This window comes from Cupressus sempervirens, chromosome 11 (genome assembly GCF_028749045.1).
Source record: "Cupressus sempervirens isolate cs-2001-9-10 chromosome 11, ASM2874904v1, whole genome shotgun sequence".
Classification (NCBI taxonomy): domain Eukaryota; kingdom Viridiplantae; phylum Streptophyta; class Pinopsida; order Cupressales; family Cupressaceae; genus Cupressus; species Cupressus sempervirens.
Window position 1 is genome coordinate 58,627,140 of NC_143128.1, and position 72,089 is coordinate 58,699,228.

The 72,089-nt window shown below is 33.7% G+C and overlaps 1 pseudogene; it reads right to left on the bottom strand.

Annotated features, from left to right (window-relative positions):
* Positions 1–2,784: 2,784 nt before the first annotated feature.
* On the bottom strand, positions 2,785–39,858 carry LOC149528234 (uncharacterized; annotated as a pseudogene).
* Between the last annotated feature and the right edge of the window lie 32,231 nt (positions 39,859–72,089).

Sequence of the window (72,089 nt, forward strand, 5' to 3'; positions counted from 1 at the left end):
CAAAATTGTAAAACACAACTGCAACAAACTCTGAATCAGTGTTTTCTCTTACTCGATAAAACTTATTAAAACCAAAAATGAAAAACTAAAAACTTCACATACAGGAGTCAATCTTGACATATATAGGGAATCTACTCTTTATTACATAATAGAAAAGTAACTATCCTAAGTTAAGTCCGCAAGAGAGAATATAGGAGAACAACTGAAAGCGGAAAGGAAGGATTACGAAATTGAGGAGGGAGCAATGAAGTCACGGCATCCACTTGTTACAACGTAAATGCAGAGAAGGTAATGGCTCGTAAAAACTCCTCCTTATTCGCTGCCATGTTTCCTAGAGTGGTTATAACTTCCTTTTCATGGTTGTTCCTTGATGCTCATTTCTCCTTGAATGCTGTCGGCAACCAACTTCTGGATTCTTTCGCTCATCCTTTAATCCTTATCATCAGGTTAGTTATGATATAAAACATATTTGCAAATAAACATCCATCAAACTAAATTCAAGCATAAGAACGCACATTTGGATATTTATATGAAATATTGCATATTAGATATAATTTAGGCAAAGGATGACATAGTTTTTTACCCCATAAATCATCAAAGGTTTATCAAACATAAGCTTATAAGTGTTAAAACAAGGATGAATAGAGTATCATAAAGTATCTTAAACATAACAAAATAAAGGCAATTTTTAGACTCGTCACCATTAGACCAAATGTGTCCAATACAATTATTTCAAGCTTGATGATGAAGATATGGATGCAATGGATTACACTTTTATAACATTATCCAGGAATTGCAACTACTTGCAGTCTAGGAGATAGTTACTATAATAAAGGATGTGATGAGGGGATGGTTACCATCATAAAGAACATGACAGGAAAAGAAAATATTTCCCACCAAATGCAAAGTAGATAAAAGGTCATAAAATGGAAGGTGAAAGGGAACCATACAATAATGGTTTAAGTTTCTCCACAAGAATGAAATGAAACCATTTATCAACTATGCCTAGATATCTTAGATCTATAATAGCCAAGATAAGAAATTGAGGTAAATAATGTTTTTTATCAGTAAATTGAGGATTCTATTTGGGCCCTCATCAACAATATAAAATAAAACTTTATAATAACAAATTGGTCATCCTAGAAACCCATGCAAAGTTTTCAATGCTAACAATTTATCAATTACAAATACAAAATCTTATTCCAACACTACAGGGTAAAATTACCCTAGAACCAACCTACTTTAGACAAGAAAGTTAAAACTATAATGCCAATGAATCCTTCCACTTTAAGGAACCCATGCACAAATGCATCCAAACATAGTCAGCATAACTAAAAAACTATAGAAATATGAAGGACTATGCTCTACACGCACAACTATAGCACCGTTGTAACCATACTCCAACCTACTCTAGACACTCGGCTCCATTAAGGTCTAGTTCTCAGCAAATATGGGTAATCTTATTCCTAGAGGAAGTTGACAAGCTGAAAAGGCTCCCCACTTCCAAGAATCCTTTAGTCAAGATACTCTTTAAAATCTCAAGCTATCAATATTCTTAGCCAGATCATGGAAATAGAGTCAAGCTCCTCATTTTGGGAGCATATGATTGAAACTCTCGACACAAAGCTACCAAATGAAAACCTCAAACTAGGACTTCAATTGCACCCACTAAAGCTTCCTCATAATTAACAAGAGGGAACACATTTTCCACTTCTAGTAGTACCCTAATTACAATTCTAAATACGCTCATTCACATTTGCATCTAGAACCCTAGCCTCCAATTGGGTAGAAGCTCTAATCTGGCTCAATCCCACACTACCAAATCCATCTTGTCCAAGAACTAGCTTAACCAAATCTATGACTATGTTGATTGGGGATGAAAAAATTATTCATAGATGGTGATTTTAAACAGGACATCCATTATGTGAGGATCGACATTTTGAGAGGGCCAAATCATCAAAGCGCAAAAATGCAGCTCAAAAATTATAGAGCAAGAGACAAGCCTCCCCTCCAAAAAAGCCACTCACACACACCAAGCTAGAGCAGCCACCTATCACACACACTAAAGGAAGTTTAATATAAATGTAACATGAGTAGCAAAGCCATTCAAAAACTCTATAGTAATTATGAAATCCTCCAACCTACCCAAAATAATTTTTGAATCATTGTAAATTATTGGTGGATGAATATGAGGGAGGAGCAAAAATTAGGGGTACAATTTTTGACATGAGGTAAATGATTTGCTAAGAGATTGAAAGAGAAGCAATCTCATTCCTTCAAATCATCAGTGATCCTTGTGGAGTTGATCCTTGTGGAGAAGGGAAACAAGGTAATTTGCATATTTTCCAAATGATTTACTACTTTATTAGACTCCTAATTGTAGTGAAGAGAAGCAATTTATTCAAAATATTTACCCACAAGACAAGCCTTAGACATGATACCATGTAACTTCCAATCTTATAACCTAACTATGTTTCCATCTTAAGAACCTCTAACACCACCCGTAGCTCCCCTTCATTGTTGGACCTAGTCCTGAGGAAGAAAGAACTACCTTTGTAATACTACATTTAGCACAATAAAACAAAAGCTCCTTCCAAACAAACAAAGTTTTTGCTGCATCAAAATTTGACTTCAGTAACTATCCAAAGATAGCCTCTAGGATGTCCCTAATCATTTAATTCAACAAGACTGCAGTTCATTTTTGTAGAATGTCAAAGAAGCCACCAGGGTTCTACTTAAACAAGAAATTACAAAACCTTGAGGCAAGATTTTACATGAATGAGTCTAATGATCAGGAAAGGCATGCTTAAACATCAAATTTAATGTCATGATGAAGACCTCTGACTTGTAGATTGTAACAAATACTTCAAGAACAGTTCTAGCAAATGAGCCAATTATGTATGGACTATACTTGACATTTGCAGCAACACTAGCATAGTTAAAAATAATGTAAGGAAATGGTGAGATTCTCAAAAGAGAAATGGCTTAGAACTAATGGAACGAGTTTCCTTTTCTTGCTAGCCTGATCAATGTAGATTTCTAAGGCCACCTTTCAAGCCATTTTTGTGTTAGAAAAGAGATATTGACCATTATAAGATGTCTTACAAATTCAATCAGCTGAATTTTATCAACATGGAACCACAAGATGATGGGAAAAAATTTACATGTATTTGGCTGTGAAAGGTAGACCCAATGAACTAAGGCAAGGACATGTCAATATTGGTTCTTGCCTTTATTATCAAGAATACAATGTCGTATCCAAATGTCATTCCAACTAGCCACATTGAAGGTGCAAAAGGTAGTAGAAAAATAGGAAACAAACCCATTGACCCAATAAGCACAAATACCAGTGCTTTCACACTAAAAGTTGTTGCTTCCCAATCCAAGATTGGTATAATCACCTACCACAAGGTACAACATAAGACTTTTATGAAAGAAATTTTCTTTTTTAGAGTAAAGAAAGGCAAAATCCATGTAATTTGTCTTCCAACACTAATGCAAGAACAAAATTAATTCTAGTATGGCTAGTCACAAACAAATGATCATAAACTCTAGCAAAAGATATGGAGCATTCTAAACTATAGATATCTTGCTCCTCCATCTACTTCTCCAACACTTTCAAATATATAAAGACCACCTAGAAAATGATAGTGACTCACAATCATTTTTAGCCAAATAGGCAAAAACAACTACAAGCATACATGAATGTGCATTCACATTAACACACATAGAGAAACATCAGTGCTTCCCTCCCTTTGGCTTATTCTAATATTATTTTCCATATAAAACTAAATAATGTCAAGAAAAATTGTCAATTGCAGTGGATAAGTCAAAAAACTATCATAACACGTACTCAAAAAATAATGCCATCTCAATTAAGCTGGATGGTATACCATATTTATCAATGATGAAAAGAAATTGAAAAGTTAATTTTATAGATCTCCAAAGAAAAGCACAAGGAGTTATAACATTTCAAAACCTTGTCAATTAGAATTGGCATTCCCCAGATGATGAAAGCAGCTACAAGTGCCAATAGAGAAAAGCATAGTAAAACCACCTTAATCCACCAGCATATGCAATACTTGTCTACTTTTTTTAGAACTTGCAACGTCCCAAATTCCTGGGGCTCTGGTTCATCTAAACAACCTTATCTAACATAATTAGTTTTTTCCTAACATGTCACCTGCCTAACATTCTAAATGACTTCCCTCATTGATTCAATGAAAGCAATGGACAACTTCTTGTTCTTGTCTTTATTATGAATAGGCCAATCCAGTTACATGTATCTGTACACATAGATCACAAAAGGAAAGGTTAATGAGAATGATTTATATGACCATAATTGTATGTAAGATAGCTCAATTTAATTTATTTTAATAGATCAAAATATTATAAAAATAGCACATCATGATCCTACAAGAGAATATAGAATAATTACATTTAAAGTGAATGACTACTGCTGTACAGATTGCTTTTTCTAGTTACCACTATATGTCATTAGTCTAACACCCTCCAAGAAGTTCATGTGTGGAATTATGGGGTCTTGATCTAGATATTTTGACCCAAAAAACCAAAATATTCAAGTTAATACAATTCAAAGATCTTTTCCACCTTATCACAGCTTACAATTAACAACTTGCTAAAAGAAAAGTTAGGCCAAATGGAATGTTCATATCAAGAAGAACCACAGGAGTCTAAAAGACATTGTGAATTTTTTAATCAAGTAATGTTTCTTACTTGTAAGAAAACCTCAAAAACACAAAAGTCAATAATCTAAAAAGTTCTCCACAATTGCACATTAAATAAATAGCAAAAAATCTGCAAAATAATAAAAAGGAAACTTGACACCAACTTGTATCAAGAATAATTGGCGATAAGTTTAACAACTCTTTTTAGTTGTTGAAACTTGACATACATTATTGCCTACTTTATAGATCTTATCTCAATGTGTTTTGATAATCCAAAAAGCCATCTTTCATTTAAACTAAGCTGAAATTTAAAATAATAGTAAATATAATGTGGCTCTCTCAGAACGATACTATTGAGAGGCCTTAGAGAACACAAAAAGTGTTTTTGCACCATGAAACTAACTTCAAGGTTGGATACACAAAACATAATGTAGCTATTTGTCTAAAACAATATATTTCAAATGCCTTAGGAAACTTTAAAGGTGTCTTTGCAACATGAAAGTTGAAAATAATTTACTTAGGTTGGATATCTTAGATAAAATCTCTACAAATTCCTTCATATGATTTTAAATTGGAATTGGTGCCATCATGTGAAGTTAGGAATTTAACTTTAATCTATCTTCAATAAACATGAAAGATATAAATCTTGGTACATAGCAATTCCTCAACTAAGTTTTATAAATAGAAATTAAAATCTTGTGTGCTATGATTAATCTCAAGAACATCAATCCTAGAGTCCCTCTTGTGGATGCACATTCATCATCAAATAAGTGTATCAAAGACTTGCAAATTAGATAGTGATCTTAAGATATCTGTTACACCAATGAGAGTCTGCCACTCTCTAAGACTAAGAAAAATTATCTTTGCTAGTTACCTATGAAACTAACACAACACCAATTTCAAAACAAGAAAAAATGCAGTGCTTGATAAATGAGATGATTATTGAGCTTATAGTAATCTTGTATTCCTTTCAAAAGCTTGAACAAAACATCTCTCACTTCTACTATCAACCATTTCTACAAGATTCTTGCATGAGCAAATCTGAAAGAGTCAAAACAAGTGGATAAGAAACTACTTAACTAGTAAAACACACAACTTTGAAGTTGATGAATTCTAGCAAAATCAAAACTCCATTATCAACAATTTAGAGAAAAATAGTTACCAGTCTCTTCTTAGTGACAACAACTTGCACCTGAGCAGCAACCCTTTTGCACCTATCATTTTTGTTGTATTAAAAATGAGCACAATTTGAGAACAATAAAACATTTCCATGACAAACCCCAAGGTCAAGTTCGTAGTTTTTTTGCATCTAATGCACACTGAATACTTTAGTTCAGCTTACCTGATAGAGTAAAAACCATCAAAACCTACAAAAGAGAAATGACAAACCTGGGATCTCAACAAAAAGGAAAGAAGGTTCAAACACTGAATTTTCTAGGAGTTGCAAACACATTGCCCAATTCTCTTGCCAATTCATTTCCCAAATAAACAAATTTTGTGAAAAACTGAACCATCAACTATGTGAGTGATGCATATGCAACCGACATTTTTGGGGTCAAAGCCACCAATTAATATAAGGTTTCTAATCTCCACGAGGTCCATGAGGAATAGCATATATATATTTACAATTGTAATTTCAATGCCACAATGGAATACAATGAATCTAACAAGGTTTTGACTGCAATAGACCCTAGCAGTTTGAATAATTATATGTGACTATCTCTAACTTAGCAATTATGGAATTTGCATGTGCCCTACGAACCATCTTTGATAGAAACAGCAATGCATCTATTTGCTGCAAAAAAAAAAATGGTACCCTAATAGAACCAAAATATTTACAACACGTTAGAGTCACAAGGAAAAACAAATGCTGATATGAGAATTGGTAACAATCATCAATGCATTTAGCATTTAGCCTAGTGTTGGTTGTTTGCTATACTCTCTCAGATCAGGTCAATTTTAATTTGTGGAATAATAATATGCTAAAGATGCATTATTTCTATAGCAGCAAGGTGCTTTGAAGTTTGGGGATGAGGATAGATCTCATTACTTGCAATCAAAAGCAATGCACCATCCATAATAGTAGCACCTTTTAGCATGGTAGCCATAAGAATATCATGACCCTAAATAAAGTAATTCAAAAGATGTAAATCAATTCATTATTGAAAAATCATCATTTATTATCTAAGTTGAAAAACTATATTTGACTAAAAATAATGACATATCATAAAAGCTTCATACATGCATTTTCAAATCCAGGGACATCACAAAAAGGACTATCTTCCTTTCCACTACCATATGCCCCACAATGTGAATTGAATGATGTTAGTTATTTACCATGCTCCAAACCAAAGAGAAAAGCATCATTCCACTTTCATAAACCTTTCAATTGTCCATTATGAATAAGAAATAGTAATTATCCAAACCATCCTTGTTCACAATGTCCTCTATACATATGCATGAGAGCCTAAAGATTTAGTAAATTTTAGATAGAACCCAAGTAGGAAACAATAACTTATTGGAACAAAAAGATGTGTCAAGTTTAGCATACGGTTGACTTACCTCAAACAAGCTTCACCGTCAGAGCCAATTGAAGATGAAGATGATAATTTCTATTTCATACAAAATTAAGAAAACTTGTATACTCGTGATGTTGCATTACATAGAAATTAAAGTTGTATACTGCATGGAAAAAAGCTTCACTATAGTAGAGGGAGCAACATATTTACATAGAAATTTTAGAATGAAGAGTATGGATACAAAGATAACACACCAGACAAATGACACAAGAGATTTGGTCTCATGTAGCAAAATGGGAAAAAATGGGAGATTTTGAATAGATTTCAAACATCCATTTAAAGATGATAAATTTTGTTACATGTTTTATGTGCATCTACCTTATGAGACTTATATGCAAGCTGTCGAACAAAGGAGCAAGCACGATGAGGAAGAAAAAAATTAGTTGAAAGGAAATGTATTGCATGAGATGAGGGGAAAATTAGAGAAAGAACAAATTAGAGTAGAAAGTAATTAAAATGAAATTTTAAAAAAATCTAAAATAACTAAAAAATAGTTATTTAGAAATAAAATTTTAGGCATGTGGGTAACAAATTTTTGACCAAAATTTGTAAAATTGGAAAGTAAAGCTCCAACATAAGCTATATGTAGGCCTATCTAACTAACAACTAATTTTTTTTGTAGAGCGACGAGATTGAAGATCAATGCAGGGCACATTTTCTTCGTTTCAACTTGGCAGTGCCTTGTTCTCATATCAACGAACTCTCCCTAATCCCTGAAACACATACAATGAATCTTTGCTTAGAAATATTTTATCAAATTATTTAATTTCATCTAAATACTATTGCCCATTTAGTAATAAATAGTGACAGATAAAAGTGTTATTGTTTTAGGTCACCACTACATTATGAAGGAAATCATTCTAAACTTTAAAGCGCCAATGAAAATTGACCTTGTAACCCCTTTTTTATGTTTCATTTGATTGAGCTGATAAACAGGAGAAATAGGCCACTTCAATACTGTACAAGAAAAATTGAAAACCAACATTTTATTGACTAAAAAATGTATGAAAAACAAAAAAACATTGAAATTTCTTCATGTTTACATAATATTGTCCTTTTAAAGAAAATTCTTATCTTTGTACTAAGAGTTGACTCCCAAAATTTTGATAATATGTGGGTATAAAATGATCAGATAGAACTTACAAAATGTTTAGTCATGGAGTAAACTAATAATATGTGGATATAACATGATTGATCATTTTAGACTACTTGTAAAGGAAAATCAAATGCTGAGTTAATCATTCACCTAGCCAAAATCAACTACAATGTGTACATACTTTCTTAAACAATTAACAAGGTGATTTCTAAGTCAAATCTATATATGGATTTCATGGAAGTTTTTCTTTTCGTAATTTCTAAGTCAGCTCAAATCTTGTGTTAACTCTACTAAGATATTTAGATCATAAGAACCATTTCTTTCTATTTGAAAGTCCATCTCCTTCACACAATTAGTAGAACAATCTTCAATATTATTCTGAGTGTAAGATGATTCTTTTTCTCTAATCTGCAAAGCAATTGATGAATTATTGGATGTATGATTGTTTTGATCAATACCCATTTGAATTTGTTTCTTCTTCCCACAAGAATTCCAAATCATTTTTCCAATCTTACTGTCTATTCTACCAAGAAGTAGCTTGGCTTTCATGGACCACCTATTTAATTAATATATAAAATGTATTACATTTCACATAAACTTGAATACATGTATGAAATTGAGATTTCAAGAACACTCAAAAAAGTACCAATTTTTAACTGTTGAGGGTGCTTTAAAGATGTGGTTTTGCTGAGGAAGGGAGGAGGCACCTTGTTTCAGACATGGTTTCAAGTAGTTCCTGGATTTTTTTCCACATTTCTGAAGCTCTGAATAGGAAGCAAACCCTTAAGTTCACACAAAATTTTCAAAAAAAAAAAAATTATGCTTGTCAAGTGATCAAGGTTAATAAGACTAGAATAGAATAGTTGAAATTCTATGATATTATTATTCTAAGATTTCTAGATTCTGATTCTGTAATATTTATAGATATCAAGATTTGTTATCTTTTTTCCAGTTCCATTTTATTCTTATAATACAGTAGGAAACTTCATCTGAGGTATTGATCATTGAGATAATAAATGTTATATAATGTCTCTCACAAAACAAATTAACATAAAACTTTAGAATTTTATTAGAAATTTTTCAAGAAGAATTATGTTTAGGATCAATTATTTTCTTCAACTCAATCTCAATCAGATGATACATTATAAAATTTGATTCTTTACTCTAACTCAAACTTACTTGATAATAGATTATGAAGTATGAGTTGATATTTTGCAAATGTAAGAGTCTTAACATTATAAGAGCTAAAAATTAAGTAGAATGTTTGAGACCATTTTGTTTTCTAACTCAATATCATTCTGATGATAGATTATGGAATCTGAACATATTAACAAATGTTAAATCCAAGAATCTTAACATACAAAGGCCTAAAAACTAAGTGAAATATTTACCACATAAATGAAACAGCATAAAAGAAGAAATATGAAAACCATAACTATTAACAACCTTACACAGAGACCATACAAAATGGGTGAAATTTATGTCTAACAAAAGATATTTTTACTTACCAACCAAGTTAAGATGAGGGATTGCTCTCCAACATCCATAGTCGGAGCACCAAAGATCCTTCCTATGGCAGAAACATGAACTAAAACTCATTACAAGATCCCAAGCTCACAACTATTCTAATGCTTTCAGAGAAACTATGCTTTAACAATCGATTAAAACTTATTTAAAGTGAAACAAATGATCTTCTTACTTATATAGCCAAAATAAGATATGAAGTGTGCATGAAAGCATTGTTGGACTAAAGATAAAAACTTGTGTTAAACAAGTTGGATGTTTATGGTGGGGTCCTTCTCCTCATGTTCAACATGAGTCATAGTAGACATGCATGCAAAACTAACAATATCAGATTTCCATAATCCATTTGTAATGCAAGTTCATTTTGGATTTGAAAGAAAACTTCAAAGATAAGAAGTATACAACTTTAGAATGAAGAGTATAGTAGTATACAAAACTTCAAAGATAAACAATATAGAAAAATAAGAAAACTTGTATACTCACGATGTTATATTACATAGTATTCCTGATGAGAATACTAGAGAATTAATTCATGTCATTTCAATGATTCTTAAGAAAAGAAAATCAAAATAGTACCTAAGGGGCATATTCTAATAGAGATCACTCTGCATGATTTTTAGAATAATATCTTGAATTTTTAATTTTCTAAAATCAAAAATTAGTAATTACATGTATACATAATCTATATAAGTTTCATTGACATTACTATAGGCATTTGATTATGAAGAAAAACCTATAGATTAGAAGCCAAAAAGCCAAAATAGTTATGATTCGACAGTTTTGTGATTTGAGAGACAAAGAACCCAAATATTCAGAAAATGACAAGAAAAAATGGAAAAATCTCTACAGTTTTAAGACTAGAAGATCTTCATTGATGGGGAGAAAAAAATTCACCATTTAGGGTGTGGTAAATGCAAGGAAAAATCAGACTCGTACCATGCCAGGATTCAAATTAAATAAATTGAAATAAAATGTGAAGGGGTTTACCTCAAAAGTCTTTAGAGATTGTATGCGTTGGGGAAAAAGGTAGAGCTCACAAGTGTCAAAGGAATTTTTTTGACATGTATTACTTCAATAAGAATAGATGGCACTTGTTTGTAGATCTCATACACCACCATGAGTGCCGCTACGGATGTAGGAAAACCCATGTCGTTCAAACTCCTTCACAGAGTTATGGATTGTGCCTCCGATTTAAAACTTATTGTAGTGAGATTACACATTGGTACATAAAATTTAAAAAATCCTTGATTTAAAACTACTAATAAACACATGAACCCATGTATTGACTTTGTAGGTATGGATTGAAACTCACAATTTTGCCTATAACAAGTTGTTCAGATCATGCATGTAAAGTTGTTCGGATCAGATAAGTCTACACTTACCTGGACAATAGAAAACACATCTACAGCAACAATCTTCATTCCCTCAATGCCTATTGTGATCAAAACCAACAAAATGCAAATGAACCTGCGCAAGTGGAAATGTTTTTGTTTTTTACATCTAAGCCCCCTATTGGTCAAAATTTTGACCAACACAAGGCTTAGATGTAAAAAGAAGAAATTTTTGCCTTCTACATTTCGACCAACCTAAATTTTTTTTGTTGATGGTCCAAATTTTTTGTAGAAAAATGAGGTCAAATGTAGTAGTGTAATGAGTTTGTAAAAGACTGATAAAGCAGCAAACTGAGCAACAATTTGTGATTTTTGTATTAAGGACAATATATTGTGTATCTGCTTATGTGCAATTACCAGCACATACTACATCATGTATTTGTCCAATAGGCAAGTGTGCATAACCTAAATCAATAGTGTATGGAAGATATTAATGATTTACAGAGAACAACATAGAAACAAAGCATTGGGAAAACAATTTCTATTGTATGATCGATATAGAGAATTGTATTTGGAATCAAGGCTTGTGTAGTTAACTGGAGGTAGTACACTAACCACTGATGATATCAACTAGTGCACAAGTACAGAAGTCACACATGTGAAATTTTAGGTATAATTATTAGCTAACAGCATTAATTAAATATATTTTTTATTTAATTAATTTATGGTAAAATGTGAAGCTGACTCAAGGACTTAACATTGAGTGTGGTATAAAGGAAAGATGTTTTTTGAGTTTTAGATATCATGGATGAGATCATTGAGCAGAGGTGAATTGTGAATTATGAAGCAACAGAGTAGAGTGATTTACTAATGCGTGTAAGTGGCCTTAAGGGTTACTATTGATGGTTTCAGAGTTCTAGATCTAATTGCATGATCTGAAGGTAAAGAATTTAGATGTACTAGATAGAAGAAGAAGCAGAAGATTTTCACACATCTATTATTCTAGAAGGAATAGTACTGAGATCAATTGAACAGTGGGTTTTTTGATCTGATCTTGAAGTTGTTTAGACAGTGGGTTCAGCTACCTTCTACAACTCCTAATAGGGTTGGAATCTCCTAATAGGGATTCAAAGTCTCCTAATAGGGACTTATTATACTAAATGTTATAATAGAATCCTAATAGGGTTCATCCTCTAACAAGTAATATTCATATTAGTACATCATTTTGTGGGTATCATTCCCACCGGGGTTTTCCCTCTAATCAAAGGTTTCCCTAGTCAACATATTTGGTGTAATTGTGTATGCGCATCTCTTTATCGTTATTGTTATAATTTGATTAAATAGTTGATATTTTTTTGAAAGGTTAAAATTCTTATATAACTAATTCACGCCCCCCCCCCCCACCCCCAAGTTATATTGTTGGACTACTATTTTTAACAATTGGTATCAGAGCTTCAGGTCCTTCAAGGGAAGTCTAAAAACTTTGGGAGATCCATGGGAATTTTTTCAAAAAGGAAATTCCTAGATTTGATGGCACAAACTACGATAGTTGGAAGGATAAAATGAAGACTCATCTCTTGGATATTGGCTTGTAAACAAGATATCTAAAAACATTGCAGAAGAAGACCATCTTGAAACCTATACCAAGGAACAGAGAGAAGTATTAATGGGCAACATAAGGGCAAGAGAAGCAATATTGTCAGTGCTACCTGAAAGTGAGTACAATCAAGCAAAACAATTCAAAACTTCTCATAAAATTTGGAAAAATTTAGAGGATAATTATGAGGGTGATACACATGCAAAAAGGGTTAGATTGCAAAATTTGTATTGTGCATTCCAAAATGCTAGAATGATGGAAGATGAATCTATAAGAAGCTATGTTGGCAAAACATTTGATGATGAAGTGATATGGAAGATCTTGAAAATTTTGATACCACCTTTCAAGATAGTTGCACAAATGATTCAGCTAATGATACCCTGTATTAATAATTTCACCAAAGAAACATTGCTCAGTAGATTGGAAGGTGCAAAATTTGATCTAAAACAATTTGGAGAATTAGCAAAAGTTGAGATAGCATTTAGTGCACTAAATATCAAACCTAGTTTAGCAAGGAACACAAAAGCATAGGGAGACATTGCTAGCAGTAGAAAGTCTATTGAGGAAAAGATCCAAAGAGGGAGTGGCTCTTCTTGTGGAAAGAGAAAAAGATGGTAAGAATATCTTTAAATGTTGGACATTTAATGAATATGGTATAGAAGACCTAGAAATTGTTTATATGCTAAGGAAGAAGAAGAGGAAGAAGAATCTGATCAGAACATGAGTGAAGATGAATTAGGGTTTGTAGCTATAAAGGAGGAGGATCTTGATAGAGAAATTAGAGAATAAAGTGCATTGATATCACAAGTTGAAAAGAAAGATTGGATCATTGATAGTGGCTATTCACATCACATGATTGGTGATATGAGCAAGTTTGTCAAATTCAAAAGCCATGATGGAGGAATTGTCAATGCAGGGAACAATGTAGCCTATCACATTACAATAATTGGATCCATCACACTTGATGGTAAAACATACATTGATGATGTTTATTTTGTTGACAGACTGAGACATAACTTGTTAAGTGTTGGACAGCTTATGGACAAAGGTTACCAATTGTAGTTTGGTAATGACACATGCATTATCAAGAATAAGGAAGGAAAACTACTTGGTACTGGTACAAGAAACAAAGGTAATGTATTTTAGTTAAATTCCATTGAAATAACATGCTTGGTAGCTAAGATTGACAATAGTTCATTATGGCACGGAAGATTTTGTCACATTAACTTTGATAACATTGTGAAAGCCAGTAATACACTTGTTGTGAGAGATTTACCTAAGATCACTAAGCCCACTAACACTTTTTGTAAGGAATATATCTTGGCTAAGCACAAGAGAGTCTCATTTCCTAGCAAGTAGTTTTGTACTACACAAAAGATGGAATTGGTTCATATAGATCTGACTGGTCCTACAAGAACAAGAGGATACTATGGAGAAAGGTACCATATGATTTTTTTTGATGATTTTACTAGAATGATGTGGGTAGCTTTTCTTAAGAAAAAATCAGAGGCATTTTAGAAATTCAAGATATTCAAGAAGAAAGTTGAGAATGAATTTTGAGTTAAAATCAAGAGCCTAAGATCTGATAAAGGAGGAGAATTCACTTCTAGAGAATTCAATATCTATTGTGAAGAGCATGCTACGAAGAGACAACTATCTTCACCCCATACAACTGAGTAGAATGGGATTGCTGGAAGAAGAAACAAATCAATTGTTGAAGTAGCAAGAGCTATGTTATTCAAAAATGATGTTCCAAAAAAATTTTGAAGAGAAGAAATTAATATAGTAGTATACACACTAAACAAAGTGCAGATTAGGAAAGATATAAACAAAACACCCTATGAGCTATGGTTTGGTCACTCACCATCAGTCAAATACTTCAGGATATTTGGAAGAAAATGTTACATCAAAAGAGATGATGATATTGGTAAGTTTGGTCCAAGGAGTGATGAATCTATGTTTCTTGTCTATTCATTAAAAAGTAAGGCTTACAGATGTTTCAACTATAGAACAAAACTATAGTAGAGTGTGCAAATGTTAAAATTGATGAAAAGTTTGGCACTAAGGAAAAGATGATGGATTATAACTTTGATGGAGATGATCATTATGGGATGACCGATAGATGGAATGAATTATTTCTCAAAACTAACAATGACTTGTAGAATAATGTGCAAACTAAAGTAGCAAGAGAAGAATAGACCACAGTACTTAAAATAAGAGTTGAAGCAACAACTCCTACCTCAAATAGGAATTTGATAAGAAATCATTATGCTGATTAGATAATAGGAAGTAAAGAGAAGGGAGTAATGACAAGGAGCAGAATTAATGAAGAACTATGTTTAATATCTCAAGTAGAACCAAAGAGCAAAGATGAAGCAATCAAAGATGATCATTGGATAAGAGAAATGGAGGAAGAACATTGACAGATAATTAAAAATGACACATGGGAATTAGTTCCTAGACCAAAGGACAAAAATGTGATTGGCACAAAAAGGGTGTTCAAAAATAAAATAAATGAACAGGGACAAGTAATAAGAAACAAAGCAACACTTGTATGCAAAGGTTAATCTTAGCAAAAAGGAATTGACTATGAGGAGACATATGCACATGTAGCAAGAATGGAAGTAGTCAGAAAGTTCGTGGCATAAGCATCAAATTAGAATTTTAAGGTATATTAGATGTATAATAAGTCAACATTCTTGAACAGAGAACTTAAAGAAGTAGTTTACATTGAGAAACCAAAGGGTTTTCCTTTGACAGAAGAAAATGATATGGTTTGCAGAGTAAAGAAAGCCTTGTATGGATTAAAGCAAGCACCAAGAATTTGGTATGCAAGGTTGGATAAATACTTAGCAAAGCTTGGATTTGCTAAAGGAATAGCAAAAAATAACTTGTACTTGAAAAAAATAGAAGATGGTTTGTTGATAATTATTGTATTTGTTGATAACATCATTTTTGGAGGAAATGATGAAGCTAGTAACAAATTCTCAGAAGACATGAAGAATGAGTTTGAAATGAGCATGATAGGTGAAATGAAATTTTTCTTACAATTGCAAATTGTTCAGAACAAAGAAGGTATCTTTATTTCTTAGACCAAGCATCTGAAAGATTTTCTAAAAAGATTCAGCCTAGAAAATTGTAAACCTATTGGAACTCCTATGGTAATTGGTCACAAGTTGTCAAGAAAGGATGAGACACCTACTATTGAACAAAAGAAGTACAAATCTATGATTGGAGGATTGTAGTATCTAACTCATAGTAGACTTGATATAGCTAATGCAGTTGGAATTGTGGCAAGATTTTAGGCTGATCCTAGAGAATATCACCATGTAAGAGTAAAAAGGATATTTAGATATCCCAAAGGGACATCTAATTATTGCATTTGGTATGACAGAAGCAATGATTTCACTCTTTGCACTTATACAAATGCTAATTGGGCTAGAGATAGGGATGATAGAAAAAGAACCAATGGTGGAGCATTCTTTCTTGGTGGAAGGTTGGTTTCTTGGTTCAGAAGCAAGATTGCACCTCACAAAGCACTGCAGAGGTAGAGTATGTTGCAGCAACAAGCAACTATAATTAGGTCATATGGACAAAGCAAATGATGAAGGATATTGCAATTACATTCACAAAACCTGTTATCATTTACTATGATAACACAAGTACTATTAACATGTCTAAGAATCATGTTTTGCATTCTAAAACTAAGCACATAGCCATAAAGTATCATGTGTTGAGAGAGAAAGTTGCAAAGAAAGAAATCAGACTAGAGTTCATCAACACTAAGGAATAGATTGCAGACATTTTCACAAAGGCCTTACCTAAGGATACGTTTGAGTAACTGAGAGGCATGCTTGGGGTTATGCCCCTACCTAGCTTAGAGTAGAAGATGCAAAAGTGCATCAATCCAGGGTACATAGCACCATTGTTAGACTAGACTAAATGCTGATGCTTCCTCAATGGGGGAGTATCTGTGATGAATAGAGTCAGCAAGGACTCTTGGTAATTGGTAATTAGTATGCAACAGTGTCTTTAGACACTTGTATTGTTTATAGAGTTATATGAAAAAGTTGTAAAGCAACAAACTGGATTGTGGTCATGTTAATAGATTATTTTATGTTCAAACAATTAAACCATTTATGTATTATCTTTGACATTGATGTCAATGGGGGAGAGAGTGATATGAAAAACATTGAAGAAAACATTAGAGAGAGATTGTACTATGGGGGAGAAGTGTTGCAATTGAGGATTTAGCAAGATCTAATTGATGAAGAGACTTGTTGGTATTCTAGAACTAGATTTTTTCATCTATGTTGCCATCAATGCTAAAGGGGGAGATTGCTAGCATGTATGCTGATGCTATGGGGGAGTATTGCAGAATATTGTTATGATGTATTTATAACTATGTTTGTCATTGATGACAACATAGTAATGAGTTTGTAAAAGACTAAAAAAGCAACAAATTGTCATTTTTTTATTAAGAACAATACATTGTGTATCTGCTTATGCGTAGTTACCAGCACATACTACAACATGTATTTTTCACATGGGCAAGTGTGCAGGACCTGAATCAACAACATATGAAAGATATTGATGATTTATAGAGAACTGCATAGAAATAGAGCATTGGGAAAATAGTTTCTATTGTATGATCGATATAGAGAATTGTATTTGGAATGAAGGATTGCATGCTTAATTGGAGATAGTACACTAACCACTAATGATGTCAGCTAGTGCGCAAGTATGCAAGTTGCATGTGTGAAAGTTTGGGTATAATTGTGAGCTGACAATATTAATTAAATATGTATTTTATTTAATTTATTTATGGTAAAGTGTGAAGCTGACTCAAGGACATAACATTGAGTGTGTTATAAAGGAAAGATGTTTTTCAAGTTTTAGATATCATGGAAGATTGTTGAGTAGAGATGAATTGTGAATTGTGAAGTAGTAGAGTAGAAAGATGTTAATACGTGTAAGTGACCTTAAGGGTTATTGTTGATGGTTTTAGAGTTCCAGATCTAGTTGTATGATCTAGAGGTGAAGAAGTTTGACATACTAGATAGAAGAAGAAGTAGAAGATTATCACACATCTATTATTATAGAAGGAATAGTGTCGAGATCAATTGGACAGTGGGTTCATTGATCTAATCTTGAAGCTGTTTGGACAGTGGGTTCAGCTACCTTCTACAACTCCTAATAGAGACTCATTGTACTAAGTGTTGCAATAGACTCCTAATAGGGTCCATCCTCTAACAAGGAATATTCATATTAGTACATCATTTCATGGGCATCATTCCCACCAGGGTTTTCCCTCTAATTATTGTTTTCCCTAGTCAATATATCTAGTGTAATTGTGTATGTGCATCTCTTTATAGTTATTGTTTTACTTTGATTGAATATTGGTTGAGATTGTTTTAAAAGGTTAAAATTCTTATATAACTAATTCACCCACCCCCCTCCCTAGTTATATTGGTGGATGACTATTTCTAACAGAAGTTGCAGAATGAACAACAGTAGAGTGATCTAAAGAGAGAAAAGGAATCTGTTGAAAGTTTCAACAAGCCAAATGAAGCCATCAAATACTTTGAGAAATTATTGAGATCCCCTAGATCCAATAATGACACATCTAGACTAGGATATACAAGCACTAAAGATGGAGAGTCGTCCAAAAGTGCTGAAGAAAGGAATAACAAAGGTAAGAACTACAAACCTACTATCATAATTGTGGTAAGAAAGGACATACTACTAATGTGTGCAGAAGCAAGATTGCAAATCAAAATGTTAAGCACAAGAACATGATTCATTTTCATAAGTTCAACAAGAAAGGTCATCAAGCACATGAATGCAGAACCAAGACCATGCACATTCAAATATTTGAAGGATATTGCTACAACTGTCAAAAGTATGGACATAGAGCTTTTAAATGCATATCTAAATCAATGTGGTCATCAAGTAGGCCAACAAAGGTAAGAAACAATGGCAACTCTTATAACTAGGATTATAATACAAAATATAGCTATCACTATTATCAAGAATATGGAGGTGTAACTAAAAATTTCATTAGGACATATTTTAGAGGTAACTACCAGAGGTGGTTAAGTCAAACCTAATGTTTCAGCTATTTGAAAATTGATCATATCAGTAGGTTTTCTCCAACAAAGATGAAGGCACCAAGTTGTGAATTTGATAAAGGAAAAGACAAGGTGAATGTTGAACACATCAGAGAAGAGATGAATAAGACAGGGAAAAAAGAAAGATGATTGTAGCACATCAAATGGAGAAGGGATCACTTCACCCAATGAGTCAGGTGATCACCTTATTAAATAATGCAATCAAAAGGTATGTGGGACTAATATCTAAAATCTATATCATACTTTAGTTCCAAAAGGTTCTAATACTAAAAAGACTATATTAGCATAAACAAAGATGCAAGATGTTGTTAGGAATTCAAGACAAATCTTTAAGTTTTTCAGGTTGTTTCTGCTAATGGAAATTTCCCTATATGTGTCGAGTGAAATGTTAGAAGATGATGAGCTCATGGTGGTTGCAAAGTAATGGAAATATCAATAGATGTTGAATGATCCTAAAAATTGGTTGATGTTGAGCTTACATCTATGTAAGCACTTAGCATTAATTACAGGGTTTTCAAAGGGTATTTAATCAATTTTAGCTCATTCTTCATCATTTCAAATCTAAGAAAGAGTGAGAAGAGTAGAAGGCAATCTAGAAATCTATTTCAAGCAATTACAGGAGATTCTAGCAGTGATCTCACATCCATTCGACAGATTTCACAAGGTATTTATCAAGAGCTGAGCTATGCAGTTTTAATTTTCATAAACCCTAGTTTCACATTATGGCATCAAGTTCAAAGAATGTAGAGGGAAAGGAAGTTTTGAACATTGAGTTAGTGAGGAATAAAGTCAAGAAACCCATTTTCAAAGCTATCCCTAACATTCCTCATAAGCAAGACCCTTCTGGTGCATTATCAAAGATTTTGTCGAATGTAATAATGGTGCAAGATGTAAGAAAATGCTACAACTGTAAGATAGGCAGGATTGGGGATATGGAAATCATAGAAGCATACAAAAAAAATTTTGACAACAGTGTTTTGAAAGAAGAATTCAAAATTGTTGAGAGAAAGGGGTTAACATGAGCCCTAGATTTTCTAAATGTATTTAAGATAGAATAGATAAGAATTGTGCTTAGCTGAATAAATGATGGCTCCTTATGGCTGGAGAATAGACCTTTCAAGACTATTAAGAGAATAATCCATAGGGTTATTGGTTACCCAACCCTAGATTGGCCTAAGACATTGAGGAGTGATTCAAAGGAAGTAATTGAGAAGAATACTGGAGTTGTCTAGAAAAAGAGAGGCATGACAATATACACAATCATTGATCCTCTAATAAACTTTTCTATAAGGGTTATATCACACAAGTTCTATCAATCTAGTAGATTGAATAGTGTTCCCTATATAGCTATGGATGTTGGATATAAGATTGTAAAGAAGAACTACAGTTGCAACAGTTGATGGAAAATCTTGGAGCAATCAAGAAAACTAAGAGTGCACAATGCAAATTTGGCTCTATATTGATTTGTATATTCTTTTATGTGAAAAACACATTTTTTTCCCTCATTAGTACTATGGGATGGAAAATAAATAGATCAGTAGCTATACAGATTGGTGAGTTTATTGAGCAGTTATGAGAAAATTTTGAATCCCTAATGACAAGCTACTTTGAAGATTTTAAGTAGTCAATAAAAAAGAGACTAAGAATACCAGTATCCTTAGTTGAGAAACACTATGATGACATTTTTTTCTTGTGGATGTTGATTATACATTTGTATAAGCTGCTACACCAAGGGTGAGATGGTTGAAACCCTTAGGTTATGAAATAAATATGGATGAAGCCTTTGTAGCTATAACAGCTTTATTTGCAAAAGAGGTAGATAAAAGTGAAAAAATATTTCGAAATTATGAAGTGGAAAAGTCCAAGATCACCATGGAACTAAAGACTACTTTAGTTATCAAGAAGGACAAGTTGGTGAAGAATTTCAAAGATAGGTTTGGAGAAGGTGTTGGAGAAGAAGAAGAGGGAGGAGGAGAAGAAGAAGAGGAGGATGAAGAGGAAGAAGAAACCCAAACACAAACACCTCTAGCTTTGACACAAGGTATGGGAGAAGAAAAAGAAGAGGAGGAGACTGAAGGTGCCAAGGGAGAAGAAGCTAAGGAAGCACCTACTCTTGTTGAGCCAAATAAGAGGAAGGCCAAGGCACAACCTATGGCAAGGACTAATAAAATTGCCAAACTAAGTCAGCCAAAGCCCATTGCACCTACAACAAGAGTTAGCACATGAGCAACCACACAAAAGCCCAAGGAAAAGACTAAAAAGTAGAACAAGAAGGTTAAGAGAAAAAGAGACCCAAGAAGAAGTTATATTGCACAATTAGATTCTGAAGAGGAGAAAATAGAGTTGGATGACATCAACCAATTCAATGTGGTGAGTCATAACCCTCTTTTAGATCTTGAAAATTTATGTGAAAAAATTAAGAATAATGCAGATCTATCAAGATTCAGTCATGTTGATTTTGATAAATTGGGTAAAGTGGAGAAAAACCAAGTGGATGAGGCCCTATATGCCATGATGGAAAAATTCAAGACAACTCCACTAGAATTTGCTAACTCTGTGCCTAAAAGTCTATATGACATAGTTGAGTAGAAATGACATTACTATCTAAAATTGGAGAAACAAATCAAGGAGACTACACTAGCCTAAGTAATGCCTAAATTAACTATGGCACAAATTGGTAAGGCTATAAAGAAGTATGTTGTTAAGTTCACACCTAAATACATAGCCTTTAGCATTTTGCAAAATAATATTGAAGATCTAGCAAAAAAGTCCAAATTGTTAACATAACAGTCAAGTTTGTTATTAGTGACATACCCTTATTCAGATTGTAAGTATCTACCAAGTTTATTGTACAATTAACAATGTTAACCAAGCATTTCAGTTGTTACCAAGTTTTATAGTTACTACCGAGTCCTTTGGAGAAATTTTAGTCTATGGCAAGCAATTACAACTATTGTGAAGATCAAAAGTGTAAACCAAGCATCTCAGTGTATGTTGAGTTTACCAGTGAAAATTGAGTTGTACAGTGCTTAACAAGTTTTCAATTGATATAATGTGATTCCATTCTCAAATGAGATACTCAGTGTTAACCAAGTGATTCATTTTATACTGATCTCATAGTTGAAGCATTGACCGAGCCAAGTATTACGAATCAAGTGATTCAGTTCATATGTCGAGTTTCACAATATTTATTGAGTCAACAGTGCAGACCGAGTTCAAGACTACTTGGAAGTGATCAATATGGACTGAGCTTCTATGTCTACTGAGTGCATGATGATGTTGAGCATTAACAGTGGATTTTGAGTATCAGAACCTCATCGAGTTAGTCTTTAGACCCCAAGTGTCTACATTTGAGATCACTTTTTAATATTTGTGTAAACTAGTATTGTGGCCAACTTTGTAATTATATAATTGGATTGGTATATATTTAATGTATTGTATCACATCCAAAATATGAGAAGAAGATGCAATGTCATCGAATGTAATTAGAAAAGAGTAGAAGAGCAAATTACAAAGGCTACAGCAGTATAAGGAGCAGCAAAGATATACCTATCACAGCAAGGTGATTTATACACACAAAAGAAGCTCACTTAGCAAACCAAGTTATAAATCAGAGATCAGCTACTGCTTCATCCTAACAGGTGGATCAGTCAAATCCTTTAACAAGGTAGACCTAAAAATCTTATGTAAATCTCTTTACTGAGTGTATGCTTCATTATATGTTTTTAAATCCTTTAACAAGGTGGACCTAGCAGTCCTCATTGCTCCTAATAGGACAAATCATCAAAAATGATCAATGTAAGCCTTAATAGACCAACTTTATACTATAGTACTAAAGCTTGTGGGTATCATCCCCATCCCAATTTTACTTTCTATTTGGAAGGTTTTTGAGTCACCAAATCTATGTGTTAAAGTCTTATGTATGCTTTCATGTTTTCAGTTTCTCAAGCATGCAGTTAGATCAAAATTCACATAAAGGATTATTTGCTAATTGAAGTTAAAAGTTTTTAGAGTTACTAATTCACCCCTCCCCTCTCAATAACCTACCCAGTTATAATATTTCCAACAATTGGTATTAGAGCATTGTGGTTCTCAAAGAAAGCTTAACAATTTGAGCAAAGATCAAAAGCCATGGGGATGTTCAGACTTGACAAGGATATTGACAATGAAAAGCTAGATTTGGAAATGGCTATTGTCCAACTCAAGAAAGTAAAGGAACAACTCTCTCAATCCCTGAAGAGAAGAAAATATCTTGCAATTCAAATGAATGATCATCTCTACACTGAAGAAAGAATTGAACAGTTGCATTTAGCAGATAGCTCAGATGAAGCAAATGAAGTAATCAAAGAACTCTTAGAAAAGAATGGTTCACTGCAAGAAGAAGTAAGAAAACTAAAAAGAGAGCGATAAATTGAGTTAGTAAGGCTATGTAAAGTCATGGAAGATAAAAACAAGATAAAAGAAGAAATAGAAGGAAAAGATAATGAGATTCAACATCTATCCCTTCAACAGACTGACTTCATTAATCAGCTCACCAATGCAAATGAAGAAATCATGAATCTAAGATCAGAAAATGAAAGATTGCAGAATGATCTAAACTCTAAAATGCAAACCAATGAAAGAATGATGAAATCCCAACCAAACATGAATTATTTGAATGAGAAAAACCTCTATAGAAAAAAAAAAAAAAAAAAAGGAAAAACAGAAATTGGATATAAAGAAGGTGAATCTTCCAAGAAAGGAGCTCAAAAGAATCAAAGACCTACTTGCAATAACTATTGTAAGATAGGTCATATATCAAACAAATTTTGGAGCAATAGGAAAGAAAAAGTCAATGGAAAGTGCTACAATTGCAATCAGCATGGTCATAAGGCTAATGAATGCAAAGAGAAACCAAGATTTGAATGCAAATGTCACAAATGTAACAAAACATGGACATAAGTCATCAGAATGCAAAACCAAGATATTGAATCCAATAGAACAAATTGTAAAAGCTAGATTTGTTTGGGACTACAACACCTAGTGTAGATGTCATTACTATGGAGAATTTGGACACATTGGAATCATTTTTTGTAAAGCATCACATGAGAAAAAAGGATACCACCAAAAGATGTTTCATTTGTACAGAACTTGATCATCTTGCCAAGAACTACATGAAGACTAGAAGAATTGAAGATGAAAAGAAGGCAAAAGTTGGTAACATTAGAAAATAGATGAGACGGCACTAGGTTCCAAAGTCTACCAAGAATGCAAGTCTAAACAATGATGAAAAAGTCACTCAAGTATTGGGTGAGTCCACCATTTGTACTTGATTTCTCAACAGAGAACTGGAACTAGGCTGCCAAAGAAGACATCTAAATCAATTCCAGTTGACATGACAAAAAGATCCAAATTAGCATTCAAGATGCAAAAGGGATCAGCAAAAAATAGATGAAAGTTATCACCGAGCAAGTTTGGGTTATTGTCTTACCGAGGAAGGTTGGGTCACAAACTTTACTGAGCAAGGTCGGGAGTAACTAAATCTCATATGTTGACTGAGTCATGAAGACTTCACCTAGTGAGCAATAAAAGAAAGTGGATGATAGTCTATTAATTTGATCTAACATTCATGCTGAGCATTTATGGAAATATTTGATAAAAGGAGTGAAATTGAGGTTATTTTCACCATGAATTTTCAATAGCTATTGTGGAGAGAGATCTTCAAGAGCATTCAAGCAATTTGAGAGAATTGTTACCAAAAGTTTTTGAATTCTCTTGAACCCTACCAAGAAAAGATGGCATCTAGTAGTAGCAAAGTGAAATGAGATTCAAATATGTTGGTTCATGGATTTGAATGCAAAGCACCAGACTTCAAGCTAACACCTACCATCATAAAAACCCTAGATCCAAGTGGAGCACAGTCTTAAATCCCTCCTAAGGAACTGTTGATTAATGATATACATTCACATTTCAAATGTTTTATACAAGATATAGGAACTCTAAAAATGGATGAATGTCTAAAGGAGGTATGCATTGATGGTGTGTTGAAACCTGAGCATCAACATCTTGAGGCAAAAGGTTTAATGCATATTCATCAAATGCCATGAGACCTCCAAGTGAAATGGATAAGGTTTATCCTTAACCATGTGCATAATGGTCAATTGTGGTTGGAGTAACCAATTTTGATCACTAAGAAGATGATCCATAGGATCATCGGTCTCCCAATGTTAGAAAAAGATAAGACAACCAAAACCCTAGGTCAGGTTGAACTGGAGAAGAAAACCCTAGCCTAGTGGGATGGAAGAGGCATGAAGATAAGTAGCGTAACTAATATGTAATTGAAGTTTTGAATTCATATTATTGCCCACAAGATCTACATTTTGAGCAAGTTGAGTAGTGTATCATGCAAGGCAGTAGACTTGGTGTACAAGGTAGTCAAGAATAACCTATCTCTTGACCTTGTCGAGATACTATTGAATTAGTTCAACAAGAACATGGATAGCTTTGATATCAAAGAGAAATCCATGTAAGTTTCGCTCACTTTTGACATGTTTATTCTTCTATGTTCAGAAATTCTTTCCATCAAAAGGAACTGTTGTTTGGAGGAAAGATGTGCCATTACTCTATTAGATTAATGAGTACATTGTTGAAATGAGAGAAAATTATAATAGTATCACAAACAATTATTTTGATGCATTTAATTAGAAAATGAATAATAGATTCCATATCCCCAAGAAACTAGAAGAGGATTACAAAGATGATTTTTTTTTATGGTAGATAGTGACAAGGTGTACATTCAAGCAATTAGGCCTAGAATTGCATGGGTACAACCTCTTAGATATGAGGTTAAGATTGATGAAAAAAAAGATATAATTGAAGCATTAATAAATGAGCTAGTTGATCCCAAGGTAGCCTATTTTGGCACATATGATGAAGCCAAGGTCAGGAGAGAACTAGAGATTAAGCTCCCTTGGGCGATGAAAAAAGGAAAGAAAAGGGTTACCAAGTTGAAAAAAAGTTCTACTCTTTTGTCAACCAAGGGAAAAGATGAGGATGAAGAAGTAGGGGATGAGGAAAAGTTAGATGAGGAAGAGCCACTAAAGAAGAAGGGTAAGGTAATCATAACCAAACCTGCTAAGCCATCCACTATAGTTCTCACTAGAAGATCATCCAGGAAGAAATTAGACAAGGAAGGAGGAGACATAATATTTGGAAAACCTCCATCCACCTTCCAAGATAGATTGCAAGATTTGGAGTCAGGGGTTGGCATAACCAATTTCAAGGCATTGAAATATGAGATCAAGATTGAAGAAGAGGAAAATTAGATTGAAGATCTTGTGATAGATAAAATGTGTAAGTGGAAATACTCACTTGATTAGCTTGCACTTTAGATCCTTAGTATTTTAATGGAGAAGATCAAGCCAAGATGCAAATTTTCTAGGTAAATAGCAATTGACATATATGAGAAAACCTTGAGGTAGCTTATGCCAAGTTTAACTGATAAAGAGGTGAAGGAATCTCTGAAGAAGAATGAAGAGAAATTAATCTTTGGATTCAACATTTGTCTAGTATTGATGAAGGACATTGAGTATGTTGTGAAGAATGCTATGAATACATGGAAGAATATCTATTTTCTTCACAAAGAAAGTGATTTTTTTGTAAGTGTTAGTGATAAAGATGATGATGATAATCAAGAAGAAAAGGATGAAGAGAAAGATGATGAAGATGTAACTCATTTTGATAATATTGATGATGAAGAGGAATAGGAGCAAGAGGCTACCAAGGAAGATACACAAGATGTTGAGGAAATTGACCCAATTAAGATTGTTGCAGTAGTCATAGCCTCACTTCCTCACTCTCCAAGAAAAATATTGACAACATCACGCATGGAGAAAGCCTTAGCAGGATTGACTGTAACTAGCATTGCAAGTACATGCATCCAATCAATCTTTGTACGAATCTAGCTCAGCACAACATTGACTGAAGTGACATTCACTTCATCTACTCAACTGTAGACTCTTCCCTCTTCAACTATGTTGGATACATCAGTTTTGGAAACAAAATTTTTGGATACATCAATTTTGGATACTATAGGTATTTATACCACTAGTTCAATGAGTGTAGTATCAATTTTTGCAGTATGTCCTACTATTTCTACTATTGTTTCCATTCCTAGTATGCAAGCAATAAGTGCAAGGATAGTTGAGACCAAACCTCAACTAGGCACAAAATGTTTAAGAAAAGGAAAAGAAAAGGAGGAGGATATAGATCATGATGAGGAAATTGTGATTCCAAATTAGGACATTTCCAAACTCAATCTAGATCAGATGCAGACCTTTGGTGGACTTCTCCAAAAGAAAGCCAAGTAGAAAAGGCTTAGAGAGGAAAGAGACAAGGAATTCAAAATCATTGAAGATGCCAAGAATATTTTGGCAGAAGCTCTAGGTATAGATCTTGATATTTCTCAGCCAATTTTGTATCAATTGGTAGAAGCAGTCCAAAAGTAAAATGAAGACTTGGATGGATAGAAGAAATTATTGTAGAAGGTAGAGAAAATGTTTGAAAATAAAGTGTTAGAGCTAATTACTCAACAAATTTCCATCTACCAAGTAGAATTATCTACCTTTGTGGGTTCTCTATAAGCTTCATGTACAAATGTATCATTACTTTTTGGTAAATTGTGTGATATTTCAAATTTTACAAAAGAAATAAAGGACAAATTGTCCAAGATTGATGAAGATCTTAAAGCAAGTGCACAACAATTGTAGCTTGACCCGAGCTTAAGCTCTACCCATTTCAACAAGATCATATTTTTGATAGACATGCATATAGAATTACTCAGAGAAGAGGCAAGAATCAGATCTACATTGGTAGATATCCAGAATATGATTCTCTCTAATATGGATGCACTGCAAAAGCATATTGCACATTCAAAAATGCTCATCCACGATAATAATTTCTCTATTGAAGACCACATGATTGAGTTGTTAGAAGAAGTACATATTGCTCTTCACACATGTAAGGTCTTGCAAGACAACTGGGACAAGACTTTGGCGATTATTTTTTAGGTACATTCAGACTTCTTGTCTCATTTTGGCATTACTATGTAAATATATAGAATAAATCTTTAGCATTAATGCCAAAAAGGGGGAGAATACATGAGAATATATGATAAGATATGAGAAGCTATAGGGAGCTAAAAGGGGAGAAAATGTATTGTAAAAATCTAGAAAGTTATGAGAAGAAAGATTTTTTTTAAAGTTGTAAAGAAATAAAGAAAATGAGGAAGAAAGATGTGAGAGAAATGTGAGTAAAGAAAAAAAAAGTGTACAACAAGTGTATATTGTATATAGAAAGTAGATGTATTCAAATGTATAGTATACTACATATTAGAGTATGGAGGAGCCTTACCATGTACAAAAATATATCTTACAAAACCAATTTTGAGAAATCTCAAAAATAGTATACTCTACTGAGTTAGAATCACAAGGTGGTGGATAAAGGTATTTGGTAACTTTTTTAACTCAATTTTGACTGATGAGTGTTTTTGTCACTAATGCCAAAGGGGGAGATTGTTGACATAATAGTCAAGTTTTTTATTAGTGACATGCACTTATTCAAATTGTAAGTATCTACTAAGCTTATTGTATAGTTAATAGTGTTAACCAAGAATTTCAGTTGTTACCAAGTTTTACAGTTGCTACCGAGTCCTTTGGACAAATTTTAGTGTATGCATTTACAACTATTGTGAAGATCAATAGTGTAAACTGAGCATCTTAGTGTATGTCAATTTTACCAGTACAAAATGAGTTGTACACTGCTTATCTAGTTTGCAATTGATATGATGTGAGTCCAATGTTAGTCAAGCTACTCAGTGTTAACCAAGTGATTCAATTTATACTGAGCTCATAGTTGAAGCATTGACCGAGCCAAGCAGTGTGAATCAAGTGACGTAGTTTAAATGTCAATTTTCATAGTATTCACTAAGTCACTAGTGTAGACTGAGTTCAAGACTACTTGGAAATGATTAGCATGGATCGAGCTTCTACGTCTACCAAGTGCATGATGATGTTGAGCATTGACAATAGATGCCATGTATCAAAACCTCACCAAGTCAGTCTTTAGAACCCAAGTATCTACATTTCAGCCAACTTTGTAATATTTGTGTAAATTGCTATTGTGGCTGACATTGTAATTGTATAATTGGATTGGTATATATGTAATTTATTGTATCACATCCAAAATATGAGAAGAAGATGCAATGTAATTAAATGTAATCAGACGAGAGCAGAAGAGTGAATTACAAAGGCTACAACAATATAAGGAGTAGTAAAGATATACCTATCATAGCAAGTTGACTTATACACATAAAGGAATCCCACTCAGCAAACCAAGTTGTAGATCAGAGATCAGCTACTACTTTATCCTAATAGGTGGATTAGTCAAATCCTTTAACAAGGTACACCGAATAGTCTTATGTAAATCTCTTTACTGAGTTCATACTTCATTATATGTTTGTAAATCCTTTAACAAGGTGGACCTAGCAGTCCTTATTGCTCCTAACAGGGCAGATCATCAAAAGTGATCAATGAGGCCAACTTTATACTATAGTACTAAAGTTTATGAGTATCATCCCCACCCCAGTTTTACTTTCTATTTGGAAGGTTTTTGGGTCACCAAATCTATGTGTTAAAGTGTTATGTATGCTTTCATGTTTTTAGTTTCTCATGCATGTAGTTAGATCAAAATTCACATAAAGGATTATTTTCTAATTGAAGTTTAAAAAAATTATAGTTACTAATTCACCCCTTACCTCTTAGTAACTTAGCCAATTATAATATTTTCAACACACAGAAATATGGAAAGTAACATATGGACTAATTATAGTAAAGAAAGGAGAACCTAAACTTACTTAGGTCGATGATGATAAAGATGATGATGAGAAAAATAACACAGTTGGAGGAGAAATAGAAATGGAAATAGATGATAAGGCAATAGTTGAGCTTGAGTAGCCAAAAGAACAGAGTATGCAAGATACACAATTATTGAATGTTAGCCCTCAATAGGATACAACTAAAGACAACTAAAATAGTAACTGTCAAGGATGTTTCTCATATACCAGCTCAAAACATCAATCCCCTTACTAAAGAAGATTTGAAGAAGATATTAGATCAGTCTACACTACAAGCTAAACTTTGAAACAATCCTATTTTGATTAGTGTAGATGAGCTACAAAAGTCAATGACTGATGCTGTAAGGGAAAAGGTGAATCCACAAGAACCACCTTCCATCATCCCTCTAGTCATTAATGTACAACCTTTGATCCAAATGCCAAAGAATACATCTACCAAGGTTTATACAACTACCAAAATTGATACTAATGAGAAGAAGACAATAGAAGAACAAGCCACCACTGCAAGACAACAAGAAATAGGTTAGATAGACCTATCTACACAAGGACAAGGTGTAAATCAAGTCATAGTGGTAGAATAGGAAAGCCTAAAGAGAGTGAAATGAAACCACAATTGAAGGAGAAAATTTCCATCCAAGCCTTGGTAACTTTACCAGTATTTGGCACTCCATCTAGTCATACTTTTTAGAAGCCAAGCATAAATGCTATTCCAGTACCAATCTCACTACTAAGCCCAAGTTCATCAAAGGCTAAAAAGGTAATTCATTATGGATATGTAAGCCTTGATGAAGAAATTATTATACCTAAATATGATTATGATACCATGAAAGTAGAACAAATAGGCATATTACAATGGGCCCTAGAAAGGAAAAAGCATCAGGAAATGCTTAGGAGTTAGCATAGGTAGAAGCAAGCACTACATGACATCAAAGACATATTTTTAGATGTGTTTAGTCTACCAACTCTCGATGAGACCAAGCCACTACTGGAATAACTATCAGATATAGTGGAGAAGGTCAATAATGAAGACCTTGATACTAATGCTAAATTTTTAGAATGATCAGAGAAGAAGTTCCAAAACAAGGTGAATGAGAAAATATCTAGTGATATAGCACTAACACAAGTTGCATTGGCAACTAAGGTTGAGGATGTGAAGAAGGTTCTTGAGAACATATTATAATTCTAGAAAGCCAAATTACTACATCAGGTACAAAACTACTAATGAATCTAGCTCAGAGCGAGAAGCATTTTAGGACATTACTTCAAACACAAAGTTAGTTAGTTGTACTAATAGCAGATGAGGCCAACATAAGAGCCAAACTAACTAGCATCCAAGAAACCCTCATCCCCCATATGGAAATATTGCACAAGGAGCTAGGCTAAGCTAAAACCCTACTAAAGAAAGACCCTAATCTTTCTACTTTAGATGGTCTAGTTCCTCTTGTTGTTGAGCTTGCCATCCAAATCAAGTCATTTTATATTGCATGTAATCATTGGGATGCATCCCTCAAGATGATATTGGATGTACATAAATCCTTTTTGGAAAAAAATCTAATAAATGTGTAGCCCATTGACATGAGTGTCAAAAAGGGGGAGATATATTTTTGAGGGGGAGGCCAAAGTAAAAGGGGAGATATATTTTTGGGGAGAAATTGAGAAAAATAAAGAAAATGGGGAGAATGACACAAGAAGATATCAGATGGAAGAATATCAGTGAAATAGAGCATGAAGTCAAAGTGTATCAATAGAGACACATTTACTCAGTAGGAGTATGACTTTTGGTTTCAAAATAGACATATCAGCTTAGGGGAGGTTATCAAATTTTGAGGTATACAAGTTATTACAATTTTTTTGAATTTTCAAAGTTTTCTATATAATCTGAGTTGAGATATGTTATGCTCATAAGATTAAGGATGATAATATATGCTCAAGTTTTTTTGATACTCATGTCAAAGGGGGAGATTGTTAATCTCAAATTGGTTTTGACAAGTTAGTGTCAACAGACTTAAGTTACTTACTTAGTTCATGTCGAACTAGTAGTACATGATGAGCAGAACATATAAATATTAGACCATGTGAATTCATAGTGACTGTCGAGCCACACATGAGCTGAGTCATTCAAGTGTTGAGTAGACAGACTATGTCGAGTAACATAGGAGCCAAGTAAATAGTGGATACTAAGCAATACAGGTATTGAGTCAGAGTATAAAGATTAGCATATGTCGAGCATCTGAGACTTCAGATGCCAAGTGAAATAGTTTTGACATATTTGTTTGCAATGGCACAAACAACTATGTAAACCTTTTTTGAGCCCACTTAAGATTAGATTTTGATATTTTGGAGATAAGGATGAATCTCTAGTTGGATTTCCTATGCAATTACATGCACCCAATCAGAAAATGGGAAGGTTTAAGCACCAAAATGGATGAATCTCAGCCATAGATTCATACCTAACCCTAAGTCACCATGTCCTCTTAAGGAGGATGAAACCCTAAACTCTCAACGAGTGTGTAAGGAATTGAAGAGCGAAGAGAGAAGTTTGCATGTGCAAATAGAGAATTCATGGTGATTTAGAAAGTTATGAAGTAAAACTACATTGTAGAATCAGTTAGAGTAGAACAAAGGATAGAGAAAAGAATACAACAAAGAGACATCTAATCAAGAAGGATCAAGAAAACATTGTTTAGAGGTGATCCGTTATCAGGCAAGCAAGTGTCAACCACAAGATCTATGCTAAAACATTCTAACAGGTGATTTCAGTCAAATCTCTTTATAGAGTAGACGTAACATGCTATATGAAATCCTTTAACAAGGTGCTCACTTAATTTTAAGTTAAAGTCCTTTAACCAAGCACACTTCTAATAGGGTGTTGAAATCTTCTAACAAGGTGAGACCTAATAGTCTTTGTAAGCCTTTAAAAAGGCAGACCTTTCATAAGAGAGATCATGTTTCATGAACAAAACATCATAACCTTCATTGGATACACATTATTGCTGCAGTAGTGAAGATATGTGGGTTTTATCCCCACCTCAATTTTACCTTCTCACTTGGAGGGTTTCTAGGTAATCATATCTAGTGTTATGTGTGTGAATGCTTGCATGTTTACATGATTTAGATGTATATGTTTTGCATGTTATTTTAGTTTATCTATTAAATTTATTAGATGGATGCATGGTGAAAGTTTTATGGGTCCAAGTTTGAACTACTGATTGACCCCACCCCCACCTCACCCCCCACCAAACCCCCTCAGAAGTTCACCTTTCTTGTTGCAATTCCAATAAACAATTAAATAAAGCATTTTCTAGTTTGTACCAGCAAGAATGTGAGGTTTTTTTTTTTTTTTTTTGTTTGAAAACAAATAATGGTGTAAACACGCATCTTCAAGAAATTGAGAAAAAGAAAAAGAAACCTTTTCAATACAAGCACTTATGTGGTTTCAAAGCAAAAAAAAAACTATGAAAACTATCATCCTATGTATGTTCAAATAATTGTCATGAGTCTAGCAAAAAAATAAGAACACACCAAGCAATATTTACCTAAGGTAATAGTTCATTACTCAATACTTTGGCCCACACTTGGTGCCTCCTCGCCTCACACAAAGTGGTTACTCATTATAGATGATGGTTTTTTCATGGGAGTATTATTAAAACAACCAAAGGGACACATATGGTGAGTGTAACATCTTGGGGTGGTCTAGGTAATTCACTAGAATCGATCCTTGCACCCAAATATTGAGCAAATAATAAGGATGGCTTCTAAATCCAAAAGTGTCTAGAAAGGATCTCATTCACAACACCCCTCTTGCACCTAATACCAAGACACTTTATCATATGATAAGTAATTAATAAATCTCACATCTACAAGATTACCTTAATAATTCTCACTTAGTTATCTCCTCATGGTCTTAATCCCACAAGTACTCTCCCTAGGTAAAGATTTTTGGACTAACCACCAGCCTTCACCTTCGAGATTCATGACATGGTTTAACCACCTCCTGTGTTGTATAAGTCTAGTGGTTGTATTGGGCATTAATAGGTCAATCTTTTGGTGCAACAGTAACTCTAACTTGTAACAAGTGGTATTAGAGCTTGGTCACAAGTTCGAATCTCCTCAGGTAACGCTGAGGGGGGAATTGTTGAGCTAATCGCTAGCCTTCCCCTTTTAGATTCATGACATGGTTTAACCACCTCCTATTTTCTATAAGAATAGTAGTTGTATCAAGCATTAGCAGGTCGATCTTTTGGTGCAATGACAACTCTAACTTGTAACAAAGATAAGTGTTATGCCCCCCAAAGCTTTGGCCTTTGTCAAGGGGTTTGTGATTATAGTGGGTTGGGTTAGCTAGGTATTTCTTGTTCCCACTTCAAGTCAATCGTATTGGTATCTCTCCACTAATAGTAGGCTCTCAAAAGATAATATCTCACTAGGAGATAAACAAAATAGATCCATACCAAAGAGGTCAAGATTTTTAATTCACCTTAGAAGGTGAGGAGAATACTCTCCTATACCTTAGTGCTTTCTCGAAACATGCCAACAAGATCAATTAAAACCACTAAAAGTGGAGTATGCCACTCACTTTTGAGATCCAATGAAGGGTCAAGATTTATGGTTCACCTATAAGCTGAAAAGCATACTCTCCTACCAATAATGAACCCTACTCACAAGTTCTATGTGCCTAATAAAATAAAATGACCAATCTAATTCTGCACTTGAAAATGAAAGAAAACACATAAAAACTTATTTGTTTGTTTTGCTTGTCTAGCCCTACAAACATGTTAGTATCCTTTTTATCTATGACAAGTGATCTTTTTTGTTTTAGAAAGAAAGTGAGAAACCCCTATAAAATAACAAGGTTAGGACATCAAAAGGTTAGTAGATCCAGAATAAACCTTGTAAGACCACTGATTAGGTTGTTATGAAACCAAGAAATATGAAATGAGAAGCTTCAAAACCAAAAAATGCATATTAGGAACAAAATTAGCTAACCAAGACATACTGTGTGATACTTCTTGTTGTAGAAGTATCATACAACACTTCATTGTATAGTCAAGAAATACTTTCTCCCTGGGTGATACTCAGTGTCACTACATGCAACAAAATATAGAACAGGTGTACAACATAATGCAAAATGATCATGCAATACAATATCTTGTAAAGTATTGCATAGGAATGGAAAAAAGTATCATATGATACTAGAAGAGTATCACATAGTAGTAATAGAAAGTATCACATGATATTTTGGTCTACAAAAACAAAAACTCAAAATAGAAAGCTAGAAAATAACTAAAATGCAGCAACAAGAGCTAGAAAAGACTGTCTAGCCTCACGGTGGGTGCAAAAAATGTATACTCAAAAGGAGTACACTTCTCTAAGCCTTTCTAACCAAGAAATCTCATGGATTGAGAATCATGAATGACATCTTAGAGCTCCCTAATTATAAAGTGCAAGGGGTGAAAAAGGAAGTATTGTGGTTCTCAAATGAGCTTGGATACATAGCCCCTTGTAAGGTGCAACATGATATGAAAGATTCAAAGAAAATAGAAATAATGCTAGTGTCCAAGAACCTATGAAATGATATACAGATGAATCTAAGATAAATGGAATGAAAAATGTAAACTAGCTAACAAGAATGAGAGTGTTACAATCCTCCTATTAAGCTGGATGAGATAAATCTAAAGTAAAAATGAAAACATACATTAATGAAAGTATGCTATTAAACTAAATGGAATTCAAATAACAGGGTGGGGCCACAAGATCTCCAAAAGATCCAAAGAGTACCTAGGATTCTTGCAGCATAACATTAGTACAAACCATGAGTGTCATGAGATGAGGAGAGAACTCTCCATTTTAAAGAAAAATGGATTATGGAAGATGAAGATTATAGGGAAAGAGAGGCCTAATCAAGGACGGAGAATGAATTTTGAGTGATCTATGTGCACAAGCATTTCCACCAATCACAATCGAGAGTTGACTTTTGTAACCCATGTGAGACACAAAGCCTTTTCCTCTTATTTTCAAAAGAGGAATGATGCTTTATGTGTGCACACTTAGGATAAGTGGGAAGTGGGGCTTTTATTTAATTAAAAGGGAACATGTTATTTTAATTAAATAAGAGACTTAGGATAAATTGGTCAAACCATAGGTTATAATCGAATAAATACCAAAATGATGATTTAATGATTTATAAATTAAGAAAAAATGCTATAAAGGGGACAAATAATCTAGATGACCACTTTTAGGTGATTACAAACTTGTGATATCAAATATTATTCTTCACTTACCTTGTTCCTTGTCCTAACTTTTTTTAAAAAAATTCCAATAATATAGTTCACAGGGTGATTTTTGTATAGTAAGAAAGTGCACTCATCTAAACCCTTCTATCCAAGGTATTCCATAGATTGGAAAGCTTGAATTGTGAGTTAGAGCTTCCTAGTCATAGAGTGCAAAGGCATGTGCATAAGCATGAAAATAGCTCTCAGTTGAGTCTTACAGATGCAACCCTCTCTAGTAAACCTTGAAATGAGAGATTCTTTAGACAAAAGAAAGAGTGATAGTGTCAAAGAACTCTTAAGTATGCAATCAGAAGATGAAATTATGCTAGAATGAGATGCACAATGCAACTATGTATGGACACTTAAAATCATCCCAAACACTATATTAATTTATTTAATATTTTCTTTGACATTATAATTGATTATTTATTAATTAATTATATTTTTCATATTCTTAAACTTATTTAATTGAATTTATTTAATTAAATAGGTTCACTTCCCCTAATCTATTTAAATTTAATTTAAATACACCCCCTCTAATGTATTGAATTTATTTAATGCATAGTACTCCATAAATCCCCTTTTAAATAAATACCAATTTATCTAATTCCCTCCACTTTATTAATTTTTTAATACTATGATTAATTTAAATCATATTTAGTTTAATCTTAATCCGATCCTAAAACCTAGTCTACACCCATCACTCTCATTCCTATAAGTCTACCCATTAGGTAATCTCACTAATTAATCATAAACACCTTTCTAAATGCCTTTTACCCCCTAAGTGGTTGTTCACACATGTGTGACCAATTCAAGATCCAAGAAAGCTTCCCTTTTACTATATTATCCAAAAAGTCTTACATTGTTACACACTTGTCCCCCTTTCCTTTCTCCTAGGTTGCTCAAACATGTGTGAGCAAACCCTGAGCCATCTCTTTCACTAAAAAGGCTTATGTTGACCTTTGCATGGCTTGTCCCCTTAGCCCATGTGTATCCTTTGTGGTACCTATGTGGATGCCACATAGATACTACCTCCCCAAGGCCTCTTTCAAGCCTATAAATAGAGCCCTTCTCTTAAGCATTTCTCATCTCCTCCATATGCATTGTTATCATGCTAGTTTAGGCTTAGAGCTTTTTAGTAATTTAAGAGATTTTAATGCATTAGTGCTAACTATTTGGTAGTTGTTTTAGATTTCATTTCTTGCATTGATAATCTAGTTTTATTTCTTGTATCCATTTCCATCATCCATTGAGTTCTCTCAAGAATGGTTCCTTTCATAGCCATCTCTTGAAGCATTCTTCATCATTTAGCTTAGTTGCATATTTATCATTGTGTATCATTTATCAAATTATGGGATTCCTTAGTTGTGTTTAAGGAGAGAACATCCACATCCATCTAGCTAGAGTACACCAACAAGGCCTCTTGTGGGTGCCCTTGTTGATCTACTCTGAGGTTGTGTGGCGAGTCATTTCTTTCAATTGTATTAGTGTAGTAAAATGCAAGGATAGATAGTAGTTCTTTGCTTGATTTAAATGTTGATAAATGCACATGTTATTAATATTTTCTTGTTTATGTGTACTCCTGATAGATTACATTTTCACATATACACTGATGATAACATGAAAGTATTACCAAGCCATACTAATTAAACTAGGTGAACTATGCTCTAGATTAATGCAAATGAGGCTAAGCTAGAATGAGGATGAAAGAATGAGACAAGAGGATAGAAGTTCTCCACAAAATGCTCTAAACAAACCTGTAAGTAAACCTCCAACATAATATTATTTCAAAAATTAATTCTTAGATGAGGAGAGAGCTATAACCTTTAAAGGTGTAAGGATGGTTGAGATTAAGGGTGAGAGTTGACTTTTGGCATGATCCATGTGCACATTTGTCTCCTCCAACAGAAATGACTTGAATTTTCATGTGAGTCTTTTCTTTTAATTTGTAAATAGGAAAAAAGACTTTATGTGAGCACATTATAATGGATTAAAATAATGGAGTTTTTTATTTAATTAAAAGGGGATATGTTCTTTTAATCAAATATAGACTTTGGATATATAATCAAACTATAGCTCAGAATCCAATAAATTGATTTTTAGAGATTTGGTCTAGGAAAATATTTAAATAATTTAGCTAAAATTTTGAGAAGGGGGCTAATAGTCTAAGTGAACAATTTTAGGTGATTATAATTTCTTACGACATACTTAAGTGTTCCTTGATCTATTCTAACTTTTGATCTAGGTTCTCAAATAGGCTCAATACTTGGTTCTTCTAATTGCAAATCATTTTTCAGTTTTATAAAATAGTTCTTGCTAACCATTTTGATTATTACGCCTATGACTTGTCTCTCCATTTGAATCATAATCAAGCATCCTGTCTTTAATTCTTAACTTTTTCATCAACCTTCACATTAGCACTTTCAACAATAGTTTTCAATATTTGATTAAAACATCTATATGTCTTTTTTTTCAAAGAGTATCCAAGAAATATACCTATTGTCACAAAGGTTTTCACCCTTGTCCAAATTTTTTACCTAAGGACAACCTTGTGAAACATGGAAATAACCTCCAAGCTGTGGGACTTGAACTGTGAGGTTGAGTCTCCAGAGAAGGCCGACTTCCTTTACTATCAGGGTGCACCTAACTACTTTTGGAGAGGAAAAGGGAGAAGGAATGCATGAAAGAAATTCTACCTACTCTAACTTAAGGGGGTGATGCTCCAAAATAGAGTGTTCAAACCAATCTCTGCCCATACATGCACTATTGAACCATCATGACACCAAAAGATATACACATTTAGACTTTCTTTAATCTAACAATCACATGTAGATCAGAAAACTGAAATAAATGACACAAGAAAAGAGAGGATTCACTTATATACCATTCATAGGCCAAAAGAGATACAGTCATGCAAGATTGCAGATCTCTACGATACACCAATGAGAGGCAAATAGTTATTGCACTTCACATCAATGGCTGAAGGAGATAAGAATTTCATATGGTTCAGAGGCAAAGGGAATTTATAGTAAAATTGCAGAGCAATATCAGAGAAATCAAAGAAGAATCGACAGTACAAAATCTACAAAAATTTCCTTTATAGTTCAGGCATAACTGAAGTATTTTCTAACTAAAGTTACTCCACAACCACTACCATTAATTCTTGATAAGGATCTGGAGAAAATCTAATTTGGGTACAGATCCAAATACAATGAAACCTGATATTTTGTTGAAATAGGGCCCTAACAGAAATAGTGTCATTAAACCATTCTAACTGAGTAGATGGATAAACTAGGATGGTAGAGTGTTCTATTATCATTTACTAGGTTCAGCATTCATTTCAGAGTTGTTGGAATTGATCATGAGGATCAAATCGTGCAACAAAACTCGATCCCCCCCATTTCTAGCATGTGAATCAGCAAAGTCAGCAAGTCAAAAGAGTCCTTCAAGAAAAAAAAGGCCACGTGGGCCAATAGTTTCACTTCATTTTGCCACCTCGCAAGGTCTTCCCGAGTTTGACCACATCTTCATAACTAACTATGCCACCTCCTCAAAACCCTGATCGCAATGGTCTCATAACTGCCAACCTTTGCCACCAATGTTAATTGCAGTGTTATCTCCTCGGGCCCACAATGACACATGTCCTTAAGGTGCTTCCTCGCAATGTTTAACTCCCTCACATCTTCATATTGCAAGAAAATGCCGATCATTGATCTCTGTAAGATCAATGATCGTGAAAGATCCTCCATTACACTGTGCCTGCCCTACTAAAATTTTTGGGCCCACGAACACTCAGCACAACCTAGCATCCAACTCAACAACCTAGCACCACCTTGGTATCACCCTACGACATATGGAACAAACTTGACTCCACAAGGGCACGTGGCAACGAGGCATTTGCCTGCATTCCTTAATATCCTTGCATCTTCATATTGCAGGCAAGCGCCAGCCCTCGATCTCATTGCATCGGATGGTGTTCATAACATGTGCCCTCTGAACCTGCATGAATATCCTTTTGTGATGTCACTAGGACATGTGTCACCAGGGCGCTTTCTCACATTGTCAAAAAGTCTGACAAAAGACAAAATGTGGGGAAAGCGAGCACCAATCAAACTACTAGCACACCTGTAGCTCACCAACCTTGCGGCCCACAAAAGAAGATAGACCCACCTGCCATGCATCACAAAGGGGCTTCCCCACATTGTTTAACTATAGTGCACCTTTAGAATGTGGGAAAGCACCCACAGTAGATCACGAAAGATCTGAAGGTGCAAAAAGTTGCAGGCGAGTGGAAATAAACTTAGGGAATAAAAGAAAATGCTATAGAGTTTTAAATGTTTTATTTTTTGATATTTCCATGCATTTAAATAATATAAAAGGTGGTAAGTAGTCGTTGGGAGGACTCAAGTGTTTGAATTCAAATTTTGGCGGGAGGCAAAATAGGTAACAATACCTTCATCACTTCTACCATCAAACTTTCTAATATCATCATCTCTTTTAATATAGCACTTACTTCCAAAGATTCTAAAGTATTTTAGAGTAGGTGTGTGTCCAAACCAAATTTCATAAGGTGTCTTAATAATGTCTTGTCTAATATAAGCTTTGTTCATTGTATATACTATGTGGTTTGTTGTTTCTCTCCAAAAGATGTGTGATATGTTACCTTCAAGCATCATATCTCTAGTTGCCTCATTCACTTATCTATTTCTTCTTTCTACTATACCATTCTATTGCAGTGTCTTAGGTGTTGGTAGTTATCTTTTCATTCTATTAACTTCATAAAAGATGTTGAATTCATTTGAAGTGAATTATCCTCCTCTATTAGATCTCAAACACTTAATCTTAAATCCTGATTCATTCTCTACTCTACTTTTAAATATATTAAACTTATCAAATGCTTTAGATTTCTCTTTAAGAAATGCTACCCACATCATCCTAGTAAAATCATCAATAAAAAACATAAAGTTCTTTCCTAATGCAAGAGCACCTTGGCTGTAAGAGCAATCTTGCATCACCCAAAAATATTTTTATTATAGTCTTTTTTATTTTAATAAGGACTAGTAGACAGGGGGGTTGCTATTTCTGGGAGCTTTCTATTTTTAGTAAGTTTGTCATATGAGCTTGGAATTTTATCATTTTCTATAGGAAGATTCATTTTAGAGTTATAACCCTACCATAAAAATCTCAATTCTCCAAGTTAAGTATTAGAAAAGTTATTACTGATTTTTGGTGGAAACATTTGCAAAAAACTATTTAGGCTCACCATTGGAGGCCTTAGAGTGCCCAAGTGAGGTCCAAAAACTCGATGAAAGGGCTCAAGTTCCATTTTGTGAAAGTAAATCAGTAGTTGGCATTTTCAAAAAGTGGTTATAATAGCCAATCAGAGCAATGGTTTAAGAGTTGTGACCTTCCAAAATTGAGATACCTGAAATATCTAAAATAATTGTCAAAGATGTATTTGGCCAACTCTATTTGTATTGTTAGGGTCTATCATCCCTAGGTATTAAGTTTCAATGTCTAGAACCTTCTTGGGCAGCATAAAATTGCTTATTTAAGAAAGACCCAAACATTGTCTAGGATAGCTTGGGGTGGTAGTTTGCAACTTAGTCTTGCAGATTATTATAATGAAGGTGCTTATGTGGGTTAGCATATTGTACTTGTGAATTCTATAGTCTTCATTTGCAGTGATAATAAGAAGTCCATATTTTGTTCTTGCATTTGTTGTTGTTTCTTTGTTTTTGTATGTGCTATGGTATTAAGGGGAGCACCTTTCATCAAGTGGTATCAGAGCAAGATTTCTTGAGGGCGTGGATAGATTATTGACTATAAGTCGGTTCACACCAAGATCCTAGGTTTGACTAAGCATGTAGATAAATTGCCAATTGTGAGGCAGTTTGCACTATGATTTAAGTGGGAACACAAAAATGCCTCCATAAAGAGAGTGTGGTAGAAGAGTTGTATGTGTTACACCTCAAGGATTTAGAGCCCTCCAAAGACAAATGCAAGCATTAGAAGAACAAATGTGCACAGGAATAAATCTTGTCATAAGAGATGAAAGCGAGGATGAGGAAGAAGAAGAAAAAAATGTTGAACTGGAGGCAATTCTAAACACAGAGGAAGAGAGGCTTTTTAGGGCCATCTCCAAGATTGGAAAATGACCTAAGTTTGAATATCCATATTTTTTTAAAATCTTAATCTAGAGGAGCTAATAGATTGGATCAATAAATTGGAGGAGTACTTTGAGTATGAAGGTATTGATGATCCTGATAGGGTCAAGTTTACAAAGGCGAAACTGAAGGGACATGCAAAGATTTGGTGGCAGGAGGTTGAGTTGGAGTGAAATAGAAAGGGAAGGGACAAAAGCACCAAATGGGATCAAATGATAGCTAAACTAAAGCAACAATTCATTCCCATCGATTATGAGCTTGGTCTATTGAAGAAGATACAAGGGGTGAAGCAAGTGGGAAATTTTTTCAAGAGTATATCAAAGAGTTCTATCAAGTTCTCATTAGAACTAGCCATGCAGATCTGATAAGGAGAAGTCACCCATTATCTTAATGGGTTAAGACCAAGTACTCAAGATGAGATGAGTTTGGTTCTAATGAATAGTACTAAGGGGCATACCGGTTTTCTCTAAGAGTTTAGGAGAAACTGACAAACAAGTTTGAAAACAAGAATAGTGGAAGAGGTCACAGTGGAAGATCTGGTGGATCATCTTATGGAGATCATAATGATGATCATAAGAACAAGGATGAGGCTAGAAGTAGGAGTTAGAACTAGAGGGGAAATAATTCAAATAATTTCCATGATCAGAACAATAAAGATAAGAGAGGAAGAGTCAGAGGACAAGGATCTAAAAGAGGCTTCTATGGGAAATGTTTTCACTATGAAGAAGGGCATAGAGCATTTGAATGTTCCTAGTGCAGACACCTAAAATCCTTTAGAAAATAAAGTATTTTTATTTTCTAAAAAATCCCTGATGACATCATCATTTATTAATTTATTTATTTTTATGCCATTAAATCCCTTTATCTTAATTTAAAATATTTAATTAAGGAATCCCTCCCAAAAATATTTAAATCTTATTTAAACATTATTTGCTTACTTAGTAATTATTTAATTAATAAATTGACCAAAAAACCCAAAATAAATTTAAAAAATAATTTTTTGCCAAAACTTGGCCAATTTCCTTAAGACCACTAACCTCTTCCAAAATCTTCTAATCCTTCTTTAATTTTGATTAAAGGCTAATCCCATCATTTCCTACCCCTAATCCCAACTCAAAATATTTAATTAAGATTAAATATTAATCCTCGTGTTTATTAAAAAAGTTTTAATAAATATCTCCTCAACCCAAACCCTTGAAATAAATAAAACTTTATTTATTTCCTAAAAATCTAATTTATCCTCATCCTAAGAAGTTCTAGACTATTCTAGAAAGTCTTTATCCTCATTCAAAGTCTAGACTCTTCTAGAAGATGTCTTTAAACCTAATCCTAATCCCCTCCTAACCTTGTCACATTCCCTAAACATGGGTTAAGACTTACTAACCCAAGCCAAAGTTAACAAATATCTCCTCCTTCACCCACCCTCATTAAATGCCATCCACTTGCCTATCCCTAAGCTAATCCTAAACCATCCTAATCCATCCTCTAATCATTTGCACAATCCTAAGCAAGCTTAAAACCTTCCTAATCAAGCCCAAGTCGAAATTCCTCTCATCTCCCTCAAAATATCCCAACCATAAAACTTTATGAAGCCCACTAGGCCATAAATGACTCTTCCAAGCCCTTTCATTGCTCTTACAAGCCATTATGAGGGTCTTTATGAAGATTTTATCCCTTGAGCCTCCTTTGTTGACTCATCCTTCCGCTTTCCTCCATCCTCTCACCCTATGACATGTGTCACTCTCTGATTGGATATAAGGAAGCACGATCCATGTGCTCTCCTCTCATGCAATCTCAGCCCTCCAGGAGCTTTTCCCCATCCTTGCATCTTAGCCCTCAATCCCTCAAGCCTCTTGCCTATAAATTGGATCCTTCCCCTTTGCAAAACAACACAATCCATGAAGTAAAGTCATAATGTCATTTTAAGAAGCCATTTTACATCAAAACCATACACTCGCACCTAAATTCCAACTCCATTTGAAGCCCTTTTTCAAGCATAAGCTAGAGCATACATCCTATCTATTTAGACAAAGCCACTCAAAAAGAGAGCTTCTCATTGAGAGAGCCCATTAATGGCTCATATTCTTAATTGAGAGCTCATCTTAGTCTATCTTGAAGTTTATGAATTTTGTTAAGATTGTAGAAGCTTTATTTAAATTTGGTTTCTATTAGCATACTAACATTGCTCATATACACCTAGTACAAAGGAAGGATAGATCAAAGATCATAAGGCTAAGGCAGATTTGCACATGTTGATGAAGATCTCAGACCATCACATTCCAAATATGTTAAAGAGGAGAAGTCCTAATTAATAGGAGAGTTATGTTGAGTGGTGAGAATGAATCTGATCAAAGAAGGAGCTTGTTTTGCACTAGGTACAAATGTGAAGATAAGTGTTGTGATGTGATCATTGATAGTGGAAGTACTAACAATATGGTTTCAAAAATGATGGTTACAAAGTTGAAGCTAAAGAGACAGAAACAACCATGTCCATACCATATTTCTTGGGTGCAAGATGACCACAAGGTCATGGTCAATGAGTAGTGCTCAATGAAGTTCAAGACTGGAAGCTACCAGGATGAGGTACTAAGTGACATCATACCTACAGACATATGCCATATGTTTCTAGGTAGGCCATTGTAGTTTGACAGGCATGATGTACATGATGGGTGAGAAAATACCTACACTCTTACCAAGGATGGAGTGAAACATAAGTTGAAGCCATTGAAGGAGAAAGAAGAAAAGGTGTGTAGTGCTACCAGAATATGTTTTGTTGATGGAAAAGAGTTTCTCAAAGGTGAAAAGCATGAGCATATCTATTTTGCTATAATTCCAAAAGATACTAGAGAAGGAGTAGAGGAGGTACCTGTAGAAGTTTTAGATTACTATAATGCAGGCACCCTTGTGGGTTAACGTATTGAACTTGTGAATTCTATAATTTTGCATTTGCAGCGATAATAAGAAGTCCATATTTTGTTCTTGCATTTTTTGTTGTTTATTTATTTCTATATGTGTTATGGTATTAATGGGAGTACCCTTCATAATTTACCTAATGGATTGCATCCAATAAGGAAGATCAGTCACCAGATGGATTTGGTTCCAGGAGCCAGCTTTCCAAACAAGGCAGCACACATAATGACACCAATAAAGAGTGAAGAGTTGAACAGGAAAGTTCATGAGTTGTTGTAGAAAGGGTTGATTTTAGAGAGTTTGAGTCCATGTGTTGTACCAGCCATATTATCATGAAAGAAGAGTGGAGAATGGAGGATGTGCATAGATTCTCATGTTGATCCCAGATTGGTTTTGACAAGTGAGTGTCAACACACTTAAGTTATTCATTTAGTTTATGTTGAACAAGTAGTACATGTTGAGTACAACATGTATATATCATAAAGCATACCGAGTCCATAGTGAGTGCTAAGTCACTCATATGTTGAGTCACTCAAGTTCTAAGTAGATAATGTATGTCATGTAACATAGGAGCTGACTAAATAGTTGATGTCGAGCAATAAAAATGCTGAGTCACAACAAAGAACAATATATGCCAAGCATCATAGACATCAGATGTCAAGTGACATAGTTTTGGCATTTTTTTTGTAATGGCACAAACAACTATGTAAACCATTTTTTATCTGACTTAAAGATGAATTATGATATTTTGGAGATAAGGATGAATCTCAAGTTGGATTTCCAATGAAATTACATGTAGCCAATCAAAAAAAGAGAAGGTTTAAGCAACCAAATGGATGAATCATAGTCGTTGATTCATACCTAACACTAAGTCACCAAAGTCTTTTTAAGGAGGACAAACCCTAGACTATCTATGTTGTGAAGAAAGTATTTGGCATGCATAAATAGAGAATTCATGGTAGCTAAGGAGTTATGAAGTAAGACTATATTTCAAAATCAGTTAGAGCATAACAGAGGAAAGGAAAAAGATATAGCAAAAAGACATTTGATCAAGAAGGATCAAAGATACATCAGTTTAGAAGTGATTTGTTTTCAAGAAATCAAGTGCTAACCACAAGATCAATGTTAAGACATTATAAAAGGTGATTTCAGTCAAAATATCTTTACAAAGTAGTCCTAACATGCTATATTGAAATCCTTTAATAGGGTGCTTACTTAATTGTGATTTAAAGTCCTTTAACTAGGCACACTTCTAATAGGATGTTGAAATGCTTTAACAAGGTAAGACCTAACAGTCTTTGTAGGCCTTTAACAGGGTAGACCTCTCACAAGGAAGATCATGTTTCATGGTCAAAATATTGTAACATTAATTGGATACACTTTATTACTGCAGTAGTGAAGATTTGTGGGTGTCATCCCCACCCCAATTTCACCTTCTCATTGGAGGGTTTCTTGGGTAATCATATCTTGTGTCATATATGTGTGCATTTTTACTTTCTTAAATGTTTTATATGTACATTTTTTGCATGCTATTTCAATTTACTTACTAAATGCATGAAATGAATGTGTAGTGAAAATTTTCATGGGTCCTAGTGTAAACTACTAATTCATACCCCCCCCAGAGTTGACCTTTCCTATTATAATTCTAAAATTTGAAATAAGAGCCTTGACCTCTAAAAGAGAAGCCTTGTAGGTTTGAGGAAAAATATTGAAATGGAAGTCTATAAGTTGGGAAAGATTATTGAGAATTAGGGAATTGAAATACAACTCATTCTACATCAATTGGATGAAGTAAGAGAAGAAGTGAAGAAATATTTGAAGAGAAGGAAAGAAATTTCTATTGTAGAGAATGACACACAATACAAAGAGATTGACACTACTAAGATATTTGCTAATGAAGACTCCAATGAATTTGATGCAAAAGTTGTACATCTAATGGAAAAGAATAGAGTAGGGAAATCAAAAATCTTAAGTTAGAGAAAGAATCACAAGCCATACTGCTATGTGAGGTGACTAGATAGAAGAAGAAAGCTATGGAAGATAAAGCCATGATTGAAGAAGACAGAAGAATTTTGAGCAACAGACTAGAAGAGAAAGCATTAGAGCTAACCAAGATTTTCAACATGCAATTGGATACTCTTAATCAAATGATGAATGCCAACTATGAATTGAATGTCAAGGACATGTAGATAACAACATTGAAATTACAAAATGAGCAATTGCAAAATGATCTGAAAAGGGAAAAGGAATCTACTGAAACTTTCAACAAACCAAATGAAGCCATCAAATACTTTGAGCAATTATTGAGATCTCCTAGATCCAATAATGATACATCTGGATAGGGATACATAAGTACTAAAGAAGGAGAGTCATCCAAAAATGTTGAAGAAACGAACAACAAATGTAAGAACTCTAAACCTACTTGTTATAATTTTGGTAAGAAAGGACATACTACTAATGTGTGCAAGAGCAAGACTATAAATTAGAATGTCAAATATAAGAACATGGTTCAATGCCAAAAGTGTATCAAATAAGGTCATTAGGCACATGAATTCAGAACCAAGACCATGTAGACGCAAAAATTTGAAGGATATTGTTATAACTATCATAATTATGGGCATAGAGATTGTGAATGTAGATCCAAACCCATCTGGTCATCAAACAGGCAAGAAAAGGTATGAAACAATAGCAAGTTTTCTTATAACAGGGATTATAATACAAGGTATAGCTATCATTATTATCAAGAATACAAACATATTCCTAAGAATTATATTAGGACATACTTTAGAGGTGACTATAAAAGTTGGGTAAGTCAAACCACATGTTTTAACTACTTGAAGACAGGTCACATCAGTTGATATTATACAACAAGGTCAAAGGCACCAACTTGTGAGTTTGATAAAGGCAAAAGCAAGGCAGATGTTGAACACTTCCTACATATGTCGAGTGGAACATTAGAAGATGTTGAGCTAACAGATTGGCTAGTTGATGTCGAGCTCATAGTGGTTGTCGAGCAAATAAGATTTCAATTGATGCCGAGTAAGCATGAAATTAGTTTATGTTGAGTTTACAGTTGTGTAAGTGCTTAGCATTTATTGCAAGGTTTTTCAAAGGGTATTTTATCATTTTTCAGCTCATTTTTCATCATTTAAAAAATGATAGAGAGAAAGGAGAGCAGAAGATGATTTGGAAATCCATTCAAAGTGATTGTAGAAGGTTTGAGTAACAATTCATCACCAATTTGTCAGATTTTATAAGGTATTTATCAAGAGTCAAGCTATGCAGTTTATATTTTCATAAACCCTAGTTTCATGAAATGGCATCTAGTTTAGAGAACATAGAGGGTAAGAAGGTTTTAAACATTTAGTTAGTCAGTAATGAAGTTAAGCAACCCATTTTCAAGTCTATTCCTGACATCGCTTACAAGCAAGACCCTTCCGGTGCATTATCCATGATACCACAGAATGTTTTAATGGTACAAGATGTTAGAAAATGTTATAACTACAAAATTGGTAGCATTGATGATATGGAGATCAGGAAAGCATACAAAAAACTTTGTGATAATGGTTTTTTAAAATATGAATTCAAAATTGTTGAAAGAAAAGGGTTGAGACAAGCCCTAGATTTCTCGAATATCTTTAAAATAGAATGCATTAGGATAGTCCTTAGCCGAATTCATGATAGTTTGTTATGGTTTGCTAATGGACCTATCAAAATAACCAAGAGGATAATTCATAGGGTTACTAGTTATCCAACCCTAGATCGGCCTAAGACACCGAGGAGTGATCGAAAAGAGGTCATTGAGAAGAATATTGGAGTCGTATGGAATAAGAGAGGCATGACCATTGATACAATTACTGATTCATTGATAGAGATTGTCATCAAGGTTATTTTACACAAGTTTTACCAATCTAGTTAGATTATATAGTGTACCTTGTATAGCTGTAGATGTGGGATATAAAATTGTAAAGAAAGATCACACATATGATCTAGCAGAACTCCATCTATAGTATCTAGTTGAGAACCTTGGAGCAATCAAAAAAAAAAAGAGTGCAAAATGTAAATTTGGTTCTATATTGATGTGTATGTTCTTTTATGTGCAAAATATTTTTCCTATTTTTCGAACAGTTGCATGGAAAACAAATAGATCAATGGCAATGTAGATAGGTGAATACATTGAGCAATTAGGAGAGAATTTTAAATCTATGATGACAAGCTACTTTGAGGACTTCAAACTATCAATGAAGAAGAGAATGAGAATACCAGTATCTCTAGTAGAAAAGCATTATGATGATGTTTGTTTTCTGGTAGATGTTGACTATACATATGTCTAAGCTGCTACAGCAAGGGTGAGATGGTTGAGACCCTTAGGTTATCAAATAAATATGGATGAAGCCTCTACAACTATTACAACCTTACTTGCAGAAGAGGTAGATAAAAATGCCAAAGCATTTGGAAACTATGAGTTGGCTAAGTCCAAAATTACCATGGAATTAAAGATGGCCTCTATTATAAAGAAGAAAGATAAATTGGTGAAGAAGTTGAAAGCCAAATTTGGAGAGGGTGTCAAGTAGGAGGAAGAAGAGGGTGAAGACGATTCTCAAACACAAGCACCACTAGCTTTGACACAAGGTATGGGAGAAGACCAGTAGGAAGAGGAAACTGAAGTTGGTAAAGGTATCGAGGGAGAAAAAGTTGAGGAAGCACCTACTCTCATACAACAAAAGAAAAGGAAGGCCAAGGAACAACTTGTGATAAGGGCTAAGAAGACTGTCAAACCAAGCCAAGCCAAGCTAACCACACCTACTACAAGAGCTAGTACACTTGCAACCACACAAAAGGCTAAAGAAAAGACCAAATAAGCAGAACAAGGAGGTCAAGTGCAGAAAAGTCCAAGAAAGAAATATGTGGCACAAGTAGATTCTGATGATGAGAAAATAGAGTTAGATAACAATAGCCAATTTAAAGTCATGAGTCATAATCCTCTATCAGATCTTGAAAACCTTTGTGAAAATGTTGAATAATGTAGACTTATCAGGATTTTCACATATATATTTTGATAATCTTGGTAAAGTAGAGAAATATCAAGTGGAGGAGGCCATATATGCCATGATGGAAAAATTCAAGACTACCCCACTAGAGATTGCCAACTCAATGCCAAAAACCCTATATGATAGAGTTAAGCATAAATGGCACTATTGTCTGAACGTGGAAAGATAGATAAGAGAGACATCTCTAGCACAATTAATGCCTAAACTATGTAAGGGTCAAATTGCTAAGGGCATAAAGAAATATGCAATTAGGTAGAGCCTTTAGTATAATTCAAAATAACATTGAGGATATAGTTAAAAAGTCCACTTAAATGTGGAATTTTACTTATGGGTTAACTATAGTGAAGGAAGGTGAGGAAAAACCCATAGAGGTGAAGAATGATGATGAAGAAGATGATCATGACAACACTATTGAGAGAGGAATAGAAATGAACATAGATGACAAGGCAATGGTTAAACTAGAGGAGCAAGAAGAATAGAGTGTGCAAGACAGACAATTGCCAAATGTCAACCCTTAACATATGATAAGTGAGAACATTGAAATTGTAATAGTTAAGGATGTTTCTAATATCATAGCTCAAAACATAAATCTCCTCATAGAGGAATACCTTAAGAAGATACTTAATCATTCTATATTGTAGGTGCAATTATGTGCAGATCCTATATTGGTAAGTATGGATGAGCTATAGAAGACAGTGACTGGTACTGAAAGGGAGAAGGTGAATATAGAAGAACCACCTACAATGCCCCCTTAAGTCACTAATATACAACCTTTGGACAAAGTACATAATGCAACATCAGAAAAGGTTGATACAATTGTAAAGGATATAGAGGAAACAAAGACCACTACTGAAGAACAGCAAGGGATAGGTCAGATAGACTTTTTTGCACCTACAACACAAGATCAAGGTGCATCAAAGGTCATTGTGGTAGAATGGGGAAAGCTTGAAGAGACAAAGCAAACATCTAGAATGACAGAGCAAGAATCCATACAAGCCCTGGTAACCTTACCAGCATTTGACACTCCTTCCACTCAAACTCTTCACAATCCAAGCACATATGCAACTTTATTGCAGATCTCAATGCCAAGCTTGAGTACATCAAAGACAAAAGAAATAATTCAATATGGAGATGTTCTCCTTGATGAAGAAATTATTCTACCAAAATATGATTATGATACAATGACTATAGAACAAATGGGCATACTCCAACAATCCCTAGCAAGAAAGAAGCATCGAGAAATGCTTGGAAGGGATCATAGGCAAAAGCAGGCACTACAAGATATTAAAGACATCTTTTTGGATGCATTCAGTTTGCCAACTCTAGATGAGACCAAACCACTAATTGAACAATTGACAAACATAGTGGAGAAGGTCAGTGATGCTGACCTAGATACAAATGCAAAATTGTTAGAATGGTCAAAAAAGAAATTTTAGAGCAAAGTGAATGAAAATATATTAGGTGAAATAGCACTAACACAAGTTGCATTGGAAACTAAGTTTGAGGACATGAAGAAGGTACTTGAGAACTTTTTCTTATTGTATACAAAATTGTGCAATCCAACACTCTTCACCCAAGAAGCTGGAAGTCACATTTTGAGCTTAGAAAGTCAAATCAGTTCATCAAGTGCAAAACTACCAATGACACCAGCTCAAAGTGAAAATAACTTTAGAACATTGCTACAAACCCAAATTCAATTCACTACATTAATGGCAGATGAGGCCAACATATAGCATTCAGACAACTTTGACCCCCCGTATGGAAATTTTGCACAAGGAACTAGGTTATCCTAAAACTCTATTGAAGAAAGACCCCAATATTTCAACATTAGATGGCCTAGTCCACCTTGCTCTTGAGGTGGCTATCCAAATAAATTCTTTGGATGTTGCATGTGAGAATTGGGATATTGCTCTCAAGATAATTCTAGATGTTCATAAATCCTTTTTGGACAAACACACTATAAGTGTATAACCCATTAACATAAGTGTCAAAAAGGGGGAGAAATAGAAAAAAAAGGGGGGGAGAAATAATAATAAAAAGGAAGGGGAGAAATAGAAAAAGGGGGAGAGATAGAATAAAGGGGGAGAATAAGATAAAGGAGTAATATATAGAGAGAGAATTTTGGAGGAGATATAACAGAGAAACAAGAAGGGAAAGCAAGAAAAGGGATAGAGAAAAGACAAATTAAGATAAGGGAGAGAAAGTACAAAATAACATGAAGTCAAAGAGAATCAATTGAGGCATATTTACTCAGTAGGAGTACAAAATAGACCTATCAACTCAGGGGGAGTTATCATCTTTTGAGGTATCTAAGTTATTAACAAAATTTTGAAATTTTGAAGTTTTGTATATAAGTTGAGTTAGAGATATGTTATGCTCATAAAGAGAATGATATTAATGTATACTCAAGTTTTTTTGACACTCATGTCAAAGGGGGAGATTGTTGATCCTAGATTGGTTTTGATGAGTGTCAACACACTTAAGCTATTCACTTAGTTTATGTCAAGCAAGTAGTACATGCTGAGTACAACATGTAAATATCATAGAGCATACCAAGTCCACAGTGAGTGATGAGTCACTCATGTGTCAAGTAGACAGTGTATGTTGAGTAACATAGGAGCTGAGTAAAACTTGGATACTAAGTGATACAAATACCAAGTCATAGCAAAGAATAGTATATGCCAAGTATCAAAGACTTCAAATGCTGAGTGACACAATTTTGACATATTTGTTTGTAATGGGGCAAACAACTATGTAAACCATTTTTGAGCCGACTTAAAGATGAATTATGATATTTTGGAGATAAGGATGAATCTCAAGTTGGATTCCTAATTAAATTACATGCAGCCAATTAGAAAAAAGGAAGGTTTAGGTGGAAAAATGGATGAATCACAGTCATTGATTCATACCTAACCCTAAGTCACCAAAGTCTTTTAGGAGAACAAACCCTAGACTATCTATGTTGTGAAGAAAGTAGTTTGCATGTGAAAAGAGAGCATTCATGGTGGCTGAGTTATGAAGTAAGACTACATTGCAAATTCAGTTAGAGCAGAATAGAGGAAAGGAAAAGGATATAGCAAAGAGACATCTGATCAAGAAGGATCAAAGATACATCAGTTTAGAGGTGATCTATTATCAAGAAATCAAGTACTAACCATAAGATCAATGCTGTGACATTTTAATAGGTGATTTCAGTCAAAATCTCTTAATAGAGTAGTCCTAATAGGCTACATTGAAATCCTTTAACATGGTGCTTACTAAATTGTGAGTTAAAGTCCTTTAACCAGGCACACTTCTAATAGGCTGTTGAAATCATTTAACAGGGTAAGACCTAATAGTCTTTGTAAGCCTTTAACAAGGTAGACCTGTTATAGGGTAGATCATATTTTATGGTCAAAACATTGTAACCTTCATTGGATACACTTTATTACTATAGTACTGATGATTTGTGTGTCTCATCCCCACCCCAGTTTTACCTTCTTATTGGAGGTTTTTTGGGTAATCATATTTGGTGTCATATATGTGTGAATGTTTACTTGCTTACATGTTTTAGATGTACATGCTATTTCAGTTTACTTGCTTAATGCATGAAATAGATGTGTGGTGAAAAGTTTTATAGGTCCTACTATAAACTACTGATTCACCCACCCCCCCCCCCCCCCTAAAGTTTACCTTTCCTACTTTAATTCAACCATAATAATGCTATCAACAAGATCACAATCAAGTACATATCTTCATTGCCAAGGATGGATGATATTATGGACTGTTTGAGTGGGGCTGAGTATGTCATAAAGATAGATCTGAAGAGTGGGTAGCATCAGATTCATATCAGAGAAGGTGATGAGTACAAATTTTCTTTCAAGATAAGGGAAGGACTATATGAGTGGTTAGTCATGCCTTTTGGGCTAGCCAATTTACCAAGCATTTTCATGTGACTCATGAATGAGGTACTGAAGGAGTTTCTAGGTAATTTTTTCATTATTTACCTAGATGATATTTTGATCTTTAGTGAGACATTGGAAGAGCATTTTATATTTTCAAGGTGTTTTATAAGTTTAGGGAAGAAAAATTCTTGATAAACTTGAAGAAGTGCAGTTTTGTAAAGAAGGAGTTGGTGCACCTAGGATTTGTAGTCTTAGTAGAAGGTCTAAAAATGGACCCAAAGAAAGTGAAGGCTATCCTTGAATGGCCTACTCCAAGGAGTGCAACAGAGGTAAGATCTTTTCATAGACTAGCTAGTTTTTATAGAGAGTTCATAAGAGGTTTTAGCAATATTTGTGGGCCCCTGACTAAAAGAATAAGAGGGGATAGGAAACAATTTAAGTGGACAATAGGAGTAGATAAGAGTCTTAATCTATTGAAATAGAAAGTTACTGAGCATCTTGTTTTAGCACTTCCTTATTTCAACAAGGAGTTTCAAGTAGACTGTGATGCTAGTGGTACTACAATAGGAGTTGTTTTGAGACAAGAAGCTAGACCTATTGTTTATTTTAGTGAGAATTTGGATGATGCAAAAATAAAATATTTTATTTATGATCATGAATTTTATGGTACAGTTCAAGCATTGAAGAATTGGAGACACTATCATCTCCCTAAGGATTTTGTTTTATATATTGATCATCAAGCTTTGCAATATTTGAATAGTCAAAAAAAATTGAACCAAAGGCATTTGAAGTGAGTTGAGTTTTTGCAGAGTTATACATTTTTTTTGAAAAACATGAGTGGAAATTTCAAAAAAGTTGTAGATTCTCTTAGTATAAGATAATTATTGCTGACAAAAATATAGATAGAGGTGGTTGCATTAAAGGAACTCATTACTTTGTATCCAGATGATCTTGATTTTGGTGAAGTGTGGAAGGCTTGTACAAAACCTGTTACACTTGATAGGACAAAGTGGTTGGATTTTATGATACAAGATAGTATGTTGTTCAAAGGAAGCTAGTTGTGCACTTCCAAAAGTTCAATGAGAGAGAATCTAATCAAGGAGAAGCATAGTGGAGGATTGGCTAGACATTTGGAAAAGATATGACCATTGCTTTGGTTGTTGACACTTATTACTAGCCACAATTGTAGAAAGATGTGAAGAAGTTTGTACATAGTTGCAGAGTATGTCAGACGGTGAAAGGAGTGAAGCAAAACACGGGGTTGTATCAACCATTGCCTGTACTAGAGAAGCCATGGGAGGATATTAGCATGGATTTTGTTCTTGAATTACCAAGGACACAGCATGGGCATGACTCTATTTTTGTGGTGGTTGATAGGATTTCAAAGATTGCATATTTTATTCCTTGCAAGAAGACTAGTGATGTTGTTCATACAATAGAGTTGTTTTTCAAAGAAGTGGTGAGACTACATGGTCTGCCAAAGAGTATAGTTTCAGATTGAGATACCAAATTTGTTGGGTATTTTTGGCGCACATTGTGGAAGAAATTGAAGATGGGTTTGAAGTTTAGTTCATAGCATCATCCACAAACTGATGGATAGACAAAATTTGTGAATTACGGTTTGGAAAACTTGTTGAGATGCTTGGTTGGAGATAAAACAAAAGGATGAGATATGATTTTACCATAGGAAAAATTTGCATATATTAATTATGTCAACAGAAGTACTAGTAAATCACCATTCTAGATTGTATATGGGAGTAGTCCTACAAATGCTTATGAATTATGATAGTTGGATAAAGGAGAGATAAGTAGTGTTGAAGTAGAAGAATTTGTTGAACATTTGAAGAATATCCATGAGGAGGTGAGGAAGCACATCATAAAGATGAATACATGGTACAATACTAAGGAAAATGTGAAAAGGAGGTATAAGAAATTTCATATTAGAGATGAAGTCATGGTTCATTTGTAAAAGGAGCATTTTCTAATGGGTACATATAATAAGAAGAAGAGGAAGAAGTTTGGACCATGCAAGATAGTGAAAAGGCATGATTCTAGAAATGTTTATGAAGTGCAGTTGTCTGCTGAGTTGAATATTTCACTAGAATTTAATATTTCAATTTTGACAGAGTATTATGGAGGTGATGGAGATGAAGTTGTAGAAGCATAGTGGAGTAGTATTCCAATAGCTAGTTCAGCTACAAAGAAGATTGAGGAGATATTGGATAGTCATATTGGAAAAAGTACAAGGAACAATACTTATGAAGAATACCTTGTCAAATGGAAAGGGAGGCTAGTAGAGGATTCATCATGGCTAGCAAGAGAGGAGGTTAACCATCTTGATTTTTCTCTGAACACCTGAAATGTGATGGATTCACTTCTTAAATTATCTCAAGTGTTTGATACAGGAGCATCCTAGGTGTAAGAGCAATCTTGCATCACCCAAAAATATTTTTATTTCGGTATTTTCTATTTTAATAAGGACTAGTAGACAGGGGGTTGTTATTTCTAGGAACTTGCTATTTTTAGTAAGTTTTTCATACGATCTTGAAATGTTCTCATTTTTTACAAGAAGGTTCATTTTAGAGTTATAAGCCTACCATAAAAATCTCATTGCTCCAGCTTAAGTATCAAAGAAATTGCAGATTTTTAGTGGAAACATTTGCAGAAAAATCTTCAAGCTCACTACTGGAGGCCTTAGAGTGCCCAGGTCAGGTCCAAAAATTTGATTGAAGGGCGCTAGGGCTATTTTGAGCATGCAGATCAGAAGCTATCATTTCCAAAAAGTGGTTATAATAGCTAATCAGAGCAACGGTTTGAGAGTTATGACCTTCCAAAATTACAGTACCTAAAATATCCAAAATAATTGTCAAAGATGTATTTGGCTGACTCTACATGTATTGTTAGGGCTTGTTGGCCCTAGGCATTAAGTTTCAATGTCTAAAACCTTCTTGGGTAGCATAAAATTGCCTATTTAAGGAAGACCCAAACATTGTCTAGAACAACTCGGGGTGGTAGTTTGCAACTTAGCCTTACATATTACTGTAATGAAGGTGCCCATGTGGGTTAGCATATTGTACTTGTGAATTCTGTAATTCCATATTTGTGGCAATAATAAGAAGTCCATTTTTTTTATCACATTTGTTATTATTTTTTTGTTTATATATGTGTTATGGTATTAAGGGGAGCACCCTTCATCACTTTCATCATAGAATTCCCTAATTCTTGTAGGACCACACAAATTTGTATGTGCATTCTCTAACTTGATTGATGTAGTAACCCCCTTACTTAGAAATGAACTATTTATCTATTTTTTGTTATGAAGTCCCTGCAAATCATGGTATAAGGTTTAACAATATTAGGTAGATCTCTTACTATATATGTTGTACTAATCTTCTAATGTTATCAAAATTAATGTGACAAAACCTCTTATGCCATATCTTACTATCATCCATATAGCAACCAAACATGTCAGCTTAGTAGGTTTCAATTAAAAAAAAATCTTTTCCTTGTACCCTTCCAATTAGTTTCCCATATATATCCTTAATTACACAAGTCTTCTCTATGAATTGTAACTAATATCCCTTTTCTATAAGTTATCCAACACTCAAAAGATTATGTTCCAATCCGTTCAAAAAAAAAGGTATCCCCAGTGTTATTTTTCCCATCAAGAGTAATAGATCATTTTCCTTTAATCTGGCATGGTGCATTATTTCCAACTCTTACTATTCCTCTATCATAGTAGCTAAATTAAAAAAATTTATTCACATCTCTAGTTATATGATAAAAGAATCTACTATCTATAGTCCAATTAGACTTTTTCTTCTCTACATGTAAAACTAAAGTTTTTCTTCTTTAACTTCATTTTCTTCTTTTTAAGGACTTTCTTATTTAATAGAAACAAATCCTATCTCTCCATCCCCATCATCACTTTCTAAGAACTTTATATCTTTCAAATCAAATTCATCAGCCTCATCAACAAAGAAATGGTCCTGTGTAATCTTAGACTTATAAGGATTTATAGGCTTTATCTTCTTTTCTCCCATAGGACATTGAAATAAAAAATGACCAAGTCCTTTGTAAGGGCAATAAATAAAAGCTTTCTTACCTTTAGGTTCTCTTCTCATCACCAATTCCATAACTTCATTAATATTTCCATCTTCTCATTTTTTAGCAACCCAATCTCTAGCATAGTTTCCACTTAAGCTTGCACTCCTTTTTAATGTAGGTTTGTCCTTTTGCACACTAAAAGTTGTCTTTGTTCTAGGTAATCCTTCTTTTTGTCTCATACATTGTTTAGATGCCTATGAATTTTCAAGAAGAGTCTCTCTAGTAAAGTTAGGTGTAATAGGAATGATTTCTTCAATGATTTGTACGTTGTGCTCATAAGTAGGTGTAAAGATTTCAAAAATCTTCCACACAATCTCATCTTTTGTCTTTGTTCCATCACAACTTCTAATTCATATTTCAATCTCATATATCCTACTAAATTATCCTCTTATAGTTTCATCATCCTACATCCTAGAAACCTCAAACTTACATATCCAATTTTGTAATCTAGATTTCTTTGCATATTGATCACCTTCAAATATATTTTGTAATTTGACCCAAATATCATGTGCAAATTGTAAAAATTTTAACTCACCATATTCTAATTATGGGAGATCTGATAGGAATGCTTCTATGGAAAATATGGTTTACATAAATAGGTGTTTTTTTTCTTCTATACATATCAAGTCTCCCTATTCTACTATCACCCTGTTTTCTCTTGTAATTAGCCAAAAGTCACATCCCATGCATATCAAATGAGTCTCAATTATTTGTTTCCAACTCTCATAGTTCACTCCATCAAACTTCTTAATTTCCTTTCTAAAGGAAGCCATGGGTCTCCTTAAGCTATCAAGTTTTCTATTTAAGAACTTTACTCTCTAATACTAGTTATTAGAAAGTAAATTCTACCAACACAAATGAGAGGTGGAAGGGTCAATTAGTTGAGTTCTTAAATAACTTTAAATAAAATTTATCAAAATTGAAACATGTAACCAAAAGATGTAACAATCGTAGAATTGACAACATACACAATAACACTAGATATGTAAACTAGGGAAACCCTTGATCAGAGGGAAATCCCTAGTGGAAATGATGCCCATAAGATGATATACTAATGTAAAAGTTCCAATGGAATAGATGAACTCTATTATGAGCCAATTCAATATAATTAGCACATTATGTCCCTATTAGGAGACCTTGAATCCCTATTAGGAGATTTCAAGCCTACTAGGAGATATTTTAACCCTATTAGGATTTCATAAGAGGCTAGCTAAACCTACTATTTGAATTGTTTCATATCTATCTTCACCAAAAATCTCTCAAGTTAAGAAAACCAATTTGTGAATTGACTAAAACAACCAATTATTTGCCAATATAGTTCCTTTGAAGAATGACACTATCCATTTCTCTGACCTTAGCAAAATTCACATCCAAGCTCAAATAATACATCCACTTAAAATATGGACACTTAACCACAAGGAAACCATCTTTCCTATATACCAAGTCCTAACCTAATTAATTGAGTCATCACTAAGATTTTTCCAATGTACAATGAATAATATAGGATCACAATGCAAAATTACAATACATGTTGTATTACACTCCAAACTTTTTGTAAGAATTTTCCTAAGGCAATAATTCAATACCAAGATCAAGAAGCTTAGTAGATAGCACAAGAGAGAAAAATGATGATCAAAGGAGAATGGATATCAGATGATTGGATGAATACATCATAAAAGTGCCTTGCATATAAAGGAAATTGATATGACTAGGAGTTAGGAAAGAGATAAGCATAACAACTAAGCAAATTATCCACCAAGAGTGGATTATCCTCCATTGTGCATGAATGTACATGCAACAATGAGAGGATAATAATGCAAAGGTGTATGTCATAAAGAGATGTAGCAAACATAATGTGCTCAATTGGAGTGCAAACTACTATATTGTCTACATGACAGCTCATATGAATATGAAAACTCTTAGGTGTCTACATGAAAACTAATATGAATATGCATTATCCTAAGTAAACTTAAGTAAAGTGTAAATAGTAAATACTTATTTACACCAACACCCCCCTTAAGTGAAACTTATGGAAATGTACTCAAGCTCACAAAGGCTAAAAAATAATGCAAGATGACTCCTGGCTATTAGACCATGTTAGGTACCCATGTACAATATACAAGTGCAAATGATATGCAATGCAATCTCTCATAAAGTGGAGAAAGAGGGAAAACCACATGGGAAAACCCCCTCCAAAAAGAGAGATAATTATAATAAGATAAAATGAGAGAGAAGAAGACCTTGTGTGAGGAAAAGATCCCTCCCATAAGAAAGAAGAGAGAAGTCAAGTGACCCCCTATTGAAATATCACGCACCCCCAAGATATCTCGCAAATGGATATACTTGACCTCAATGAAGGGTTTGATGAAGATGTCTACAACTAGCTCTGTTGTAGGAAAATACCTCAACTGAGTGACTTGCTCCTGTATCATCTCGCTAAAATAGTGCACATGAACCTCAATGTGTTTGGTTTGTTGATGCTGAATTAGATGTTTTGAGATCTCAATAGCACTTTGATTATCAGGATGAGTGATTGTAGACTATGTAAGGTTGAACCCAAACTCCTTCAAGATATGTTGTAGACATATAGCCTCTGTAATTGCAGTAATTGCCCCTCAATACTCAACCTCAATCAAAGAAAGAGAAATAGTATTTTGCTTCTTACTCTGCCAAAAAATGAGGTCATAACTAACATGAAACATGTAACTTGAAGTAGACTTGTGGGAATCAAGATCTCCTGCATAATCTGAGTTTATGTATCTAACCAACTGAAGTCCAGTGCCTACTTCATAGTGTATCACATGTGTATGCATACCTTGTATGTAGTGTATGATGCATTTGGTAGCCTTCCACTGAAGCTCATGTGGCTCTTGCATGAAGTGAGGAACCATGCTAACTACAAAAGCTATGTCATGGCATATATGTGTCAAGTAGATGAGACTCCTAACCAACTATTTGTACAATGTAGCATCAACAAATGGAGTGGAACATTTGGCCTCTAACTTAACACTTGAAAGAAGGGTAGTAGGCACAGGCTTGAAATCACTCATGTGAAACTGAGAAAGTAAATCAAGAGCATACTTGGGTTGAGAAAGTGTGATCTCAGTTGAAGACTATGTGATCTTAATACCAAGGAAATAATGAAGTAAACCCAAGTCTATCATAGCAAATCTATCTTGCAAAGAAGTCTTGACACTGGAAATGATGGATGAAGTATGATCAAGTCATGTACATAAAGCACAAGTATCAAGTGTGATTCATCCCTCCGAAGAATGTAGATATTTGAATCTGAATGATACCTGGTGAATCTTGCTGAGAGTAAGAAGGAATCCATCTTGGCATACCAAGCCCTAGGAGCCTACTTAAGGCCATAGATTAACTTCCTCAACCTACAAACCATAGTAGAATCCTATATGAATCCCTGAGGTTGCTCCATATATATCTCTTCAAGAACATCTCCATTGAGGAAAGCACTCTTCACATCCATCTAATTTACAACCCAACCATGAGTTGCAATAATAGCTAGTGTCAAATGAATGGAGTTTATGTTAGCTACTGGTACAAAGGTCTCAGTATAGTTAATACCAAGAACCTATGAGAAACCTTTGGCAACAAGTCTAGCCTTATACCAAGAATCAATGTTCTAATGCTTTTGATTTGAAGTCTTTATCTGTTCATTGGCAAGAGTTATACCATTTTTTGAAGAAGGTAGTTTGTTTGGCCCTAAATCTGAGGGTTTCACAAAGATGTCCCTCTAACTTGCAATTCCACCATGGGATTCCAATGCCCCTTTGGGGAATACAAGTTAGGGGAGGTTACTCAAGGATGGCAGAGACTTAGAGCTATAGGAACAGGTTTCCTAATTTGACCAGTCAGCCCTAGACTGAACATTGTCATATGTCTAGTCTAGAATTGAATGAGAAGGAGGGTCCAGGCTCTCGAACCAGTTGATTTGACTCGAGTGAAGGGTGTAGAAGGAATTTTTGAATGAGAGGAAGAGTTCCAAGGGGTGGAGTTGTATATGTGAACCCATTTACATGCACTTCCTTTGTTAACCCAGCCTAATTTGGCCCATTAGGTCTGTGATCAAAGTGAGTGTTAGTTTGTTCTGGAGAAAAGTTAGAGTTTAATCCCTTGGAGTCTTGAAGAGAAGGATAAAGGGTATCCAAAAAGGTAAGGAGATAGTCTGGTCCTTTGGGAAGTTTGGGAGTTTGACAAAGAAAACAAGATTTAGACCTATTAGGAATGCTGGTAAAGTTTATGTAGATCACATATTTGGTGTTTGGGAACTCCAAAGTTGGGAGAGTCTTGGTAGATTAGGTCCTTACAAGCCCTTTCTACTAGGAGATTTGAGTTTCAATACCACTAGGAAAATTTTTCCTTATTAGACCCTATTGAAGATAGGAGTCCCTAAAAGTTTGTAGTTGATCTAAGTTTGTCAAGAACCCTAGGTATGAGGGTTAAGCTTAAAAGAGTGGATTCCACTTGCAAGGTAAAGGATACCTTTTGTTAGAGCCTTTGGATCAACCTGCAACTTTGAAGAGGGTTTAAGTGTTGTTTGGAATTTGGAGAGTAATTAGGTGCTTTTGGTTGCAAGCTCTGCATCAGAAGACCCCAAGTGTAGCGTGAAAATTCATCAATGAAGTTGAGAACATAGCAAGCCTTTCCAAATGATGGCATTGGAAATGGGCCAGCTACGTCACTATGAACCAATTCAAGAATAATAGTAGCTCTCCAAGACTTCCCCTTGTCAAACTTCTCTTCAAGATGCTTGCCTACTTCACAACCTATACATAAACCCTTTGAATACTTGACTTGAGGTAGATTGATGACCATATCTTTGTTGCTAAGTTGTTGAAGGTAACGGTAATTGAGATGTACAAACCTCTCGTGCCATAGTTTATGTTGTGAATTAGAGTGGGTCAACAAGGCAAGGGAAGTGGACTTAGGCACAAAATTAGAAAAAGAATAAAGTCTCGTATCATGATTAGCCTTTCCAATTGCCACCATAGAATCATCCTTAAGATTTTTCACCACAACTAAATCAAGAAGGAACTCCACTTTGTTGCCACATCCATGGGGAGTGATTTGATAGATTGAAAGGAGGTTGGTGCTAAGGTTGGGAACATGAAGAACATCCTTTAAAACTCCATTGTCCAACTCAACATCCCCTTTTCCTACAACTTCCACTTGTGTGTCATTTCCCACATAGATGTAACGTACATGTGATGGTTTCAAAGAGGAAAGATGCTCCCTTGAAGCACCCATATGATGTGTAGCTCTTGAATCAAGAATCCATTCCTCGAAATTGTTTGTACTTTCTACCAAAGCTTGTCCCTTACCTTTTGAAGTGGATGAGGATCCCTTATCCTCATAGGCATTTGGTACATCAATTTTATGTTTCCTCATTATATTTAGCAACTCATAAATTTTCTTATCTTTACACTCATGTTCATCATGACCATTCTTCTTACAACAGGCACAAGTTGTCTTCTTCCCTTTGTTGAAGTTGTTCCCCTTCTTATTATTATTGGAAAAAAAATTCCTTGTTGTGAAGAAGATTGTTATGTAGAGGAAGATTGATGTGTAGAGGAAGATTTTTATGTGTCATCTTGTGGCTTAGCCTTCCACTACTTTTGCTTCTTGTTGGAATTTTTGCCACCTTGATTCCCTTGATTCCCCTTATTAGCCACCAAGGCTTTGGACTTGGAAGATTGGAGAATTCCCATACTTACTAACTTTTCATGTTCTAAGACCAACATTCCTGAAAATGACTCGAATGAAGGCTTAATGAAGGCACTTCCCATTGTTAACTTGTGAGTATTATAACTTGAAACAAAAGCCACATATTCAGGAGGAAGATGATTCATTACATGTTTGATCAACTTTCCATCCTTGATGGGTTCACCACAGTCCTTAAGTTGTTCCCTATACATGTCTACTTGGGTAAGATAATCTTTGATGGTGTCAAAATTCTTAGGATCCAATTTGAGAAGATTGTCCTCAATGGTGTAGGCCATATCTTCATCTATTATCCCATACAATGCTTCAAGTTTATCCCAAACTTCTATTGGATTGGTAATGTTCATGATGTGATATTTGATATGATCTAAGATATTCTTTAGCAAGTTTCCTAAGACCATCTCTTGTTTTGATTCTCTGTCTTCTTTACGAGACTCATCAGCATCATCATTAGGTTTCTTTGCAGCATCAGTTACATAACATAGTAAAACCTTTTTCAACTAATGGTTCCTTTATCTTTTCTTTCCAAGTAGCATAATTATGTGGTGTTAATTTAGGAAAAAATCCCATAATGCAAAAGAAAGAGCACAATATCAAGGAGATGAAAGAACACAAGACACACACCCCCTTTTTTCACTCAATCAAAGAATCCCCACCACCAAAAAGATGATTTGGCACTTTATATCTAGTGTGGGTACAATAGCCACTTGCCAATTTTGGTCCAAAGTGGAACTTTGATTTTTGATATTTATAAGTGAAAATATGAAGCTATATATGACGCAGCAAGACAAGACAAAAGACCTCTCAAGGATCTAATTAATTACAAGTGCCAAAATAGGCCAAAAATGACCAAATGTTGAAAGTACTAGGTCCACTCAAAATTACTCCAAATTGATACCAAATCTGGGAAGTAGACAAAAAATTATACACTTTAAAAAAAAATAGTACCTAAATATGTGTCCATATGAGTCTAAATGAAGCCTTTGAAGTTGTAAAAATTGAGATTGGCAATTTTTAGAAAAAATCAGGAACAAAGATCACAAACAACTTGCACCAATGTGTAGATCATGAAATTCTACCCCAAAGCCAAAAAAATTGCTTAGAAAAAGGAGTCTGTATGAGGGAGATATCATTGTTTGAAAATCACCTTTGTAATTATTTTTCCTGAATCGACGTCGTCACACCTCCAAAAATCAAATGACTCTAGATTTCACCTCAAATGTCTGATTTTGATGAAACAAAAGTTGATTTGGGGGTTTTTTGACCTTCTGAATTTGATGCCAATATCTGATTTGCACCAGCAAGCTCCAATCTTGACCCGCAAAAAAAAATCTCTCCAATGGCTATGCAATGAAACTCTTATGGCTTTGATACCATGTAAGAATTTTCCAAGGTAATAATTCAATGCCAAGATTAGTAAGCTTAGTAGATAGCACAAGAGAGACAAATGATGATCAAATGAGAATGGATATCAGATGATTGGATGAATACATCATAGAAGGGCCTTGTATATAAAGGCAAGTGGTATGACTAGGAGTCAGCAAAGAGATAAGCATAACAACTAAGCGCATGTCCACCAAGAGCGGATTATCCTCCATTATACATGAATGTATGTGTAGCAATAAGAGGATGAGAATGCAAAGGTGTATCTCATAAAGAGATGTAGTAGACAACATGTGCTCACTTGGGGTGCAAACTACTATGTTGTCTACATGACAACTCATATGAATATGCAAACTCTTAGGTGTCTACATGAAAACTAATATGAATATGCATTATCCTAAGTAAACTTAATTATAAATAGTAAATACTTATTTACACCAACACTTTCCATAAAGACATTAACAAAATTTAACCTCCTAAAGGAAACATGTTGAATATCCTTTGCCAATCTTCACAAAATAAAAATTTGATTCTTCCATCCTAAATACAACATCATGAACATGTCTTCAACCTAAATACAAGCCCATTGAACAATATTTGACCTTTTCAAAAAGTTATAACTAAAATACCAATCCCTTTTTCCGTACAACTTTCTTTGATAATAGTCTTCACTAAAAAATTAATAAGTCACCCATATTTGCATTACTCTTTCTATGCACTCAGACATCGTGTTAGAACACATTCTTGAATTTTAATATAGCTCTATAGAACATAAATCTTTGACCTTTGACCACACAGAATAAATCTTTCTCTACATCTCTAACAATGCAACCAGAAAATTGATATGTTGAAATCAATGACAAACCATGTCATGAATGCAACACAAACAAACTCAATCATCTCTCGAATAGTCTTTACAATCTCCCCAATTAATCATACCATCAAAAATCATAAAACATTCATACTAATAAAGCATGGTGATTCCCAACACAATCCTTACTTGGATTTGGTTTTGGTTCCTATTGTGTTAGATGTTATTCCTCTCACAAGTCACCATCATTCCCCTAACATTTCAAACCAAGATGCGGGGGTGCACATGAAAAACTTGAAGTGGCTTCTTTAGCATGGTAGTCTTTGTGTTTTTGTGTTGTGCTTCCCCCATGTTGTGTTCTTTGTTATATGTTTTCTCTAGATTTATTTTGACGATCCTTATTGCTCTATTGCTTCAATAAGAAAAGTCCCCATTTTATAGAAACCTAGAATAGGTCAATGATAGAGATCAAATCATATGAACGGTATAGATTGACAATGAGTTTAGTTTAAAATGGAAGTTTCTATTTGAGAGGGAAGCCTTTAATGGTTTCTAGGAAATAAGATTCAGTTCAGAATTAGTTGACTGATTTATTTTGCTTTCTTTTCAAGTTAACTTAAAGTTTCCATTTTTTAAACTCAAGAGGAGATTTTTGGAAGATAATTGAGGATTTAATTAAATATTACCTCATGTTTTTAAAAAATCTCAACCAATGAATATTTAAAATGGGAGATTTTATTTAGTTAAATAAATTTTAATTATTTTTTCATGTGTTATTTAGCTAAAGGGGTGATTACCAATCCAATATTTTCTACCAAATATTAAGAGGGTTTATTAGCTAAATCAAGTCACTTTTTAGGAATTAAATAAGAAAATGTGATTATTGTATATTGGATCAAGTGGCAAAATAGAACTAGAAATGCCTAATATCACGGCTTTGTTGATTGACAGATTTATGTTTTGAGACTAACAAATAAAATTGTACAAAATTAGTTTAGGATGCCAATTTTGAAATATAACAATTACTTGACTAGATCTTAAAGATACTCAAAAATTATTGATTTTAAAAATTATATTATTTTAATATAATAATATCTATATCCTCCACTCCATTATCTATATTTAATTTGAATTATTAATACTTATATTAATTGGTGTGAATAACATTTCTTGAAAAAGTTTATTTCCCCTTATAATAATATCCAAGATGAACAAAATGTCTTGGATACAAATAACCAACAATTTTTCTAATCATGTGTCATATGTGATGGGACCTAAATGGAAACTCCGAATAGGTTTTCAAATTAGAGTAGTTGAACCATTTGAGTGCCATATTTATAAGTTGCATGGCAACATATTTGTCTTTCTTACCAATGACTAATGTGGACAAAACCCCTCCCTCATGTGACTTTTTAAGTTGAGAAAAGTTGTCAAATCATTGATTTTAGACAACACCTTCCACAATCATAACTTATCTATAGTGGCAAACACCATGATTCCTTTGAAATCTCCATGCAAAATTGAAACCATAGAAATATTGTGGGAGAATGACAAGACAACTTCCATAGACTTTATGATGATTGCTTTAGAACTTTTTTAAATCCAAGAACAAAGATTGAAATGGTGGGGGTGGATAGCTAGACATATTGACTTATCTTTTATGTGTTTACAATGGCCCATTTCCTTAAAATGCGGTTTTGAATGTAGTTGTTACTTTGGTATTTGAGCTCACATGTGGACCAATATAATTATCAATCTACAATGAGACAAGAGTGCAAGACAAAGATTACAAGGATTTAGTTGGTTAAAACCCAAGAAGAGAATGCAACTAAAAATTGCCTTTCACATGATTTTGGTCATGGTTAGGTATGAAGTTTGACAAGTAATAAAATAAATAAAAACCAAAGTGCAATATGGTAGTATTTTGTTTGGTTATTGTCTAAGGAAACAATGATAGTTCGTCACATTTCTTTGGAGCTTATTTTGGAGAATAAGGCTTTGTTTGGTTTTTGCTAAATAGATTAGTTGTGAAGGCTATAAATCAATGGATAAATCCAAAAATAGAGTGATTTTTGTCCTTAGTTTTGTCCTTGCCTAGGGACTCTTGTGACTCGGGAATCTTATGAATTCTAAGTTAGTTTATTTATGAAATGGGTTTTCTATGGGCACTTATCATTAATAAAATTGTATGGTCTTATGAACATTCGTAAATGGTATGAACAAATATTATAAGTATATTGAATATTATATAATATTAATATTTAAGGCATGTTACTCTTTAAAACATATAAAAGGATTTCATTGACATAAGTATATCGAATAGTTGTTGGTTCTAGTATCCAATGTGATAAACAATGAACATTGATATTTATATTTGTTTTTCTATAAATTTCTAAGGTCAATTTTATGATCTTACTACAATGAGAACTTAATAGTTTTTTGTGATTGGTTTCTACTACTAAATCTAATACAATAAATCAAATTATGTATCTAATTTATTTATTATTATAGATAAATCTATGTTTTAGAATATTATATTTTTTTAATGCATATGCATGTTTTTGTTATTAGAGGGATTTAACTTTTTTTTATCAAGCATTTATTTCATTAGTTAAATATTAAAGATGTGATTCTTATTAAGACACTTTTTAGTTTTAGTCTTGTATCAATCAATATTCATCTTTTTACATCAATTACATCAACAAATAATGTGACCCTAACTCTTGCACTAAATCATTTTAATATATGTTGCGCTAAATCAAGTATCATGTTTAAATTACATAGTACAATTATATTTGTGTATCAATTGCAGTGATGCTTGTTTTTCAAGTATTAATCAAAACTATTAGTTCAATACTGAAAGGTTTATCCTATGGAGAAAAACCTAAGTTAGCAAGCTCTCAAATGACAACATTAAGTATTATGTATGCATCTTCTTTTGTAATTATAAATCCTTGAACATTATAGAATCCAATCTTCAATTCAAGATTTTTTGTAATAGTTATAGGTCATTTTAAGGTTGGATTCAAATTTGTAGTGCAAAACATGTTTCAAAAAAATATTAAGAACGAACATTTGTTTATGTCATTATTTTACATAGGATGCATCCAAGTTCATGATCAAAATACTAGAAATCTATCTATTTCTTATTATCAACTAAGTACTTTCACTTTCCTTAGTTTCTAGGTTCCAAAATATAAAACATAATTTATTAAAAAAATATAAAACATTAATTATATTGTATTTCTTGTTATATTCATTAAATATGATTTTAATATAAGTAAAATAATTTTATTTCTTGGCATTTTTTGACAACCTAGGAGTCAAACCCCCAAAAATTTTCCTTTCCTTTATAGATCTAATATTTTTATTACTTGAGACCTTATGAGCTATCAACCTTATCTTATATTCACTATTTATCTCTTTGCTTAGTTTGTGCATACTCTTCATGAAACATGAAAAAAAATAATGTGCACCATATTATAAGACATGTTCAAGTTTATACGCAATTCATGAGTAGACCACTGAACATTGCTTGAACTAATCTTCTTTCATTTTTTCTTTATATTTGTTTATGTAAATTCTTGCACATATTAAACAAGGAAGAAAATATAGAAGCGAAAGTTGCATACCTTGACTTTTTTTTCTTATTTTGTACTATTTTGAACACATTTATTTTATCTTAAAGATGATATCTAGAGAATTAGCTATTTTAAACATGCAATTATATTTCGAAGGATATTCTTATACAATTAGTTAATGTACACACATTTATGTTTACAACATTAAAGGTATTGGTTTTGGGTAAAGAGTGTGTGTGTAAAGAACTCACCCTTAATTCTTTTTTATTTCTCAAATCTTTCTCATTTATTCACTAATAAGGTTTCAATTATCCAAATATTCTTTAGGATCTTCCCATTCTTAGGATAATAGCACTATATCTTGTAAAATGAAATGTTCATTTATCACTCAATTTTGAACTTTCTAGATCAACTCTTGTCAAATATGAGCCCAAAATTAGCCTCACTTGGAACTAGAGAATGAATAAGTACAAATTTGTTGATATGTTTTAGATGGTGATGCTAGAGAATCTAGGTCTAAGAAATCCTCCATGGTATCTTTTATTTCTAGGTATATCAAATATTTGTTGGTTATGGTATCCTATGTGATAAACAATAAACATTGATATTTATATTTGTTTTTCCAGTTAAATTTGTAAGTTCAATTTTATGACCTTATTACAATGACAAATTAATAGTTTCATGTGATTGGTTTCTACTACTAAATCTAAATCAATAAATCAAATTATGTATCTAATTTATTTATTATTTTAGATCTATGTATTAGAGGGTTTTTTTAAAAATTAAAATTAAAATATTTATGCATGCTTATATTTTTAGAGGGATTTACCCTTTTTATCAATCATTTATTTCATTAACTAAATATTAAAGATGTGATTCTTATTAAGACACTTATCAATTTTATTTATCAAGAAAAGTCTTGTATCAATCAATATTCATCTTTTTACATCAACAAATAATGAGACCCTAACTCTTGCACTAAATCATTTCAATATGTGTTGCACTAAATCAAGTATTGTGTTTAAATTACATTGTATAACTATATTTTTGAAAACTATTAAATCAATACTTAAAAGGTTTATCCTATGGAGAAAATCCTAACTTAGCAAGCTCTCAGATGTCTTTATCCATATTTTTCTTTTGTTATAAGTATAAACATTAAGTAATTATGTATGCATCTTCTTTTGTAAGTATAAATCCTTGAACATTATAGAATCCAATCTACAATTCAAGATTTTTTGTAATAGTTATAGGTATGAATTTTGGCATGAAAATTGATGATATGTCTATTGGGGAGTATATTAACATTGTTGAAGACATGATTCAAAGCTTATGTGTTGCAGTCATGGTTGTGTTTGTCATCAATGTCAACATACTTGTTATCCTACAAAGGCTAGCAAAGTTACAAAGGTAGAAGTATTTGGTGTGGTTTGTACATTGAAGATCAACTTATGCACACTTGAGGTTATGTTCTACAATATGTCTAGATTCTATAGTTAAGAGCATGTACAAAAATATGAAGACTGGACATTTCTACAAAGTGGGTGTTATTGTTTTGATTATATCTCCTCACAGAGATGGCATTGCCTTAAGTGGATTGAGATAGAGGTTGAAGACATGTTAGATGTTTCTTGGTTCAGAGGACATAATCAGAAGAATAAACATGCAATTCACTGGAACAATGCACACACTAGTGCATTTAGTGAACACTAGGAAGGGGCAAAATGCTCAAGTTTCCCTTTGGATACTTAAAAATATCCTTTTACAAAGGTTTTGTAAATACATATGTGATCTTCCTTTTAGGTATATACTCAAGCATGGCTTCACCTTCCAATACCTTCTCTCTAAAGAAGTCGTATTTGATAGGTATATGTTTTGTTCTAGAATGTTGCATTGGATTCTTTGAAATATTTATGGAACTGGTATTATCACACATAATTGAAACATGTTCATCAAAAGTGACTTTTATATCCTTTAAAGTCTATTTCATCCATAATACTTGTAATGCCTACCCCTAGTTGACTTTTATGTTGTATTGTCGGATTCTTGGTTACAAGATTTGATTATAGGTTATTTCAAACTTAGTTGATTTATGGGATGAGTTACTTAGTTATTTTAGTTATTTCAGGACTATTCTGATGATGATATATATGTTCATTTAGTAAATTTAGTTATTTCATGATGTTAGTTAGAGGAATGATTATATGCAATTCTATGGTTACTTACCCCATACTTAAATGTGTATGTGTACCTATCTAATTTACTTTATGATTGATGTTCCTGATGTGATTGAGGGAGGGAGATTGCAGGTACTGGGTATCGACCTCCCTGAATTGCCAGGATG